Source organism: Chionomys nivalis, chromosome 1, assembly GCF_950005125.1.
Source record: "Chionomys nivalis chromosome 1, mChiNiv1.1, whole genome shotgun sequence".
Classification (NCBI taxonomy): Eukaryota; Metazoa; Chordata; class Mammalia; order Rodentia; family Cricetidae; genus Chionomys; species Chionomys nivalis.
The window spans coordinates 133278462-133350172 of record NC_080086.1 but is presented as its reverse complement, the minus strand read 5'-3'; the positions used below and the strand labels follow the sequence as shown (position 1 = coordinate 133350172).

The following is a 71711-nucleotide window of genomic DNA, read 5'->3' as shown; positions in this document are numbered from 1 at the left end:
AAATAGTACCTTATAAATACAGGCAGCATTTTTTTAGTGCCTCTGTTTTTTTGAGTTGACATTTAAAAGCAAGACAGCATCATGAATTTATATTTGAGTGAATATTCTTATTTAGACTAGGAATACAAGAAAGTTCACCAAACAAAAATATTTTTGCAGCTCCCAAAAATATTTATTTCCAGGCAGCCACGTATTCGTTTTTATGGTGCTGGTTGTCATTTTGAAGGTCAAAAGAGAGTTGATAGTCAAAATAGAGTTTAAAGAGGCAGAGGCAGAGAGAGTTCAGTCAGTGAAGTGCTTGCATCACAAGTGTTAGGGTTTAAGTTCGATCCCCAGCACCCACAGAAGGAATGCCAGGTATGGTGGTTCAGCTGCAATTCCAGGGAAGGCAGAGACAGGCAGATCCCTAATGCTTGCAGATCCGACAGCCTACCCTACAAGGTAAGCTCCAGGCCAGAGATAAACCCTGCCTCAAAACAGAAAGGCCCATTGACAGCTTCCTAAAGAATCACACCTACAGTTGTGCTCTGTCCCCATGTGCGTGTGCACACATGTGCATGTGTACCTGCACACACATGAACATACACAAAATCTAACACTAGAACATCGTTTAGCTCTTGAGGGTGTTATTGGATGTATTTAAGGCAGGCTCTCCCATCCCAGGGACAGCTTGTATGACTCCATGTCTCCACTGCCTTCAACAGAGTTGCCCCCGTCTATACCTATATGACTTATTCCTTGTCCTCCTGGAAGGAACACAGTAAGCACTGAGGACATGTGCCAGTACATTCCAAAGGGGACACTGCTCTGCATTTGCCATGTGACATCGGTAATTCCACCACAGAATTTGTGCTTTGAGAAGGAAGTCTGACAGCACAAGGGAGCCTCATCTGGTTCCTGGTTGTTCTCTTCCACTTGTCCACCCCATGGTGTTCCAGGCCCTGTCTGGCCTTCCCCTCTCCATCTGTGCCAAGCTAGTGTCTGAACAGGGTTTCATTGTTAAGGAGAGACCCACAGGCATGGGAAAGGCCAGCATGGGAGCACGCCCCATGATACCTTGGTACTAGAGAAGCTGGGATAAGTGTCGGCTGGCACAGGTAAGTTGCCTGGGACCTCATGCCCATCCCAGTATAGATACTGAGGATGTCTGGCGTAAAGATTGTCAGCATTTGGGGGTCTCATGGCATCTCTGGGTTGGGATAGTGGCTGGTAGGCCTGAGAAGGGAAACATGACTTCCCTGAGCCTTTGTGCTTGTATTTTACCTGGCTGGGTCTCCCAAATCGTATAACGCGGCCTCCCCCATGGCTTCTCTTCATCTCTTTCAGGGACATCAAGGTCCCGTGCTTTTGTTTCATTCTTGTTGTGCCACCATGAGGGTTCTTCACCCTCCGTTCCTCCTTCGAGTCACCTTCAGAGCCCTCCATAGACCCCCCACTTTAGCCCCACGCCCTTTCCCCCTGATCCTCATCACAATCTCTTCCTTCTCTGTCACTACCTGTGACACCCAATACAGTCTATGTCACAAATTCTGGGATCTTGATCCTGTGTTCTTTGCCCCATTGGGCTTTAGTTAGCTCCTCTGGGACAGGGAAATGTATGGCTGGATTGAGGAGTGCTTCCGGTCCTGTCTTCCCTGGAGTCAACTCAGAAGGGTCTGGAATCAGCCAGGATTTGAGTCTCGGGCCTTGCCTGTAAGGGACTCTCTTGATTAGGTTAGTTGAAGTCGGATGACTCACCCTGAAGTGGCAACATCATTCCCTAGGCTTGGCTTCTAGTCTACATACAAAGAAGAAAGCTAGTTGGGTACCAACACTCATCTTGCTCTACTTCCTGACTGCAGATGCCATGCGACCAAACAGCTTCCTGCTTTTTGCACTACGCACACCTCCCCAGCTGCTATTGTGTTCCCCACTTTGATGGAATGAACCCCCTAGAACAGTAAGTCAAAACAAACCTTTCTCCCTTAAATTGCTTTCTCCTCTTAAATTGTTATTTTTGTCACAGCAACAGGAAAATAACCAAGACACCAGATGTAGACACTGGGTATGGACACCGGGTGTAAACACCAGGTATAGACACCAGGTGTAGACACTGGGTATGGACACTGGGTATAAACACCAGGTATAGACACCAGGTGTAGACACTGGGTATGGACACCGGGTGTAAACACCAGGTATAGACACCAGGTGTAGACACTGGGTATCGACACCAGTGTAAACACCAGGTATAGACACCAGGTGTAGATACGGAGTGTGAGGCCACACAAAGCAACGTGTGCCGAGGAAGAGCTACCCCGAGCATCAGGGTTTAGTTTTTGTTTTGTTTGTTTGTTTTTACAGCAGAGAATGAGCTAGAGAATCTTAAAGATAAACGCCAAAGCCCTACCATGTATCAGAGACAGTTCTGGGAGGATGGCCAGTTCCCATATATGAAGAAATAGATCAAGTCCCAAGAGAACCGTCACTATCCATTACTCAGAAAGTCTCCTTTGTTGCATGCTATGGCCTAGAGGTTTGTGTTCCTCAGAACTCTTGTGTGTTAAACCCTAATCATCGATGTGATGGAGTCAGGAAGTGAAGCTCTGGGGAGGTGGTTAGCTCTCTGCTGTCATGAGGGGGGATCAGTGTCCCCATAAAAGAGATTCCAAAGACTGTGTGGTGATAAAGCCAGATGGTGCCTGTCATGAACCAGGAAGTCGGCCCTTACTAGGCCCTCCGCTCTGATGGTGACTTGATCATAGACTTCCCAGCCTCCAGAAGTCTGAAAAGGATTTGTCTGCTGTTTATTGGTCACTCAGACTGGAACTTCACAATAGCAAACAAAGAGACAAGGACGGCTCATTCCCAGGAATTGTGTCATTTACCTCTGAATTATCTCAAACCATCTCTTTAAAGACAGTTTATTCAAATCAGGGTCTAACAGAATCCAAACACTGCATTCAATTGTTCTGTTTATAATCTAGCAAGGCATCCTTTCTTTTTCCCTTTTCTTTATCTGAAAGAAACTGGGCTGGTTCTCCCACAGAATAGGTGGCTTTGAGGGTCCAAGACTAAGAGAGTTGAGGCTTGGGGCCGTCATGGAAGACAGCTGGGCTTCGCAGAGTATCTTGGAATGAAAACCTATTTTTGGAGGCCCTCTGTCATTGGAACCCTCACTTTGTCCCCCAGAATTTAATTAGAAAATTCCTATGAGTGATACAGACTACAGACGCTTAGAGAAATCAAGTCTCACATCATAGTGAGAGTGATGGAGGAAGGTCATTGGCTAATAAAGAAACTGCTTGGCCCTCATAGGTTAGAACATAGGTGGGTGGAGTAAACAGAACAGAATGCTGGGAGGAAGAGGAAGTGAGCTCAGATGCAGGGCAGCTCCTCTCAGAGCCAGACGTGATGAAGCAAGCCACCAGGTCAGACATACTGAATCTTTCCTGGTAAGCGCACCTAGTGGTGCTACGCAGATTATTAGAAATGGGCTAAATTAATATGTGAGAGTTAGCCTAGAAGAGGCTAGAGCTAATGGGCCAAGCAGTGTTTAAAAGAATACAGTTTGTGTGTTGTTATTTTGGGACATAAGCTAGCCAGGTGGCCGGGAGCTGGGTGACAGGAATGCAGCCCACAGCTCCCCACAACATGAGAGTGTGTTAACCAATCTATATACTGTTGCATTTTCCATACCTGATACATAACTCTTCAGGGCCAGGAGTTGGGAAGGAAAGATGGATGTGAAGTGGACAAGCAACAACAAACCAGACTCTAGGAAGACAGACTGGCATCCCAAAAGACCAATTTGAACTCCTGTTTGTCTCACTGTCCTTTAGCGACCTGCAGGATTAACTGGCACTCAGAGATCCCAATACCACCTGACCCAGGACTAGAAGTCACTAAAAGCTAAGGCTGTGGACATAGGCAACAGAGAACAGCAGCAGCATGCCTGGGTCTAAGGCAACCTTCGGGGCTTAAGCATGGTGGCTGTTTCAAATTCTACAAGTCTCTCTGTGGCCAACCCAAACCTGGGACCATACTGGGGAAAAGACCTTCAAGTTTTTGGCTAAGTGACATTTGCATAGGAAACAGCCACTAAACTTTATACTTCCCCACCCCTGTGGTGCTAGGAACTAAACATGGCCAGGCCAGCTCTATATACTGGATCTCATCCTCAGCCTTAACCTACCATTCTGAGGATGACTTTCATTGGAATGTGGCCAAGCTAATGGCCAGTCACCCCCTCTTATCATAGGGAATATGTTCTAAGATCCCCCCCCAATCTTAGAACACCTAAAACTTCAAATAGTAGCAAACCCTATAGTGTGAGGCCTTTTAGTATTGTTTATTATGCAGTGTGGTCGTGATGCTTGTAGTTTGAGGTGTCATAGCAAAATCATCATGGATTTCTTTTGTCTTCTTTAAATTTCAGTAAGAAGACTCTGTACCACAGACCTCAGCAACTTCATTCCGTGTATTTTTTAAGTCAACCACTTTCCATATTTTGCATAAAGGATTCACTTAATGACTTTTCTTTGGCCTATCTAAACTGCCAGAATCCTTGGGGTCATTGTTTAGAAAATTAAGGATTACTTGAACATTAGCACTGATACGAAGAGGGTTCCAAGTCACTTGTGGGCGGGTGGCATATGAGGCAGATGCATTAGATAAGGAGATTCTGCATACTCGCGGCATGATAGAGCTGGATAGCACAAGATTTCCTCATGCTAGCAGAATAGTATGTAATTCAAAACGTATGAATGCTTTGTTTCTGGAACTTTCCATCGGACATGTGTGAGTCATGACTAACCATAGATAACTGAAGCTACGGAAGGCAAAACTGCAGGTGCCGGAGCAGATCACAGGTGTGCTGTTGTGGTCAGTCCAAGGCCCCTTCCGCTCAAATTCATGCTTCCTTTGCCCTGAGGGCTAGCAATGATGTGGTACAAATGGGTGCTGTCAGGAGCCCCGGGGCTGTCTTAGTGAAGATATAAAGTCACTTTAAGAAGAAGCTCCTCTTCTCAGCAGGAATGTGGCCTGCATCCTGTGACAAGAGAATACAGCCAAGCAAGTATATTGACATTTGAGCCTTCTTCCTACTCGACTGGGAACAAGGCAGTAGAAATATTCCCCTCATTCCACTTCCCCAACATGGTTTGGGATTTCTGCTCACCGTGGAGTATGTGAAAATACCAATAATATGGGGGCTGGAGAGACAGCACTGCAGTTAGGAGCACTTGGTTTTGCAGGAGACCCTGGTTCAATTTCTGGCACCCACAAGGTGGCTTATGATCATGTATGACTCCAGTTCCTGGGGATCGTGTGTCCTCTTCTGACCTCTGTGGGCACCAGGTATGCATGTGGTGCATAGACATACATGCAGGCAAAACACTCATACAAGTAAAATAAATCACTCAAAAAATAACAGTATTGACAGGCATTGTTTTGATTGTGTTTGGTGTGTGCCATGCACTGTTAAGATCTTACCCTTAACTCACATAGCAGGCATGCTAGGGCTAACTTACCAGGCCTGGAAGGATCAAAAAGGGAAAAAAAAGGTTCAATGACAAAAGTTAATATTATTAATATAAATTATCCTTGATAGTTTTCAAGATCCCACAAAATAACATGTTATCGAAAATCCTCAATGTCCACTTTCACAGAAACAGGAGTATCACTAGACAGCAACATTACATAATTCAGGGCTGGGATATCACTCACCAAGTGGGTGAATTCAGGGTTGGGAGATCACTCCTCAAGTGGGGTGAAGGCTGGTGGCCTGAGTTTGGTCCCTTTACACGGTGTAAAGAACAGATCCAGATCCCAAAAGTTGTCCTCTGACTTCTGTGCCGTGGCAGACACACAGGCATGTATATGCACACGCGACTGCACGCGCATGCACAAACACGCACAAACACACACACACAGGTGGGGAGTGAGGAGAGAGAGAGAGAATAAGAAATAAAGACTATTACACACTTCAAAGGCTTTGAGCCTCTCTCATCAAGAAGAATCTAATTCTTACACCGAGAACTGGGTACTAAGTACCTCTGTGACTTGCTTTGAAAAGTGACCACTTGCCAGTGCTGAGCTCAGAACTCAAGAATCTCAGAATCTCTCTTAGAATCTAACCCTGTTGTCATGGTGCAGGAGTAAAGAAGGGAGGTCAGGTGGACAGAGGCCTCAGACGAGAACTGCTGAGGCCCCAGACGTGTGTGGCCAGGAGAGAAGAGCCAAGCACAGGTCAGTCAGATCCACAATTAACTGAACAAACTGTTGTTTTTAGTTATTTGATTTTGGGGAGGTTTGTTATGAAGCAAAAATAGATGCAGAAGGAGAAGGCAAAAACTAGATTTTTCTTTTTTTTCTTTTTTTTTTTTTTTTTTTGAGGCACGGTCCTGCTGTGTAGCTTAGGCTAACCACAAACTAGGAATGCCCCAGTCTTAGTCTAAGTTCTAGGATCACAGGCTTGCACCACCATACCTCACTAAAACTTTGTTTCTATCGTTTGTTGTGTGCGTACGCATGCGCACACACCTACACTGTGCGTGTGAACACCAGAGGTCAATGTTGGCGTGGGTATCAGGTTTCTTTCCATGGTTGCTTTCCACCTGTTTTTGAGACAGGGACTCACACTGAAGCTGCAGCTCATGGATTTGGCTAGGCTGCCTGACCAATGTACTTCAAAGATCTGCATACTCCTCTCCCCCACTGCCCCACCCCAACCTGGACTACAAGCCTGACTTTTTTATGTAGGTGCTGGAGATCCACACTCGGGTCCTCATGCTTACATGACACGTTCGCCTAGACCCCGAAGCTGTATTTTTTTTCCTCCGACCAGTCTTACTATGTAGTTTTGGCTGTCCTAGCACTTACTGTGTAGACCAGGCTGGCCTCCAACTCACAGAGATCCACCTGCCTCTGCCTCCCAAGTGCTGAGATTAAAGGCGTATACCACTACTCTCAGCTTAAAGCTGTATTTTTAAATTTACCTAATGATTTGGCCTCTTATTTTTCCCCCCAGGAACTCCATCTGTCATTAAAAAAAAAAAACTCAGGGCCTTCCACGCGCTAGGCAGACACTCTACTATTGAGTTATAGCCCCAACCCTAAGGCCCTTCTCTGTACACTGATAGTCACCTCTGACTCTTCCTGCTGGACAGGGTTTAACGAGTACCATTTTAGACAAATAGATTTCCTCTTTTAACAAATACATTTTTTATTCTGAGAGAAAATCATGATGTATAAAAAGTTAATATAAATAAATAACACAAGTAATCCATAAGCGGTGTTCACATGTATAGTTTTTCTTTTAGACTATTTTTTACTATGTACTATTAGATATAATATATAAACGTACAGGTATTCCACTTTTTCTCCTCATATGATTCTTGTTTATATATTCTTAGTTATCAAAATTATCAAAAGCATAACTTCTTATTTTGTTTTTTTAAAGCATAACTTCTAAGAGGTATAACCGTCCATCATAAAATCATGTCATTACCAGGCTGCCTTTCACTGGTAAACATTTACACAGTTCTAGTTTTTTGCTTTCACAAATAGCAAAGACTTGAGTACCTAATTATCTTTGCTCGTATCCCTAAGTAGAACACCAGGAAGAGAGACTTTAACTGGGTTAAGCAAAGTGAATATTTAGTTCTTTGTTGCATATAAAAACCATAAATGGGGCTGGAGAGATGGCTCACTGGTTAAGAGCACTGGTTGCTCTTCCAGAGGACCTGAATTCAATTCCCAGCAACCACATGACAGCACACAACCGTCTGTAGTTCCAGTTCCAGGAATCTAACACCCTCACACAGACCTGTAGGCAGGCAAAACACCAACGCATATAAAGTAAAAGTAAATAAATCATTTAAAAAATGTAATCCAACCATCTAGGAAGAATGGCTATACAAAGTATTTATTTATACACTTGACATTGAAGCCAATAAGGACACAGTTTCTGTTCGACTGGGATGGCGTTAGAAGTGAGCAGTTGCTGGGTAGCCTGTGAGACTCGGAAGCCATGAAGGTGTGAGTCTGGGAAACCCGTTCCTTCCAGGGTCTGCAGCTCACAGCTCATGGCTGGATTGCTTTAAAACCCCTCTGAATCTTCAGCTGCGTTATTTAAATGGTAGTGCCAGTGAGCAGACCTCAAGCCTGCTCAAGAGCTCCTTGCTCTCTGCCTGTTTTCCCAGCCCCTTCTCACAGGGGCTCCTTCTCCCTCCAGCAGGGAGACCTGCCAGGCACTGAGGAACCGATGTTCCTAAGGCCAGTACATCTGATTTTTGCTCTTGGCTGGAATTCAGAGCAGGGAAGAGTAAACTCCAACTGGGCCAAGGTGAGTCTGTCTCGAGGCCGCCCTTGGGCTGAGTGGATAAGGTGTGAGAAGCTGAGCCAAGTATGATGGGGAGGGACTTCGTGAACGTGCTGAACAGCAAAACTCGGAGGTGAATGGCAGGCTCAGGAGATCTCAGACCGGGCCTGAGGGAGGCCAGTTTCTTCCAGGGCCAACGAATGGCACAGACCTGAACCTCCCCAGTGTACATTGAGATAAAAGACGAAGTTAGAATCCACTGGGGCCTTTGCTATGCGCCAGGAACCTTTTTCATATTTTCACTTTTCAAAATGAACAAGCCACGGGAAACAAGGCTATTTAATTAAAGTTGGGACTGAAATTGAGCGCTTTTCGGTTTCTGGGAACTGAAACAGATTCATCCGGTAGATCGCCAACCTTGGACTCTCTCCGAGCACTTTGTCTCCTGTGAATTCCTAGAACTTGGGCCTGGTTACTCATCTCTCTGGTTTCAGCTTCTTCTGTGAAGCCAGCCCACGGCCCACCTTGCAGGATCCGGTCAGAGAGCTCATGAAGGGACTAGTGTCCTCCCCGGCCTCCAGAAGGACCTAACCATAGCCAGATGGGACATGCACCAGTTTTGCTTCTGTCACCTCTTCTGAGAGCCCTGAGAAGGAAACTCCTCCAGGCCTCCATCTCGAGGGTGTCTGGAATGAATTCCCTCTCACCCTAACCATGCCCACCATGACTGGTGAGTTCTGCCTTGACACACTGGCTGCCCGATTCCTGCCGCAGAATCACCTCTGGAAGCAACCTGCTGGGAACACTAGCAAGAAAGCTCAATGCTCAAATTTTTTCTGGAACCTTGATAAACCCAGTCCTCAGCTAGAGGAAAGGTGAGGTGATGGTGGCTTAGACCTGGCTCAGGCCTGGCAGAGCAGTAACTATACAATGTGTCCAATATCCGGGTGCCAGCTTACCCTGCCTTACTGGAAAACTCCCAGGGAGCAGCAAGGTCTTTCTTGGCTCACCTTGCTGGCCCTCAGGCCCTTTCAGGCCTACCCCAGGTTCCTCTCAGGGACTGACTGAGCACACCTTCTGGTGCTTCCTTTAAAGGCTGTGGACTGAGCACAGCCACCTCAGATGGGACCATGGAGGACTAGCCAAGCCAACCAGAGCCGCTTCCCAGCCTGCCTGGGAAACATGTCATTTTCTATTTGCAGCATCACGGATGTTGACTTTTGATCTCTTTCTTTCTCCCTCAGGGCCTCAAATCAGTGGTGACGGCAATTTCATTTCTTTTTTACTTTTCCCTATAAAGAGAAAATGTCAGGAGGAAAGAAGGTTTTGAAAACAAAACAAAACAAAACAAAAAAAACCCCCCAAAACCGGGAAGAATTTCAGACCTGAAAGAAGGCAGTCACTGGGCAGTGAGAGCCCGTGGCAATCATGTGGCTAGGTTAGGCGGTTCCTTAGGTAACACTTCTTAACTTTTAGGGTGTTTGTAAATCACCCAGGGCGATCTTTAAAAAAAATTGACCAATTTATTATAAAACACCCACGTACACACATTCATATATATGGACTAATTGTATCTAGAACTTTGTAATATATATATATATATATATATATATATATATATATATATATGAGCTTAAGAAAATCATTATCAAGTCCATTTTATGTTCTGCAGTTTCTTTTGTAAATTATTTTTTATTTAAATTTGACACTCTTGCACATACATGCAATAATTGTGAACATTTCTACCCTCTTGTCCCCTACTCTCCGAGCTCCCTTCCTGATTTGTCTCCTTCTGAATTCCTTGTCTTTGTTCAGGTCTTGTGCAAGTAGCCATAGTGTCTGTGTGTTTGCAATCACATTAGCCATCGTGCCCCGAAGACAGCATGCCATCCAACCTCGCTCCATCTTCCAGTGCTTACAATCGCCCCAACCTGTTTTCTGTCTTCCTGTCACCCAGGGATCTTGTGACCACGAAACTCAGACTCGGTATCTAATGAGTCCCAGCACGAGGGCCACACGGTTCCTCTGGGTCCCACTTGGAGGAGGGGGTGTTCCTTCTCTTGGCCTCACCTGGTCTTAGAGCAGTGGGGTGTCCCTATCCCCATCACACAGCTGGGTATTTACAGGTGAGGCGCTGGCCACAAAATCAACAAACACTGTAATCTCATTAAAGCTCACACTTAGATTTGTATCCCTCCTGATCCATTCAAACAGAGATTTTCTGATACATATGCACTCCAAAAGGGGGCACTGGATAACAGTGCCTTCAAGTGATGAGCTCTTTCTGAACTCATGGATGATTTCTTTCTTTAATTATAATTTTTGAGATCATAATATAGTTATGCCCAGTATATAGAATGTTACTTGTATGTATGTTTTCAAGGCTGACCATTTAGTATTGAATGACCAGTAGGTGTGTTCTTCCCTGGGGAACACTATTTCTCTATTTCTCTAGCCTTCAGCACTCCTAGTTGCCCGTAGATCTTTGTCTGAAGTTGAGGCCTCATGGCCTTTCCTCCTTCCACACTGGCTTATCTGTTAAGTCTGGCTCAACAGTGGGAAATGGAGGCTGGTACTGGATACCTAGCCAGCTACCTGGGGCTAGTGGAGTCATGTTGGAAAAGAACCTACTACCACCATTTACTAAACCAGTGTAATTCCTGACTACACTCTAAATATTTATTCTCACACCCCCAGATAAGTGTAGTTCTCAACCCGCATCAAGGAAACGTCTCTTTGCAACAGACAGAGACCAGTACAGAAAATCCCAGCTCGATATCAAAACAGGGTTGTGCAGCCCAGGCCCAGTCCATACATCTACAAAACATTCCTGTACCTAAGGCTCAGGGAATGTTGTAGAAAAGATTGTACAAGCCAGAGGATCAGGGACTTTGCTGTGAGATTTTATCTCCTAGAAACGTCAGAGAAGCTACACACGGATGAACTCTCCCCCATATGGCTGCTGAAGCGTGCGCGAACAAGGATGACACCAACAGACGTTACCTGGGTAACTTCTAGGAATCACGAGACATGTTAAACCTGCTCTTTCAGAAGTCCCTACATCAAAACCACAGGCTCCAGTGAGTTTCATCTGTCCCTCCCCTATCCCTGCATTTGGAGCTTCCAGCCCCTGGCCAGCGTTCCCAGCACCTTCCTCACCATCTGAAGTCCTAGTCTGTCCAGACTCGCCTGCCCTCAAAGACCTTGCATTTGTTCTGTTTCTTGTTTCTTTGACAAAATGCCAGACAAAAGCATCTTAAGGAAGAGTTTTTTTGGCTCCAACTTGAAGCATAGTGACAGAAGTTTGAGGGAGCTGGTCACATGGTATCCATAGTCGGAAGCAGAAACAAAAGAATGCTGGTGCTTAGCCATCTTTCCCCATTTCATCTCATCAGCCCCATAGAACATTTAGGACTCATCTTCCCACCTCTATTAATTTAACCTCGAATGCCTCTACCACTATCGCCGCACACACAGACACGCCCAGAAGTTTGACTCTTGGGTGGTCTAGATATCAGCAAGTTGACAGTCAAGATTAGCCATCACGGATGTAGGTGTGGTTCTGAGCCTTTTGTGCTCACAAACCCCAAATATCAACAAATGTTACCCAGGCTTCTCCTAGGTCTCTGCTCTGTGATACTCCAAACAGGCAGGTGTCTGTTGGCAGGACTGACACACCCTGTGGGAGTGGCTGAGAGCCGCTGCCAAACACTTGATTGGAAGATGGGAATCTGCTATTCCCAAAGAGACACCAGAGTGGGGGAATTCAGGAAGAAATATGTTTCTTTTTTCATTTTTAAAAGCTTATTGTTTGAGAATGTCACACAGTATATATTTCTAAGATTTGTTTATTTATTATGCAGACAATGTTCTGTCTGCATGTATGCCTGCAGGCCAGAGCTGGGTACCAGCTCTCAATACAGATGGTTGTGAGCCTCCAAGTAGTTGCTGGGAATTGAACTCAGGACCTCTATAGGAGCAGCCAGTGCTCTCAACCTCTGAGCCATCTCTCCAGCCCCACACAATATATTTTAACATATTCCTTCCCATCCTCCAACATCTTCAGAGAAAATATCTCAATAAATGCAAAATCAGGCAGTCCTCGACCTAAATTCACCCACAGAAGAGTGAAGTAAATAGGTTTGGAAAGAAAACAGCGTGTGCTTTGGGTCCCTGGACGTCACATTCGGACCCTGCAGGTGTGGTGTGTCTCACCACAACAGAAAGCCTACCTAGGGATGCAAGGGGAGGTGGGGCCTGAGTATAGGGACAATGAATACCTCTGATCAACCTTAAGGAATCCCCAGTGCCCCTGACTTGCCTTTAATTACCTTCCAATTCTGAGGATGTTTGAAACATTTGGGCAGAATTCAGCCCTCAGGCCAATTAAGTGTGAGCAGCCACAACCTCATAAAACCCTGAATATCAGCCAGTGTTAGTGGGCCTTCTCCTTGGTCTCTGCTCTGTGACGCTCCATATATGCCTCCTCTTCATTCCTCACGTCCACAAAAGGTAAATAGGATTATATCCATTTTACAATTTTGAAAATAGAAGCTGAGAGATTAGTCCAACAGAACACAGAAGACACGGAGTTGGAAATGGGGTCTCCCGACGTTTAGTCTGGAGCTCCTAGCGTGATTTGTATTCTGTTCAGATACAGAGAGCTGGCGCAACGGTGCTCAGATTGCTATTATTCAAGAAGCAAAGTGATCTTCAAAGGGATTTGGGGACTCGAATGCTGTTTGAGCAATGCCCGGGGAATACCAGCAGGGGGCAGGAGCCTACCACTCCAGAGGTTTACATCCTTTAAAGCCCTGGGTTGGAGTAGGGGTGGGGGCGCTGAGACCTTTCTTGCCCCTTAACGTGGAAGAAGTCAAGGTGAGATGCTGGATCCCTTGGCGCGAGGATGTGCCTCCAAGGCGTAGAGGCCACGCAAGGCCCTCGAACACTCCTGGAATTTGAACAGAAACAAGGCAGCCCTCCAGGCCTCCACCTGTCCTTTTCTCACCGGGGACCATTTCCCTCTACACAGGCTTCTGTATCCAGGAAGAGGGCATCACCCCTTCTGCCTGTGGGAGTATGGGAGCACTCAGAGGAAAATCCCTCTGCAGACGTGTGCATGCTGGTCCTTCGAGGTGAGTTCACGGGCATTTAGTAGGCAGCATCTCTCACTAGGGCGCAAGCTGGTTCACACAGGCACGGATGGTATCGAGGCCAGGGGAGTGGGAAAAGAAAGAAGGAAATGTCACTGTTTCTGTTTGGTTGGGTCACCTGGGTGTCAGCCCAGCACCCCAGTGCAGTCTGCTTCAGATGGGTCGCCTGTCCCCTGGGGTCCTATTTGAATCTTGCGGGGAGCAACTGGCGGACCTGGGATTTGGAGACATGTTTAGCTACATTAGCCCTCTGCAGAGTCATCTACAGCCAAAATGGCTTAAGAGCAGCAAGGCCTGCTGTGAGGTTGAGCGTGAGAACCCAGAAACCCCAGAACCCTTAAGCTGTCATTCCCAATCAATACTCATCTCAGAGTCCAGGGGTTTCCAAGTTGGCCGTAGGACACAGCTTACTGTTGTTCCCCAGGCCCATAGGCCTGCGAAGCAGGTAAAGAGAGAGGCACGGCTTGGATTCTGGTCTAATAAGACACCAGATTGGCATGCACTACTCGATGGAGCAAAACTCTGTCTCTGCTCTTAGGGCCCTAAAGCCTCACTGATTTGCCCTGGCATGGGTTTCAACACAGGTCTCTCACCTCTTCTCAATGCACTCTAAAATCTCCATCATCAGTTTCATTGTCATTATCAAGATATTCAAAGGTCTTATTTTGTTTTTTGGTTTTTTATTCCCTCCCTTACCTCCTTTTTAAAAATATAAGCCACACACTGTACCTTAGGCTAACCTTGAACCCATGGCAATCTTTTTCCCCAGCCTTCCAGGCCCTGGGATGACAGGCATGAGCCACCATTGTCTTTGCAGTTGCCCCGTATATTTCAGCCCAGTGGTTCTCAACTTCCCTGAGTCTGTGGCCTTTAATACAGTTCCTCATGTTGTGCTGACACTCAACCATAAGATTATGTTCATTGCTACTTCAGAACTGTAATTTTGCTACTGTTAAGAATCATAATGTAAATACCTGATATGCAGGAAAACTGATATGCTACCCCCTAAGGGGGTCACAGCCCACAGGTTGAGAACCACTGATTTAGCATCACGTCTTTGGGCTCTTCTGTGTTGTATAGAATAGGCTTTTTTCCTAAGCAAGTAATGTTCCGGTGGATGGATACTCTGCAACACATTTTATTTATCTGTTCATTGCTTGGTGGCTACTGAGGTTGTTTACACTTCTTGGTCACAGTGACTAGAGCTGCCATGAACTTTGGTGTGTGACCATCTCCTCAAGATTCTGCTTTCAGTTCTTTTGTCCAAATTCCCAGATGTGGAACTGCTGGCTCAGTGGTAGTTCTATTCCTAATTATTTTGAGAAGCATCCGTACTGTTTTCTATAGCAATCACAGCATTTTGTTATCCCTGTCTTTCAGCATCCTTGCCACCATTGACTATTTCCTGGATACACACACACACACATGAGAGGACATTGTAGTTGTGATCTGCACTTGTCTGAAAATGATTGATGTTGAACATCTTTTCATGTGTGTATTAGTCATGTGTGTGTGCATGCTTGAAAGTTTATGTGGTTCATGTGTGTAGATATGTATTCATGTATGTGTGTGAGTGTGGAGGCCAGAGGTCAACCTTGGATGCCATTGTTCAAGAGCCACACACTTTGTTTTTTGAGATCAGAGCTCTTCATGGGCTTGAGGCTTGCTGGCTCAGCAAAGCTGGCTGGCCAGCGAACTCCAGGAACCCCTGTCTCTATTTCCCCAGCACTGAGGTTACAAACACACTACCATGTCCGGCTGTTTACAAGAGTTCAGAGGATGGAACTCGGGTCTTCATGGTAGCATAGCAAACACTTTATGCTCACATCTCTATGTCATAATTTTATTAGTGTATATTATAGAAAATAATGGGTTTATTATGATGTTTACATATATGTGTGTAGTAATCTTTGATCATATTTACCCCATTACCCGCCCCTGTCCCTCTTTCTCCTCCTGTAGCTCCCTTCCTCTTTCCAAACTTCTTTTACTTACGTGTCTTATTTTCTTTTCTAGACTCATAAACAAGAGATTACACGGTATTTGTCTTTCTGAGTCTGGTTTATTTTGTTTAACATAATCATCTCTAGATCTTCCTATCTTCCTGCAAATTGCATCATTTTATTCTTTTGGTTGAAAAAAACATAACATCTCTCATTTTCAAATTTTCTTATTTTTGTGTCAGGTTATTTAGTCTTTATTGAGTTATAGGAGTTCTTATTCAATGTATGGACTCCACAGATCTAATAGTATAAAATTAATTTGTAGATATCATCTACCATTCCATATTTTCCTTTTATTTTTCAAGTTATATCCTTTTGTAGACAAAAGAATTTTTGGTTGGATGAACTCTCAATTGTAAGGATTTTGCTTCTTTTTGTTTGTTTGTTTTCACCTGTTCTTTTGGTGTCACATCCAACAACTAGCCAAATTCAACAGTAAGTTTTATTTTATTATTATTATTTTGCATGTGGTATAAGGTATTGACTCATCTCCATCAACTGCCCCAACACAGTTTGTTTAAGACTACCCCATTTGCTGGTCTTTATGTCAATGCCACACGTTTTAATTGCTGTAGGTTTGTAGTATGTTTTGAATTTAGGAAGAGTGTTTCCTCTTCTTATCAGATTGTTATTTAAGCCACGTCATATTCCATATTAATTTTGCCTTGAATAGAAAGCTATGTCTAGGAAAAGTACTCTTGGAATTTTGTTAGGGGTTACATTGACTATGTAAATCCCTTTCAGCAGTATGGGTATCTTAACATTTGAACATTCAACATGAACATGTCGTGTCTTATTTGTTTTTAAATTTTTTATTTTAGCAACTTTTTTTTTCAGTTTTTGTGAATGTAACTTATACCATCACAGTTAATTATCTTAGAAATATCTAATTCTTTTTGACAAGGTAGTAAATGGAGTTGATATTTTAATTTCCTTTTGAGATTTCTCATTATTAGTATATAGAAGTACTTCTCTGACCATTGGGTTTTTTCTTATAATGGAATCCCTAATTCATTTTTAAGATTTAATCACATTGATTACTTCCAACCACGTCGTTGTATGTCACTGTGGTCCTTTGTTCATCTTCGTCTTGTTTTAGTGATCTTCTCCCTTAGCGATGAAGGTGTCTTCCAGCAAGGGACATGTACACTTCCCTGAAGAATTTTGTTACGGCCTGGCCTGTACTCAGGGGTAGGGATTCTAGGTGCTGGGGTCTGGAGTAAACACAGCTCCTGATGACAGACTTCCAGGAAGGACTGCAGCACAGCAACATCGACTGTCACTCCCACCAGTGTGACTTTCTAGACTTCCATCTCTCCAGAAAATGGCTAACGTTTCTCCACTTCCCGGGTTTGCTGGCTGAGTGGGTGTTCAAAGGCCACCTATCATTTTTTGATTGCTCATGTCATTGGGCATCTTACACATTTGACAACATTTGAGTCTCCTCCTGTTCATTCAGTGAGTTTACCAAGAGTATCTAACATCTCCTCTCTTTTCTATTAGCAAGAGAAAAAGATACGGCCGAGGTATGCAGCCTCTTCTGGTTGCAGACACATCCGTCCAAACTATCATTCAGCTGTATGTAAATGGCACTGGAATAAGTATGCACTGTTGATATAATCAGCTTCATCAGCTTCTTGCCTTATGACTGTGCTTTCCCACCCCAGAGCCACAAAGACATCCCATGCTTCCATACTGAGCTTACATGTCACGGGGGACTAGGAGGTGCTTCACTTTTCAGCATAAAATGGAACCAGCTCAATCCAGTTACTGATCTTCCGACTCTTTACTGTTTTGGGTACCGCCTCCATCGTCAATGTCACATGTCTCTATGTAACAATGGCTCTGGCCTGAGCATCTTCATTTTGCTCCACACTCGTTGCTCCTTCTTATACTAACATTGAATACCTTACAGTCCCAAGGCTTTTCCATGTACATTATAAAATGTGTTTCTTTAGTTCCTAAAATAATTTGATGGAATTTTAGTTATAAATTAACTTGGAGGAAATTCATATATAAAAAATGTTAAATCACTGGGACTGGAGAGATGGCTAGTGGTTAAGACCCCTTGAAGCTCTTCCAGAGGACCCGGGTTCAGGACACAGCAGCCATATCAAATGACTCACATCTGCCTGGAAGTCCACGTCAAAGTAGCCAACATCTTCTTGTCTCCTCAGGCACCCACACTCATGGCACACACATACATACACACATAAATATAAGTAAAAAATAAGTTGTGAAAATAGCTAAATTATCCCATCAGTGAACACAGTGTCTTATTTCTCTTCTGCCCTTCTTTTGAGACAGTTTAATAATTTTCTCCTTAAAGGGGCAACACTTCTTGTAAGAATGATCCCAAATGCCCCACGGTTTGTTTTGGCTTTGCATTACTATTCTAAAAATATTATATTCTTATATGTTCTGTATTTTAATATATCTTCTACTGCTGGCATTAGGGAGTGACATTCATCTTCATAATATAATTGGTATCCAGAAAACTTCTGAACTTTAATTAGATCTAAAATATGTTGAGTTTTGATTGTGCCTGATCAGCTTTTTCTCCTTCTTCCTTATAGCTCCTGCTTGTTATTGTTGTTACTAGTACTGTTGTTGTTGTTGTTGGTTTGGTTTTATTGCTTTGGTTTGAACCATGGCAATCATAATAGGGACCTTTGATTTCAGGCATAAGCCTGGAATTTCTCCATGTCCTCCACTGGGCATAGACATTCGATCATAACCCCATCCATTCGAGAAAATAGAAATAGAGGTCTGTGATATTTCCTGAAAAATTAAAGTTTCTTAAACTTAGTAAGTTTGAAAAAAACTTTTTTTGAGATAATCATGAACTTTTTGTCCTTCAGTCCATTAATAGTGAAAATCATGTTTCTTTCTCATATTAAACTTCCATTTATTTCTTTATTTATTGGTTTTTCAAGATGAGGTCTCTTTGAGTAGCTCTGGCTATCCTGGAACTCGCTCTGTAGACCAGGCTGGCCTTGAGGTCATGGAGATCCACCTGCCTCTGCCTCTTGAGTACTGAGATTAAAGGCATGTGACACCACTGCCCAGCAAACATTTTTTTAAAGATTATTTTTAAAAATAATCTTTAATTATTTATAGCTTTTAGATGGTTTATTGCTTTTTCTTTTGTGTGTATGAGTGTTTTGCCTGCATTTGTATCAGTGCACATGTGTGTTCAGAGCCCTCAGAGACCAGAGGAGGGCACTGGGTCTCCTGGGACTGGAGTGACTGGAAGTTGTGAGAGGCTGTGAGGGTCCGTGAGGGGCCGTGACGGGCCGTGAGGATGCTGTGAGGGTCAGTGAGGGGCTGTGAGGGGTTGTGAGAGGCTGTGAGGGTCCGTGAGAGGCCGTGACGGGCCGTGAGGGGCTGTGAGGGGCCGTGAGGGGCTGTGAGGGGCCGTGAGAGGGGCTGTGAGGGTCGGTGAGGGTCCGTGAGGGTGCTGTGAGGGTGCTGTGAGGGGCTATGAGGGTGCTGTGAGGGGCCGTGAGGGGCCGTGAGGGGCTGTGAGGGGCCGTGAGGGGCTGTGAGGGTGCTGAGAACCAAATCAGTGTCTGCCGCAAGGGCAGGAAGTGCTCTCAACCTCTGAGCCATCTCTCCAGTCCCAGTTGTAACTATTTTATTTATGTTATTTATTTTTATTTTCTTTCATTTTTATTAGCATTTATTTATGTATATCTGTTGAGACAGGTTTCACCATGTAGCTCTGGCTGGCCAGGAAATCGTTACATAGACCAGGCAGGCCTCTAATTCACAGAGCTCAGCCTGCCTCTGCCTTCTGTGTGCTGGGATAAAGGCTTGTGCCACCAAGCCTGGCATGGTGTATGAGCATTTATTAATTACAAATGACATTTTGGGCATGTATATGATGCATTTGATCATCTTCAGTCACCTAATAGAACATCCTGCTTCCGCCCACTGTTCCTTCCTCTACCTCCCAAGCCCTGATACTTCCACGTATCTTCGCTACTGGACTCTTACATACACTCAACTAGTATTTTATGTAGAAACATGAAGTATTCTGAAAGTTTTCTGTCTCTACTGTCCTTGTCTGGCTTTGTAATAAAGGTTGGTCTTACAGCGGAGAATCTCAGCTCTGTTTTCTGGAACAGCTTGGGTTGTCTAAGGATTATCTCTACCTTCAACAAGAGCAGAACTTATCTGTGCCTGAGTCCAGAGCTTTCCAGGAAGGGGAAGTTCTTTGATCAGTCCCTTATTTTTTTTATTTATTTTTTTATTTTTTTGATTTTCGATACAGGGTTTCTCTGTAGCTTTTGGTTCCTATCCTGGAACTAGCTCTTCTAGACCAGGCTTGGCCTCGAACTCACAGAGATCCGCCTGCCTCTGCCTCCCGAGTGCTGGGATTACAGGCGTGCACCACCACTGCCCGGCGCGTCAGTCCCTTATTGGATGCTTGAAAAATTGTTAAATCTTTTTTTGTTTTGTTTTCACTTTTTTTGTTTCAAGACAGGGTTTTGCTGTGGCTTTGGAGCCTGTCCTGGAAGTAGCTCTTGTAGACCAGGCTAGCCTCGCACTCACAGAGAATCATCTGCCTCTGTTCCCCAAGTGCACCGCGGCCCGGCACTAATCCCTTTAATTCCAATTTTGGAATTTTACAGTTTTCAAAACAAACAAACAAACAAACAAACAAACAATAACAAAAAAACCCCCAAAAAACAGAAAACTGTCTCAACGTTAATAAGCTTTCAAAGTTTAATTTTCATAGTATTATTAGCCTAAAACTTTTGTGATATTTAGTATATGGCTCTAACTTCTCTCTTCAATCCCTCCAGCAATCTTATCAGGCATTTGTGAACATACATATGTATTTTAAAGTTGATTATTAGTATGTGTATGCATGTATGATTATGGTGTGCCGTGGTGTTTGTGTAGAGTCAGAGGGCCTTTAGGAGTTGCTTCTCTCCTTACACTTTATGTGGGTGCTGGGGATCATACCCAGGTCATCAGGCTTGCAAGTGCTTTTGCCAACTGAACCAGCTTGCCAGCCCCGTTGGATTTGTATATTTTGAAAATCCAGCACGTCCAATGTCTTGTTGCTATCCCTGACTTCTCTAAGTGTGTGTGCTTGTTCGTGAATGCGTGCATGTGTGTGTGTGTGTGTGTAAACAAGGTTTCACGGTAACAACTACTAGCCTGTCACTCTGTGTGTGTGTAAACAAGCTTTCATGGTAACAACAACTAGCCTGTCTGTGTGTGTGTATGCGTGTGTGTGTAAACAAGGTTTCACGGTAACAACAACTAGCCTGTCACTCTCTGTGTGTGCGTGTGTGTGTAAATAAGGTTTCACGGTAACAACAACTAGCCTGTCACCTCTAGCTCAGGATGCCTTTGAACTCTTGCTGACCCTCCTGCTTTAGCCTCCCAACCACTTGGATTACAGGTATGAGCTGCGATGCCTAGCTTATACATACATTTCTTTAGACTTATTCTGGTTTTTGTTTGTTTGTTTTGTTATTATTTTTGTTTGTCAGATTATGTTATTGAACATTTAGCTACAGGAATGTTTCCAGAAAAAATTTAAGATAAAGTCATCTAAAATCTTAAATACTTGACACTATTTTTTTTAACCTTTATTTAAGTGTCAGTTTGTCTGGATATAAAATCATAGGCATGAAATCCTCTTCCATGAACAGCTTAAATATTACTTAATTGCTGTATTCAGTTTTATCGTCAAGTTTTGTAGTGTTCCCACTGTTTTTCATCTTAGTTTATCCAGTTTCTATCAATGTTTTGAGAATTCTCTTTGTCATATGTGTTCTTAAACGCCACTACAGAGATCTGGGTTTCTTTTATATCCAAGTTATTTAACACTAGGAATCCATTCAATCTGATATTTCATTCTAAAAAATGCTTAGTCATTATGACTTCAAACATATTTTCATTTGTTATTTGTTTTGTCTTTCTGACTCCAAAGCCTGCGCTCCTAGCGCCTGCACCGTCTGAAAAGAGCAATTCAATCCCTCTTTCCTTTATCTGTGTAGGTTTTGCTGCCCTCCAACACGCTATGAAAGGCAGAAAGAAATAGGTCCTGCTTCGTCTCTGTGCACAGTGCAGCCCTGTCTTCTGTGTGAGTGAATGCGTCAGTGAATGAGCCACGAGACTAGAGGGGTGGAGGGCTAGAGCGAGAGGTGCTGAGAGTATACAGCAGAAGCCGAGTCACGACTGGAGCCCACACCCAGGGCATGACCTCTGTCAAGGCGGCAGTCCCTTCAGCAGGCTCCTCCCTGTGGCAGGGAGTATCCAGGCTAACCAGCTCAGCCCAGCCCAGCCTTGAGATAATGACCTCCACCAGCTCCAGACTTGGCCCTGCATTCCGGCGTTCCATCCTTGACTTCTTGGCTGCTTCTTGGACCCTGTTTTCTTTTCTGTGATTGAAGAGAAAATTTGTACTGCTTTGTGTAGCTTCTGGGGGTAAGAGGAAGCAAACGAGACCTTCCTGTGGTCTGTACACACATATGCACATGCACACACACACACACGCATACACACACAATGCTGCACACAGCCTGGTGCCACTCTCACCAGAGCATGAATTGTCACAGACACACAGCAACCTCTATCCTGGAATCTGAGGGCCCAGGGAAATCTCTACATACTGTGGAGCCCTTGCTTTGATCCTCTTTTACTAGAGGGGACAAGATCTCCCACAGGTCTGCAGCCATTGAGATTGCTGGCAACTTTCTAGGGACTTTCGGAAGGTGGAGAAGTGACTCCACGGCAGTGATCCCATCTACACTTGGCCCTCCCTCCCTGTACTCTTATCCATAATTTCCCAATCAGCTTCTCCTTTACACTCACCACATCGCCACCGGCCATCCCGTGTGTGTATGCCCTGCACCTTGAGTCTTCCCTTCCCCCTTGGCCAGCAGAACTTGGTGGGACAGCAGCATAACCTGGCTCTTTAGGCCTACATAGAGGAATTCAAACTAAAGCTGCCCTTGGTGACGTGGCCTTACTCGTGTGTGTGTGTGTGTGTGTGTGTGCGTGCGCCTGTCTGTCTGTCCGTCTGTTTGGGCATCTAGACATGTGTGTTAAATAGGGACATCCAAAGTCTTAACTAACAGGGCAACAGTTGTGGGAACTGTCAGCTCCCCTGGCTGCCTGGTAGGGCCCACAAGTAGATACTGCAAACTCCTCTGGTAGCCTTCTTAGGAGTAACAAAGGCCCATACTTTGCCCTGATAAGTCTGTTTCTCCAGGACCCCAGTCACCAGCCCCTGAGAAACAAGCCTTCCCACTTCAGCTCCACTGAAGAGTCTTCCCCAGCACCTTCTGAACTCTTGTTGATCCGCGCTACCTCATCTCTTCCATTTGTTTGTTTGTTCGACTAAGCCTGGTGATCTCTCAAGATTCCAACCTTCTTGGTTTTCTTTCAGAAAGACTCTCCTTCCTCAGATATTTATCCTCAGGGCTATCAAGCATGAGGTAGGAAATTGGATTGGTGTATCTTGAGTGGCATTCAACCCTGAGTTCATTGAATCTGAAATTCAAAGCCATGGTCAAAACTAAACCAGCACTGCTGGGGTCAGCAATGATTACATCAACTGTATGGACGGAGGCCTCCTGTCCAATGAGAAGACGTAGTGCCAACACCCTGTACTTGCTGCTAAGATTGTTCAGTTATGACTTTATTTCATTTAAAGATTCAAATTAATCCTATCTGGAGCATGGTTTAGATGCCCTGTCTCAGTAATGACAACGACAGGCAACACATCAATGGCACCTTTACGGTGCCAGTCAACTGTCCCAAGGGCTTGACCCACCTTAAGTCTTATTTCCCACAGTGATGAGGACAAGATAATTAATATTTTCAACATGACATTGCAGAGGGGAAACAGACACAAAGAGGCTCTATATTTTGCCCAAGATCTGATTTGGTAGACAATAGAGCTAGAGTTCAGAACTGCCAGACTACCCCTGACTGTGTGAGATAGGATACATACTGTATTCTAAAGCTTGAAAGCTCGGCTGCACACCCCTTCTGTGTAATTCCGCTTTCACATCGCCTCACTGAAGGCTGCCAGAGTGCTTGTCCTTCCTCCACCCTGTCAGTACCGCGTCATCAAGGAGAGCTGGATGCAGGTGGAAACTCTCGAAAGACAGGGATGGTACCACAAGGAAAGATAACAAAGCAACAAGAAGAAATTGGACATAATGCTTGAGCCAAAGAAGGGTTGAAGAGAGGGGGAAAGAAGGAAGTTAAGAGTCTTACATAAGCTTGGGAAACCATGGTGTGCCACGCCTTATACAAATAATTAAAAAGGAGATTTGAAAATAAAGAAATGTCATTTCTTCCCAAATAAATCTATAGAATGTCGGTTAGTGTTAATAGTTTTTTCTGGGGGGGAAGATTGTTTTGTTTTGTTTGGAACTAGATAATATCATTATGAAATTCCCTTTGAAAAGCAAAGGGCCAAGAATAACCGAGAAACAATTTTGAAAAGACACGAGCTTGAAGAACTGGCCATGCCAGATGTCAACATTTAGTCTCAAAATATTTAGCAAGAAGACAATGTGGTTGGGCACAGGATAGACTAATGGAGGAGGGCAGAAAACCCAGCCATGGCTCATCCATGCTCCGAAACAATCCAGGGCAGAGGTGAAGCTATTATCCCAGGTGGGAAAGGGGTTCCGCTGACCAATGAGTGCTAAAAAGAGCTCCAACCAATGTAGAAAACACCAAAGTGGATTTCTATGTTAGGTCAATTTCAGGAAGATTAAAAAACAGAAGAAGGAGAAGGAGGAGGAGGAGGAGGAGGAGGAGGAGGAGGAGGAGGAAGAGGAGGAGGAGGAAAGAAAAAAGGGAAAACCCACAGACTTTAAAAGACAACATGAAAATTTAAAAAGCCATGATCTTAAGATAAAGAAAAATTTCACTAAATAAGAAATTAGAGGCAAAAAGTTCATAAGTTTAGCTGCAGTGACATCTATCCAGCAAAGTCCATTGTAACACATAGGAAAACAAACCATATTATCTGAGAGAAGAAATTTGTAATTAATATAATATGTAAATAAAATTCACAAATTAATAAGTTGACATATGGAAGAGGCATGGACAAAGAATATAGAAGAACTCCGGAAAGCCAATGACTATAAAAAGAAGCATACTCTCACTATTAGAGAAATACAATTCAAAACAACAGAGTGTTACCATTCCACCCACCAGATTGGCAAAAATGTGCGGCTCATGCCAAGTATTAGGAAAGAGCAGTTAAATCTCCGAGTCTCATGCATGGCTGGTGGTGCTGCCAGCGGATCCAAGTCCTCTGGAGAGCAGTCTGGCAACCAGGCATGAAGATGAAAGTGGTCATGTCTTGAAGTCCCACTAGCGGCAGGCAGTCAGGCAGACATGTATGAAGGTGTTTACTGCCACGGCTGGAAACAACTGACATATCCGTCAACAAGAGAACAGATAAGCAGATTGCATTGTAGTTATACAATGGAAGACAGCGGGATGTGTCATCAGAGATCAAGATCTCACAATTATAATGCCAAGGCAGAAACGCATTGCAGAAGATTCTAATTCTCTCTCTCTATGCTTATGTTCTATGTAATATAAAGGGTTATAATACTTTATTGGTAAAGTTTCAAAACCCCGCCTAAATAAAACTTTACAGTGTTTGTGAATACACACTGGTGCAATAAAAAGTTTTCTTTAAAAAACAAGAGGAGGATGATTAAGATGGAAATCAAAACAAGTTCGGGAAACGAAGGAAGGAACTAGGATAAAGTGTTTGGAGAGGAACTTAATTATGCCTCATATTTACTTCCTTTCTTCTGTGTTTTTTAGAATACATTTATTTATTTATCTATCTCTCTTTTCTTTTGTGTTGTTTAGAATACATTTATTTATTTACTTACTTACTTATCATTTCTTTTGTGTTTTTTTAGAGTACATTTATTTGTCTATTCTTTCTTTTGTGTTTTTTAGACTACATTAATTTATCTATCTATTTATTTTGGAGGTTGTGTCTCACTGTGTATCCTGTGTTGGCCTGGTACTTGCCTTCCTTGCCGTTCAAGCTGGCCTCGAACTTACAGCAAGTAGTCTTTCTGTGTTCCTTTAGTACTAGGATGACAGATGTGCACTACACTGCAAGGCTTCCGCTATTTACTTTCTTTGAAATAAAGAGACGCAAAGTAAAAAGGGTAATGTGTTAATATTTGCTAATGTTCATGTGGCCGTCATAAGTGCTGCCCACTAAGTAATTTTTGGCTGTCTGCTTTCCAGGCAGGTGATTGTATTTCCTATCCACTCTGAAGTTAGAAGTAACCTGGAGACTTCCTCTACCCAATAAAAAAAAGGAGTGTGGCTTACATTTATTACCTCATAAGCCAGTGAGCAAAAAGCTTTGGCCAACATGGCGATCCGAACATAAAGCTTTATCCTCCCTGGCCTCAGAGGAAGCATGACACATTCAGGCCACTGGAGGAGAGCACAAGGAAATGTGAGAAAGGAACCTCTGTGGGCTTGGGCCAGAGTTTGGGGATGGTGGTGTTTCTTGTTACTGCAGCATAGCTGAGCACATTCTGTAGTCACCGCAAGCAGCCTAGTTCAAAATTTTTGCCCTGCTCCAGCCTGTGTAGCTCAGGCTGGCCTCAAGTGTGCAGCAACCAACCTGCTTAGGACTCCTGAGTGCTGGGGTCATGGGTGAGTGTTACCATGTCACAGTTTCTAATAGTTACTTTGAAATAAAAGAACTTGAAACAAGTAGGTTGGTGTGTTAATATCTTCAGCAAGAATTACCTGGCTGCAACTGTGACAGACTCTGTGTGGCTTTTGAAAATGTCTTTCTATCCCCTGTTTTCTGTCCTTTGATGTATCTAACAACTGGCCCTCATCCCCACTGGCTGCCAAAGTATTTTCCCGGTTGCAGTTCACTTCTGAAAGAAATGTCAAGGAAGTGGTCCCTCACCTCCTAGTCTAAGGTTCCTTTTCAAAGTGGCCCTTGAGTCCACCAGAGAATAAAAGCCCCAACTAGGGGTGATGGACAGGCAAAGCGGAGAAGGAAAGGAAACTGGCACCCTTGACTAGTTGTGTTCCATAGGTGCTGTGCAGAGAAACCCAAGCGTTGCCTGGAAGTGGCTGTGACATGTGATGCCTTTGAGAAGTTCTGTGGAAAGAATGACATCATCACCAAGCCCTCTCCCCCACCTTTTTTTCCAGTGGGAGTGAGAAATAAATAGACGGACACATTTTCCAGTCAGGGAGCGATTCCGCGGAGCAAGTTTACCTTGGCAGAGGAGCCCAGGTGGAGTTGTGAGAAACCTTATCTGTGCTTGCCCAGTAAACAGGAGCCGCAGTCTCCCCAGAGCCGTGGCTACGAGCAGGTGATAGGAGAGGCAGGTGAACGGGGCAGGTGAGCAGAGGGCGCCTTGGTCTGGCCAGAACCACTGCAGAACCAGCCTGACCCGGGATCACCTGTGTTAGGTCAATATTGTCTTAATTTGACGGGCAGACTCCTTTGGACTGACTGCTCGTTGCCAAGAGACATGCCATTAAACCCACGAGGTTCAAAGGGGGGGGGGGTTCCTGACCTTTACATTGACAAGTCTCAAATTGTGATGCACGCACATGGCCATGGAATCCCATTAAATCCCATTAAAATGTGGGGTCTGATTCAGCAGGTGAGATGGCCCAACATCGCCAGCAGGGTGAGCTGCAGAAGGAGCTGGCCGTCAGGTCTCCCTGAAATCATGAGTGTTGAGACCTCAGATGACAGTGTGTGTTTGCAGAAACCCGTCCCTACCGAAAGAGAGGAAGGAGCACAGGTGCCGAGCCAGGTGTTTCCTATCTTTCCTTTTCACTCCTCAACCTCGGCAAGGTGGGTGTTCTTATCCCCACCTCCGCTTGGCAAGCCAAAGGACTGAAGCTGAGAAAGGTTAATTCATGTTTTCTACCTGTTATTTCCAAAGGATTTCATTGCTACCTCTGCTCCCTTTGCAGTGATCTGAAATAACCCAGAGACAAAGGGTAATAGACACCCTGTGGCAGACAGGCGTTGTCTGTTTGTGGTGATTGGCCCTCTCAACACCTGGGAATGAGTCATCCCCTTCGATGTAGAATCCCGAGCCAAGCACAGGACCTTAGATCCCGGTATCAGCATTTGGCCTAGGAAGCTCTGGCTTCAAGAGAGGCAGAACGGTGGCCATGTCTGGTTTTCAAATCTCCCCAGTTACTGATGTGTTCAGCCTAAGGACACGGAGTTGGAGAAAAATTCTTAATACTGGGAGGAGTTGCATTGATGTGTCAGCTTGGAAAGAATGCCTCAGGCAGCCCATGGAGGATTGCAGGAGAAAAGCAAGAGCAGAAATGCCCAGCTTGTGAAAACATCAACGGGAAAGCAATGGTGGCCAGTCAGAGCATTCTGGGGAGATATGTGATGTGCTAAGTAGACCCAGCTGTGCCTGGGGAGAAGCTTCATCATGTCTGGACCATAAGGGGTGAGACAGCCAGGCTTCCCGATCCTGCCCCACCTTCGAGATAATTGGGAACTGTGAGACCCTCTCCCAGACTCTTGGAAAACCTGAATTTTGTGGTGTGCTCAACATGTATGGCTGCTCTGAGACTCTATCCGCATTCTCAACCTCACTCACGGTAGCCCCCAAGGACTGCAATGATTTGTACTGTGGGGTGGGAGGCCACACGCGGGGACCCCTAAAAGTCTACTGCACCATTCCTGCAAAGAGGTTCCCCAATAGAAAATGAGAAGACAAATGGAAGGTTTCCCTGAAAGGCATTACTTGATTCTGTTACTTATGTATTACATCATTCTAGAAAGTATCCGTGTTTACAATGGCCACAGAGAGTAGAGTAGAGGCTTTTAGAAAGTGATGAGAGTTTTGGAGAGAGGGAAGAATAGAAGGCAGGAGCAGGTGGAGCCTAGAGTAGTCTTGCTGTGTGCTATGAATTCCCAGGTGCTTACGCTGGGGTGTTTTCAACAGAGATCAGAATTCCTGACTTATATGGCAGTGTATGATCCTCCTAATCTGTGAATCACAAATTCAAAGCAGAGCTGCCTCAGGAAAGCATAATCATTCCCAATGCCCAAGCTCCCTATGGAGCCTCAGAATAAGAACATTGATTCCCAATATCGCAGAGAGGCCTCACCCGCAGCCCTGTAGTAAACCCCAGAGTTTCCTAGGAAGCTTCCCACAGCACCTTCCATGCAGATGTACGGTCAAGCCAATGCTTACTCCTGCAAGAGCAATTATGGAAGGCTCCAGAATAGCTCCTGCTGATCCTGTTTAACTCTGGGGAACCTGTTTGGGGACTCCCTGGAAACTTGGATTCAGTCTTCTGTTGGTCTTGTGCTCACCTCACTTGGGGGTGGAAGCTGCTGGCTCCCTGCAGAGCTGTACACACCGACGATGGGACATAGCATCTGCCATCCACAAACAGGAGCTGCAGTCATTCCTTTGTGACTCTCAGAGTGCCAGACTGTCTCCACCAAGGAGTCGAGAAGAGACTAAGGGGAGGCAGGGTCTCAGGCTAGCAGATCTAGGCTCACAGTGTCCTGTCTGCTGAGCTTTGGAAAGGCAGATTTTTCTGGGCTTTCATTCTGTCCCCTGCAAGGTGGGGATAGGGGTCAGATAAGCAGAAAGAAGTCATGTGTTCCCTAAGGAGCCAATTGGTTACAGTGCTGTGCAGTGCACAGCTAGCTGCAGAGAAGCAATGAAGCAGGGCTGCAAGCCTTGGGGTCTGCAGAAGGCATCAAATGAGCCACCCTGATCTCCTTCTCTGCAAGGGTCTGCTGCCCAGCTGTGAGCATGGGGTCAGCAGACAGCCTCCAGCTGTTAGTATCTTCTAGGTGTGCCTCCCCGATGCTCACACTCCTTCAAGACAGTCCATAGTATAGATTGAGCAAGGCAAGGCCATAAAGGTCCAGGCATTTTGGAATAGGAAGATATATTTGATGGACGATATTAGCTCCACAGTTTCTCACAGAGTTTACCAAGATTTGTCGGACCTTTAGCCAATTCTCCTGCTGTCTTTTATTGGGTATCTCTTCCCTTCTACGGGTATGGGTCCCAAGTCATGTCTCCATCTGTTTCTGCAGAACCCCATTTGTAGAACAGTATAAATACCCATGGCACACACTTACAGGCTCATGATCTTTATGCAGAAGCCATGGTGACACAGACCCATAGCTTGAAAAACAGCATTGATAGTTAGACAATAACGTGGCTGCTACTCCACGAACGGTGGGTGACTGCATTGAAGCTCCATCGATGTGGGATGAACCTCTGTGTTCTGTGAATATATTTTATTACCATCAGTTACTAAGGAAGCTGCTTTGGTTTGTGGCAGGGCAGAATAAAGCCAGACAGGAAATCCGAACAGAGATACAGAGAGAAAGAAAACAGAGTCAGGGAGATGCCATGCAGCTGCTGAAAGAGGACCCTGGAACCTTACTGGTTCCTGATGGTGATACCCAGATTAACAGAAATCGGTTAATTTAAGACGTAAGAGCTAGCTAGGACTACACCTAAGTGATTGGCCAAACGGTGCTGTAATTAATATAGTTTCTGCCTCATTATTTGGGTCTGAGTGGCTGGGAAACAAATGAACAATCTGCATTTACACTCCATTCCGTCTGTTAGAAAGAGACATGACCTTCTCCTCCTTAACCAGCCCCTCTTAGCTTGGTTTCTCCAGCTATGAAGCTCAAAATCTCCAACCCTGTTCCATCTCCTTCCCTCCCAACCCCCCATGCCCACAGAATGGAAGACCTGAACATCTGTCTGGGTGTCAACTTTGGCCATCACCCCCACTTCCCATCCAAGCTCACTCCTTTGCAACCTCTGTAGCGACCCTTGGCCTGCCTTTTCCCTACCAGGCTCTCATTCCTGGTGGTTAGTCCTCTGCTGTGATGCCTCTGTTACCTCCTACATGAATCATTGCCCTCCAGAAAGAAGAGAGAGGCCTGTTGGAACCAAGCCTGCCTCTCACACCTGTTTCCCTGAAGTCATTGGCAGGTGTCCGTTGCTACTTGCAAGAAATGCCCAAACACAAAAAAACAAAAGAAGGTAAAATAATGGGAACTGGACAAGCTTCTGTTTTGACTGGGGTCAGTGTTCTTTCCCCGGCATTGACCCAGAACTCAGAGCACTCATTCAAGTGCTGAGATGCCCTTGGCCTGGGGTGTGAGTGCTTGTGCAGACATGCAGAGGTCCCAAGAACAAAAGAGCTCAGCGCTTGCTGGCACTGGGTACCACGATACTTCTTAATGCTCCTGTCAAACAGACAGCTGTGAGAAGTTGACGGAAATGTCTGCAGCCCTGGGCGTAGCAAGGTGGGTTGTAAAGGTAGAGACTCTTAACCTGCCATGAAGGACTGGTGAACCATCCATATACAGCAACCAGAGGTCTCAGCTCTCGGTCCCGTGGGTGCTTATGGACATGGTCCTGGCAAGTGTGAGACCCTGTATAAATACACCCCAAAAGGTGCTTCAAAGAAGAAGAGATGGGGCAGGGACCACGATTGTTGGCATCCTTCTCTTTTAGCGCAGGCTAAGCTGGGAAGCCCAGAAGAGATTTCACTTGGTGCCTCTACTGTTTTTCTACTAACAAGCAACAGCGGAATTGTTACTAAAGCTTTACTCTCCTTTTTCCTTGCTTCCTTCCTTGTGTCCTCGCTTCCTCCCTTCTTCCTTCCCTCTTTCTCCCCCTCCCTCCCTCCTTCCCTACATTTCCCTCTCTTTTCTTTTCTTACCCCCAGTCCATCTATAAACAGAGACTGATTAAATACTTCACCTTTCTGCTAGGGGAGCTGGGCCCTTGACACCATTGCACCTTTGCTGTGCAGTACATACAGTTGACCATTTTACGGATGAGCAAACTCTCTGATAAGGAAAGAAAATGGATAGTGCTTATCAATGATCAAGACCCATTGAGTAGCCCAATGTTAGTCTTTCCTGAAAAGCATTGTGGCTGAACTCCAAAGTGCTGGGATAGCAGGCAGGCACCACTACACACCGCTGTTTTTTCCTTATGGAACAGCAGTGAGCTGAGATGTCCATCACTGTTTTCCCTGCCTCTTTTTTAAAAGCAGAGGTTCTCAATCTGTTGGTCGTGGCCCCTTTGGGTAGCATATTAAATATCCTGCATATCAGATAATTACATTATGATACATAACAGTAGAAACATTACAGTTATGAAGTATCAATGGAATAATTTTACTTTTGAGGGTCACCGCAACATGAGGAACTATATTAAAGGGTTGCAGCATTGGGAAGGTTAGGGATTGTGGCTCTAAAGCCTCCGGTGTTAGCACTGGGGAAGCTGGTCGTCCCCCAGAGAAGCGGCGGCAGCAGCACTCAGGACAGCTGTGAGTGCAAGGCCAGCTTTCCAAAGCAGCCCTGAGTCAGGAGGGTGAGCAGTATGGGTGGCCAGCTGCCCTGTCACCCTCAGTGGCTGAGGCCAGCACTGTCAGATGAGCCCTGAACACCTGCTGAGGCTCCAGGGCATGGGCCCTCTGGCACTTCCTCGAGCTCTCGAGAAGGCATTTGGCATCTGGCACCACGTGGGCTACTGATGCAGTACTTCCTCACTGTGGCCAGGGACGCCTCTGTTGGTGCACATCTGTGCAGGGTCACCCAGTTCCCTGGGTCCAGCGAGAGGAGTCCGTTTCAGCCCAAGTCTCTGCCTCTTCTTAGACGCAAGAAAACGAGCTGCCTGGACCTTCGAGTCTCCTTCCGTTATCGCGGAAGCCCATCGACTAGAAAGCTGTCGTCGCTTTAGAGTGAGGGTCAAGGACACCAGTCTGCTGTCCTCTAGAAGGTTGTGACAGATGGGAATAGGGACAGCTGTCCCCTATGGGTGTCTGTTGGTGGTATCCACCCCAGACTTCCTGCCAGCTCTCTCCTTCCCATGTCGTCATGGCCCTGTGCTGTCTCCCACACCTACTCACCTGCTTGAAATGCTGCTTTGGTAGAAGCAGCTTTGGCCGGTGCCACATGTCACCCTTGTGTCAGAACTTATGTGTCATATTAAACGCTTGGCCTGGAAGCAGCCTGGGCTTGGAAAGTCACAGCACAGACGATTGAGGGAAAAAAAAGGGGGAGGCTTAAACATTTGAAAAGCAGTCAGGAGGTGCTGGGTTCTGAGGGCCGGGGGGCTGCAGAGAGGTGTAAAACCAGAGGGGACAGAAGGGGAAGTGTTCAAAGACCTATGTCACATAAACTAAATGTGACTCACTTATGTTTCTGCAGAGGTGCCTCCCTGCTGGTCACTAGCCCAGGAAACACAGGCTGGAGAATTGGTTTGGCTAACAGAAGAGAGACAATTTTTTTTCTCCAAGAAATTTCACACAATCCTTCAGCAGCATACCCTTTCTAGCCATAGGCACTCATTCTCTTTGCCACGCCAGGGCTGGTATCATACAAAGCTTCAGCATCTCTTCCCAGGGTCTGTCAGGAATGCCCATTCCACACCTGTGGGCTGCATGCAGCGGAAGCTAGCCATAAATATATTCCAAAATAAAATAGTAAACTCACCTAAAACATTGAGATTTTCTTTATTTGTAATTCGATTATGTGGTTTTGTTGGGTTTTGTTGTCGTTGAGCTTCATAGATGACAAGTCATTTCTAGTTCCCAGCATTCTCTTGGCATTTTCCTCCCCCGAGCCTTGGTAGCAATTGTCCTGCCTTTCTCTGGCTTCTCTTCATCCTTTGAGATCAACTATATTAACATGAGCCTCATTTCCCAGCTACTGTTCATCCAACAAGTATTTAGAGAGCACCTACTGGGTGCCAAATGTCAAAAGGACATTGGCACCTAGCTAGGCACAATCCTCATTCTGGTAGTGCTTAGGTTCTGCATCCCTCTAAGAGGCCTGCAGCTCATGACAGAACCTAGCATACCCCCATTATGGTCATGTATCCCTGCTATGGCACTTATCACATAGTGTTAGTGGGAGCTGGCATCTCAGTCCTGCCTCCCCAGTGCCTGGCATGCTGCCCAGCATTAGAGACAGCACCCCATTTCTTTGTAACGGGACCTCGAAGAGCAAGGGTCTCAAGAAGCCATGGGTCTCGGCACACTCCACACTTACGCATGTGCCATTTCTCTAGAGCTCTGATGATGGTTAGGGAATTCTAGTTATAGTCACCTGCTGGGCACAACGGTTCTGTACATGAGGACGCTCATGGGGAATGGCTTTGTCTGTGTGAGGGGGAGGACAAAGACAGGAGAGACCCAAAGTTCTCCTAGCGTGGCTCCTTGCAAACACAGGTAACCCTCCTGGTGCAGAGGATGTGCTAATGCCTGCTGGAACTGTTGAAAGGGCAGAAAAGGGTGTAAGATGGACCCAGCTATCTGATTCCAAGGCGTGTCTTGTGGGTGTGAAGTACACCAGGGACTCCAGCAGGCTGGAGCTGGCTCAGGTTACTGCTCAGAGGCAGTGAAGTGCTCCGAAGCCATTCTCTGGGGGATGTCATAGGCTGCTTGCTCCTCCAAGGAGAAGCAGTGGGTGTGAAATCTGCGGGGATCAGTTGCTCCTGGAGGAAGCATAGCAGAAGTGTATTTCTACTCAGGGAAGTGACTGAAGTGTGTTCTTTTTTCATAACGCCACAGGTATGGTGGAGTTTCTCCCTGGTCTCCGGGCCGGGTAGGAGCAGGCTGGATTGGTATGAAGGAGTATGCCTTGTTCTGTAGTTCCTGCTCTTTGTCTAAAGCCTTGACAGGCACAGCCCACCGGAGGAGCCCTCACTATGCCAGCAGTGTCCCTGTGATAGTGGCCTCTCCTTCTGGCTGCGGAAGTGCATTCCTGCGTGGCTATGGAGGGAGAGAAAGAAAGATAGACTAGAGCTAGCGCAGGAATGCGAGCGTTTCCTTAATTGGACACGAGGGCCTTGAACCAGTTCCAATCGGAGTGTTTTCTTTTTAGGGCCTGGTCCCTCAAGAGTCTGTAGTGTTTTCATTCTCAGAAAAAAAAAATCCCTTTGATTCAAAGGCCCCTTGATGGAAATAAAGAAACAGCCAGGTTCGACTCCCTTTGATATTTAGGAAGGCAAGAGTTTATGGGCAGTCAGCTCCCAGGCCTCTTTTAGAGTGAGGGGGATGCTGGCTGGAAGGGAGGAGACATTTTCTGAGATAGTGCAGGCCAGGAGGACCATGGGCTTTCTGTGGGGCTGCAGAGTCGCAGTGCAACTGGGCTTTGCTCCAATAACTTCTAGACCCAGTTTCTCTACCTCATTTCTCTGATGCTTGCAAAGGCAATGTCCAGTGACCGCTTTGATTGCTTTAGGTGCCTGAAGCAGAGGGGTGTGTATGTGTGTGTGTTGTGTTTGTATATGTGGTGTATGTGTGTGATGTGATATGTGGTATGTGTGAGTGTGGGTGTTTGTATGTGTGGTGTATGTGTATTGTGTGATGTGATATGTGGTATGTATGTGTGTGTGTGTGTATGTACAATGTCTCACTATGTAGCTCTGGCTAACCTAAAACTAAACTCACTATGTAGACAAGGCTGTCTGCACCATGCAGAGATCTATCTACCTGCCTCTTCCTACTGAAAGCTGGGATTGGCATTTTGCGTGAGGATGCACAGCAAAGCAAATCAAAGGCTGAAAGATTTTTTGTCTTTTGGGTTTGGGGCTGTTGTACTCATTTTCCCCCCTCATTCCAGAATGACCAAGGTAAGAAGGCAGAATGACATCCTCAGGCCTCTGTATTCACCATGCACCAAGCTGGGCATGTCTTAGGAGACGCTGGTGCTGGTCTGAAGGGAGATATGGGCCACTAAGCATAGCATCACTACCAATGTCTATCCCCTAACAGTTGAGAACATCAATCGAGTGACTTTACAGGAAAAGCAAAAGATCTGTCTAAAACATAAGTCTCTGTAGCAGACGCAGTGGACTCTGCTAAACTTGTCTTCTTCCCCAAACACCTTAAAAGCAAGCCCTGCATGGGCTCAGTGCTTTCCAATGTGCGGAGTGTTCTCACGACACCCTCTCACTCATCCTCACACAGGCCCACACACATTCTTGCCACTTAGATTTCTTATGTACCCAAATGAGTTTCACTGAAAAATTGGCCCCAAATTCCCCTTCTACTCATATTTTAAAAAACAAAAAACCCTCAAGCCTTTGACTAATATCTTTAAGAAGAAGCTCCCAGGTTACCAGGGTGGGTAACATGTTTATTCTGCCTGCCCTGCCCTACTGGATAGCTACCAAGAGTCCTGTCTTTGCTATTGGAACCAACACGTCTGTATTCAGCTCATAGTTCAGCTGTTAAAACAAACAAAGGTATAGAGGCCATGGTGAGTGTGATATTGTAGGGGACACAGACTTTGGAACAAGTAAGCCCCAGAGTTAAATTTTGGCTTGGCCACTAGAAGGCCTTGTGGCTGTGGCCAGGGTACTTAATCCCTGGAAACTGGGTGTCTTCGTTCATCTGTCAAGTGTAGTTACAGAACCTGTGACTAAGGTGTTTTGAGGCATAAACATGAGAACACCTCCACAAATGTTGCTCCTTGCCTTCCCCAGCTTTTCTTTTCTTTTTTTTTTTAAATATTTATTTATCTATTATGGATACAATATTCTGCCTGTCTGTATGCCTGAAGGCCAGAAGAGGGCGCCAGACCTCTTTACAGATGGTTGTGAGCCACCATGTGGTTGCTGGGAATTGAACTCAGGACCTATGGAAGAGCAGGCAATGCTCTTAACCACTGAGCCATCTCTCCAGCCCCCCCCCCCCCAGCTTTTCTTGAACAGGTCAAGCATGCTTGGTGACGTCCCATTTATATAACTAAGCAAAGTATTGTTAACCTAAGCACCAACTTCACTGTCACTAGGCAACTTAAGTGTCAGACTGTCCTTGGCAAAACACAAGGAGACCTAATGTGGGATCCATTGCTGGGCGAATTTAGATGAAGACTTCTTAATTAGATGAATAGTTAGCTATCTGCCTCATATATACACAGTCAAAACTGAGAGAGTTAACTCTAATAAGACCGTAAGTCTGGCTGGGTGTGGTCACTCACACCTGCAATTCCCAGAACTTGGGAGGCTGAAGTAGGAAGATTGCTGCAAATTCAAGGCCAGTATGGGCTATAGACATTCTCAAAAAATACAGCTTCCACTCTATATGCATGTATATATATATATATATATATATATATGTATTATATGACTATATATGCACATCTTAAGTTCATTACCCTTATTACCAAAAAGTGACTTTTGGCAAAGGAGAAAAGGAACTAAGAAACTGAATTTATGTGAGATTGGAAAGCAAAACTAATTCTACATAGGCTTTTTTATTCAAGCTGAATTGAAGTTCAACCCTTTGATCCCTCAGGACAAAGGGGGATGCTGGAGACAGCGCAGAGAACTCAGGCTGGTGCACACGTAATAGATGCTTGGTGAATGTTGCTTGATGGCCTGAGGAGGCCTAGCAAGCCCAGGTCTCTCATTTTATCTCTGCTGTGCGCTTCTTGGCAAACATGGAGCACACTGAGGTGTGATCACGGAAAGAACATTTGACCAATGGTCCACAAGTGCGGTTTCCATCTACATCACTTAACAGCCTGGCGACCTCGGACATGCCATTTAATCTGTTAGGCATCGTCTCGCCTGTAAAACGAGGAGCCTGGACTCGGTAGCTCGGAAGGTCTCTTTCAGCACTTGAAGTCATTTCATTTGCTAGTGTTTCTGCGTCTTCATTTATTCAAAGGAAAGTGAGGGTAGAAACCTATCTCCCAGGAACCAGGAAATGTAGAGATAGGGACCAATGTAACAGAAACAATGTAACAGAAACAAAGTAACAGAAACAAAGTAACAGAAACAATGTAACAGAAACAATGTAACAGGAACAAAGTAACAGAAACAATGTAACAGAAACAAAGTAACAGAAGGGGAAGCTGAGTGAGCCTACACCCTTGACTCCACTTCCAACTCAACCTGTCTAGCTGTGACAAGTTTCCTAATTTCAGCCATGGTTTATACATCCATAAACGTAAACCCGGGGCCTGTAAGCAGTTAAGCTGAGCCATTTCAACCACATCACATTCTGTTGAAAGCCAACATGGTGACCGTGTTTGGAAAAAAACTGTAGTAGCATTGAGAACTGACATAGATTTGGGAGTCACAACCCAAAGCTGATTTTCTACTCTAATTTAGTGATGGGTGAAATTGAGCTAAAATGTTCATTCTTACAGTTTCCCAAAGAATAGGCATCTAGCATTCCCTCAATGTCTTCCAACATAGGGCATTTTTCACGAGGCCAAGTGAAGAAGAGACCTTATTTCACATCCTTGTCCTCCAAAGCGCTAATTGATTTCCTCTGTTGTGGTTGGAGGTGCTGAGAGGGTTAAGACAGCTTTCTAAGTTTTGATGGCTTCACTAGGTAGTAATCACAATATGTAAGATGTATCTGTGATACAGTGGTACTATGATAACCTTTCATCCCAAGCCTTAGGAGGGATTGCTATGGGGAGATATGGGAGGAGCTTTCCTTCTGCTAATCTCAGGGCCTGGTTTAGGGACCACCTGCATAAGATTGCCAAAAGTCTCAGCCTAGAACCTAGTTCTCCAGACATTGGCTCCCCAGGTGACAACATGCCACCTGACAGCCAATGGCACTGAGATGCTCCCCCACCCTATTAAAAAGACACAAGCAACCCCTCTGTTAACACAAACACACCCTAGAGCATCTTCCCTCAGTACCTGTTTATTTTTTTATTTTTATTTTATTTTTATTTTTTATTTTTTTTGGTTTTTCGAAACAGGGTTTCTCTGTGGTTTTGGAGCCTTCAGTACCTGTTTATTAAGAGCTGTTTTTCCACCAGACCCCATCCCCAGCCCACCCCCAGCACGGGGCCAGAAGCAGAATGGAGTAGTCCTGAATGGCATGGAACAGCTCTTGATTTATCTCGAGGAGCAGGGACAGCCTCCTGCATTTTTCTGTTTCCAGGGTTTATGTTTTACTCTTTTAGGAAGTTCAGTTTTTACTCAGGTTAACTATGTGATTGGGGGGAAAAGCAGTTAGTTATTCCAAAATTACTCTTACAGATTTATTTTATGTTTGGATTAATTCGAGGGGGAAGAGTAAAAAATTAATTTTAAATTGATTAAAATGAAAATGCTGACAATTATTAGGTCTCCTTTCCCAACATCCTCATGGCCCTGCCACTGATAACACCTCTCTTGAACCTAGCAGTCTTTTACAGGAGAGAACCGATGTGGTTCCACTTTTCTTTCACGGCTCAGACTTATTTCAAGTCGCATTTAATTGTGCTTAGTTTTTTACCACAGCTCTCCCTGTCTCCAGCCCCTTTATGCACATAGATCAAGGTTATGAAGCTGTTTTATAGGAGTAATTGAAAGAGAGGCCACAGAGGGGCAGCGCTGCATACCAAGTTCTGTCTTCCAGGCTCTGGGGGCTGCGCAGCAGTTTAATCTCTAGGACAGACACTGGGTCTGCGATTCCTGGGCAGTGTGGGAGTCAGTCTCCCGGAGCTCTTTGTGTTTGCCCTCAGAACTGCTCCGGGAGCTAAGGCTAGCGGGCTGTACTTGCACGCTGCCCACTCTCACGCCCTTCTCCCAACCCAAGAGGTGTGCGATTGTGTGAGTGTGAGTGTGTGTGTGAGTGTGAGTGTGTGTGAGTGTGAGTGTGTGTGTACACGCAAGCGCTCCCGCGCAGTAGGAAAACCCATGTAAGACACTACATCCTTTCTCCCCACAAACAGAACCCTCCACGGACCCCAGACTGCAGGTTTTTCGAAGGCCAACAAGCCTCAACTCTGCAACCTTCTTTCCCATCGTTTTCTTTGTCCTGACCTCGCACCGAGTGCCAATCCCCATGAAAGGCCTACTCTGCATGGATGACCAGTGAAGAGGGTCCTGATATGTGGGAGTCACTGAGAAACGCCGCGCCAGGCGCTCGAGTGGAGGAATGGCGCCCTCCCACGGCGAGCTAACACATCCCGAGTGGGCACCAACGCTCACCCATCCCCATAACCTTTAGTGTCCCGGGGTGTGCGCGGGGAGGGGGCTGCGGACGCTGCGGATTTGTGGACAGGAAGCCGCGTTGACATTGAAGTCCAGCTCGTGAACGCGCGCGTGCTAGCAGTGGGAGGGGGCCAGGCTCGTAGCTGCGGAGAGCCAGCTCAGGCGGGGTACAGTGCCCGGCTGGTCCCCGCCGCCACCCGCGGGAGCTGCGAGCGCTGAAGCCATTCATGATTTTGGTGACGTTATTCTAAGAGTGGGCGAGGGGAGGCGGAGCCGCTCTCGGACAAGCCCCGCCCCGCTCCTATAAATGCGGGTTCCCGGGCTCTTTGTGGGACCCGGAGCTCGTTGGAGAGCGGGAGCTTGGTCTGCACTGCCTACGCCGCTGGCAGCGGGGGAAGGCGGACCGGCGATTGCCCAGTACCTGCTCTCGGCTGCCCGCTGCTCTGCTCTGCGCCCCTGTCATCCTCATTCGGGACGCAGTGACCATTTTTTTTTTTTTTAAATCACAAGGGTGTGGGTCAGCCTCCCCTAGGACTTCATGTCTGTATATTTCCCCATTCACTGGTGAGTATCCTGCGCCTGTGGCGGACACCGGTTTAACCCGGGTGCCTGCGGGGCCCGGCAGCCGCCTACTGCCGGCTCGGGGTGCGAGGCCAGAGAGTGGCACGGACACCCAGTGCTCGCTAACCCGCCGCCTCAGCCCCTGCAGGAGTCGACGTCAAGGTTGCAAAGCTGGGGGTTGGGGGAGGCCGTACTGAGAGCATCCAGACAAAGGAAGTGAACTCGGAACCTTCACTTAAGTGGCGGCCAGAGGGTGTGGATATGGTGGCGATGGGTGGGAGAGAACCTGGGGTCCCGCCTGAAGCCCCTAAGGGCACCCTTAGAGGGTCCGTAGAGGGAGGCAGGAGATGAAGTCCTCCTGGTGCAGGGGGCTCCGGCTCACCGGGCCCCTCCCCTTTTCCTTTTTGTTTGCACGCAAGTCTCGGCGTCGAGGAAGGCTGCAGCTGGGCTGAGCTGGTGCAGCCGCCCGGGTTGCAGAGCTCGGGTGGGGGGAGGCGCTCTCCGCACCCACAAGCCACAAGCAGCAGGGTGCACTCTGCACCTTCTCAACCCCTGCTCTCTGGCCCCTAAAATCCAACGCTCTTTTGTGAAAGACTGTGGGGTTGGGGAGGAGGGGGCTCTTCCAGGGCCAGATTGAAGAAGCCGGTCACAACTGGGTAGGGGCTGCAGAGGTTTGCCTCCAGCCTGGGAGGATCGGGTTGTGGGGATCAGAGCCCGGGAGGATACGGGGAGAGGGCCCTAGCTGCTGGGACGTGCGCGCCAGCTGCTTCTTCCTTCCTGCTGTGGGGTATAGAGGAGGGGCCCTACCGGGCGATGAGCGCCCCTGGTCCTGGAGCGCGCTTGCAGGTGTTGGCTTTGGAGAGCTGGTTTCAGGTCCAAGGCAAGTTCGGAGCTCAGAGAAGGTGGGCCCTAGTCACAGCGCTGTTCTGCTTAGCCCAGGAACTCTGAAAGTTCAGGTTTCTCGTTTTAACTTTTTGGGCCGGCGCCACAGTTCCAAGAAAGAACAGAAAGCCGCTAGGAGCCTGGTCACAGCTCTGTGGATGCTCTCCTGATTCCCTTCTTTGGGGTTTGGAGGCAGTTTTTCCAGACCCGGGAGGAGAAAGTCTAGCTTCTAAACTTAAACTGGCCCCCAAGCCAGTCATTCTTAGTGTCTCCGCTCCCTCACAGTTTGGCTTTGAGTAGAGGGCCCACTGAGTTTCAAAAGAGTAAAATTCTCCTACCCTTGGAGCCTGAGCAGACAAGTCAGGTATCTTAAGGGTGAGACTTGGAAGGGTGGTGGAGGCTTTGTGCCCCTCCTCCCCATTGCTCAAAATTAAGTATGGTAGATGCTAGGGGTCCTCAGGATATTAACCCCCCCCACTCACCCATTAAGGTTTATGATTATTTTGGTCATTAGCACTTTTTAAGATAGCTGCAACATTTTTCCCCTCCAGACATAGCTATGGGCTATGCATTGTTAGCATCTTGGTAATAAACAGGGCTCCTGCAGAGAGAGGGTCCATGACCTGTTAAAGCTCACACAGCTCTTAAGTGGTGAGGACTCTCAGGAAGTAATCGCTTCTGTTGCCAGGGCCAAATGCCATTTCTACCCTATCAGATATATTTAAAAAAAAAAAACCCAACAAGATTCTTGTCTTCCTGTTTTCATAGATGTAGTCTCTTTAAAGCCTGCCCCTGCCTTGCCTTTTTCCTTTCGCAAACCACGTGCACAGACATGATAGTGAAAATGCTGGCTGTTGTGTTCTGGGTACCTGGATTTGGCACTATGCGTACTGAACTCTGTGTGTGCCCATGCCCTGAGCAAGGATAATGGGTTGTTTGTGCCCTGCTTAGAGAGTACAAAGTACTTTCACATGTCAACCACTGGTGGGCCAACTTGGACCCTCTGGAAATTTCCTTGCAATCAGAATCTGTGTATCCTTAAGACTTTTAATCTGGGGGATGTTTTTCATGCTGGGACCTAGCAGCAGCTGCTTCTGGGGATACAGAATGGCACATGGGAAGCTGGAGAAAAAGCTGACCCCGTGGGGTGGGACATTTTGCCTAAGGAGCAACAGACAAACAGAGACAGCAAGAAGGCTTCATGATTAGACTTTGTCTCCCCAAGGCTGGCCTGTTATTGTTATTATGTAATTCTACTATGCAGTTCCGATTGGAAATTCCTGGGCAAGATTACTCTTATTCTTAGTGGGAGAATGAGGGGAGAAGACCTAGCTACATTAGTTTCCTATAGACTCACAGACTCAGCTACATATTCTGTGTTTGAGTGTGTGTGAGAGTGTGTGTGTATGTGTATTGTTACTAGTACATTTAATAGAAAATCCAGGATTTCTTTGTGTGGGGTTTGGAGGTGGGGGAAGGAGAAGTTGCAGAGAGTGGGGGCTTTGTCTGTCTCTGCGGATGAGCAAGCCACAGTGCTGTGGGTTTGAAGACTGCTTCCTTGGGTGAGCTTGTTTTGCTGTGAGCCGTTTGAGCACCTCTCATCCTGCCAATCCCCCGATCTCAGGGCCACAAAGTCGTGAAGAGGAGGGATGTGCCTGTGTGTAGATGTGTTGAATTTCTGGTCTGAATTTCTTGGCAGCCCTGACTATCTGAGATCGGCTGAGATGACTGAGGTGATGATGAACACCCCATCCATGGAAGAGATTGGCCTCAGCCCCCGGAAGGATGGACTCTCCTATCAGGTGCGTTCAAGCTTGGGACCTTGTGCTTTTCTCTGGTACCGCACGTAGGCATGGTTTGGGGATCCCAGTATCACCTGTGAGAGCCATGTCACCTTAAGAAAGTCCTAGACTGCCAGTAAGCCTCAGTTTCTTCACTCGTAGAATGGGGGCAGCAATGGTGTGAATCCTGTAGGACTATGATGAAGAGTCAGCTTGATGAGAGGGTGGGTTTAAGGCATTTGTAGTGCCTGGGACACCTAGGGGGTTCAGTAAGCACTGACTGACGTCACTAACTAGCCATCCTGATTCTCCCAGTAACAGCAGACCACTCTTTCCAGCCAGGCTTATGCCGTAAAAATGCAGCTGAGAAGCAGCTGATGGGGATGGGTGGTCTGATAGGGGAGCAGCTACCCATCTTCTCAGAGTGACAGCTGACTGATCCAAAGTTCATGGTTAAACTACACAGAGCCCAAAAGGATGTCCTCTTAGCGGTGTTGATACTAGAATACAGATAGGGATCATCTGGTCTAGTGGAGATAAATGCATAGGACAGCAGAAAGTAGAGTTGGGGGGGGACTCCTTTCTCACACTTGGACAGTGCTCTTTAAGTGTGGGAAAACCTCAGCATCACGGGAAAACGGGGGCTATCACCCCAGACAGCACCAGAGCATTTTGGTTACCTCCGGGATGGGCAACTGGTTTTGGATCATCAGACAGTCCCCAGATTGCCAGTTTTGGAGGAAAGAAGTATCTGTAAGGGGACGTTTTGAGACTTGAGACTAAGGTATTGTGTACAGTGGACAGCCAAAGCAAGATGAATGGGGCATGAAGTGCAAAGCACTTGGTACACATTTCTTTGCTCATTCTGGCAGTAGCTCGCACTGAGACCCTAGCCCAGCCCTATCTGGGGCCTTGGATCTCTACTCCTGATGGCTTGAATCTCCTGACACATCCCGTGTCTTCACGCTGGGCTTGTTCTGCTGGAGTCTAGACTTACTCCAGCTGCTTCTTCCTCAGAGCTGTTTCAGGGACACTTCTTTTGTAAAAAGCGAGGCAAATAGAAAACATGGGATGGGTGCCATGTGATGGGAGGAGAGTAATCAAAGAGAAGCCAAGAGGAAAACTAAGGTTGGGAACATGGCTTCAAATACCAGACATGCTTGGGAGGTTCAGGAGTCCCTTTGTTTTATGTCAACACACCAGGCCTCCCTTGTTGGCTGCAAATAAGGATCCCAGGGGGTGAGGAACCCAAGGGAAAAATGGTTGGTTGTTCAAGGCTGCTCTCACCTTCTTTTCTGGGAGAAGGACTAAGGAAGGCAGTTGAAGAAGACCAGGTGGGAAGTACAGAAGTTCCCCGTCCCACCTGCTAGGGTAGTTTTGGATTCCAGTTTCCAAGCCTCTGAGTCAGACTAAATGTCTTGGTTACAGGTGAGGGCATATTTCAGTTCCGGGTTGTAGATTTCCACCACAGAAACTTTTCCAGCCACAGTTGTCAGGGTGTGTGTGTGTGTGTGTGTGTGTGTGAGAGAGAGAGAGAGAGAGAGAGAGAGAGAGAGAGAGAGAGAGAGAGAGAGAGAGAGAGAGAGAGAGATTCTCCTTTAAACACATCCTAGGTAGGAGTCCGGCATTTTCTTAACCCTACACATCCCTGAGTGTAGCCTTACCACAGATGACATGGAGGAGGGGACTGCCATACTGGGGAAAGAGGACTGAGTTGGGGCTGCAGTGGCTGGAGAAAAACAAAAGAGTCTCTGGGTTCTTGTAGTATCTGTATGTCTCCTGAGAAGAAGACCCTCAAAGACCTTCCTTATGCCTCTGTATTGAGGGCTCAGTTTTCATAGCTCCCAGAAAATCGACCTCTGTCTCCTGGGTGGGGACTACTGTTTAGTGTCCAAGTATCTTACCTGGAACTCTTAAGCACCCTTGTCAAAGATGATTTCAGAAAAGGCTCTTGGTTGTCTGGTGAAGAAAAAAGGAGAAAGTTACAGTGTTTGGGTAAGCAGCATTTACGAGGCATTTTCTACTTTAACCTGATGTACTTACTGGATGCAACATCCAGGGCTTGGGGCTTATGAGAACCAGCATGTCCTTGTATTTCTGGAACACATGCAGCCTGGCCAGTCTATGTGTGGGCACTGGTGAAGTGATCCTACAGATTCTGAGAGGTCGTGAAACAGGGAATCAACAAAGGCTGGACTTTGAAAGAAAATGAAAGCCTTGAGGGGCAACCCCATCTCGCACATGTAATTTTACGAAGCTTCAGATACCCCTTGGCAGCCTGTCTATGCTGTGTGGGGCTCCACCATCAACTGGTCTGGCAACTGTCAAGTGATGGGTACTCTCTGGGCCCCCCCAAAACTGGTGCCATCAGATTAAAAGCTTTCCCACCAACGCCCTGGGAATTGGCTGGGCCCGGCTCTTGGCTGAAGCCTGCTGCCCTGTATACTTGGGCTCTGCTTGGAGCTGAGGGTGGGAACTCAGTGCTCTGTTCTTGGCTTCCCTCCTGAGGATAATAATAGTATGTGGCTTTTACTGAGACCTGCTTTTCCAAGGAACTGAGTAAGGGCTGAAGACATCAATCCCGTCTTGGCAGATGAAACAGAATCTCAGGCTTGTAATTTGACCTTGAAACAAGGTCATCACATAAGTGACCCACTGGGCTTTCAAGTCCTTCCCCTACCTTCCAGACCCACCCTGAATTAAGCTTTCCCGAGTTCTCTGTATTGCATATGGCCATTCTTTTCAGTGTCTGTGCTTGGGGTTGAATTTTAAACTTTCATTTGATGCTGTGCTGGGTTTTCGAGATACGGGCCCCTCATTACCTTCCCGTTACCAGGTCTGTAGTGGCAGGGGTGCCTCGCTGTCAGCTTTGTATCCTGTAGCCATTGTCCTTTCCCCACTCAGGTACCTATACTCTTACAGAGCAGGGGTTAACGGGAAGGGTCTCCTGATTTGGGAAGTAGCCACTTAATACCTCTATGGTGTTCTCCAAAGGTCCTGCTGAAGGTGTAGGTTCAGTCTATACCCATCTAGGCTCTGAATGCATATTGTTTTTTTATCCTCTGAAGGACAGGTTAGCCCTTCTATTGTTTAGAAATTCATACCAGTAATATTTTATCTTATATTTTGAGACAGGGCCTCATGTGTCCCCAGACTAGCCAAAGGTGACTTTAAACCCCTAATCCTCTTGCTTTCGACTCTCAGTGCTGGCATTAGAGGCACAGTTATGCAGTGCTGGCGATCAAACCCAGGGCTTCATACATGTCAGGCAAGCACTGTACCGTCTGAACAATATCATCAGACCCGAGTTCATGCCATTTTGTGAGCATGCATAGAAATCTGGAGCCCGTGTCTTGTTTGTCTTCACATCCATCGGGAGAGTCATTCAAATAAGTGAAACCCACGTGGCACATTTATTTGGCAGGAATTATCACACCCCATGGTGTGGGTGAGTAAACGGTTACTAGAAAGCCTAGTACATTTAGCTCAGGCCGTGGGCGGCTGCAGGCTTTCAGAGCCATGTGGGAGGGTCTCCGTAAGGATATTTATGTCCTGAAGGGGTGAAACTCCATCCCCATGCAGCATCTGTGGGTTTCCTAGTCAGTCACCAATCACTACTATACAAATGTGATGTATAAGGGTAGGTCTTTCTTTGAGGGTCTCCTCTCAAACAGACCAGGGCTGTCTATTGGGGAAGGATTCTAATGATTTCTCTATGAGTTCTTAAATGGAACCCCCTTGGGGTTCATTTTAGCCTTGCCCCTAACTTCTCCTGGCACAGTGTACACAAACCATCTTTTTTTTTTTTTTTCAACATGCTTAAGTCTATACATAGCTTTGGGTACCTTCAGATTTAAACCTGTCCCTTCCTCAGCTTCTGGTCCAAGGTTTGATACCTTTATCTTTCCCTAGACGCCTTTCATTTTTATATTTTTATATTATTTATTTGTAGACAAGGTCTCTAGCTCAGGTTGGCCTAGAACTTTCTGTGGAGCTGAGGGTGACCTTGAGCTTCAGCTCCTCTTACAAGCTGTGTGACCACGTCTGCTTCTGAGTCTTATACATTCTAGCCGAGCCCCTGGCCTGCCTGAGCTACAGCCACAGCGCCTCCCGAAGCTGTTCTTTGGTTACCATCGGTGCAGTGTTCCACCTGCTCTGACTTTTGGCCATGCATGCCTGCCTTCGACATCATCTTTCAGGCAAGCACTTTGGCTTTCCCTCCCAGAAGGCCATTCTGGAAATCAGAAGGAGCAGTTTCTTCACACACCCTGCTGTTCCCGTGTCCCTCCCCCTCCCCTGTGCCTTCCTTTTGATCCAGAGAGCTAGGAGCTTCCTGCATCTCCTATGGTCAAGAGAAGAACAGTGGAGGGTTGACCTTTCTTGTCACCCCTTAGTGTTTACTTCTTGCAGGCCCAGAGCCTTAGTTGTAGCTCTGTCCTGGAGCGAGGACTGAAGGACTCAAAAAGTAGATGCAAGATAGAATCCTTCAGGTCCTGCAGTCACCATCAGACTTTAAAAAGCGTCAGCTGTCTCCAAAGAGACATAAAGCTAAAATCCCAAAAGCCTGTAGCAGGAGATGGTCAGCCATAGACACGACATATGCTGGGACTGGGGCACATTCTTTTTCTCCTCCCGCTTCCCTCACAGCGATGAGACACACAGGAGTCCGTCCATCGGACTTGGGGGCGTGAGTTGTCTCCTCTGAGTGACACTGGCTCTCGCTAAGCCGACACACATCTTTGCATTGCAAGCCTTGTCTGCAGAAGAGTCCAGCACCGTCCTTTTCATGTTGGAAGCCTAGCCGAAAAGGTCATGTTCACTGTTGTGGAAAGTCCCTGGATTAGGGCCTGCAGATGGCTGGAACTGTTCCCATGGGAGCCTTCTTCTTCCCTACCCCCATGGGCACAACAGTGTATTTGTGCCCGGCTGTAGAGAGAGCCGTCTTTTTCCAGTCAGCCAGCCGGCTACACTCTGGATTCACAGAGCTTCTCTCCAAAGGCCTGTGTTGGGCCCGCCCCTCCCTCTTGCACTGGCCATGTGTTCATCATGCAGCAGGGCCAGGGCCTGTGTCTTAGAGTGCTCTTTGTTCCCAGTGTCCTACAAATAGAGGCTTAATGAGTGCTGAATGATGGATGGGGCCCTTCCTCTTTCCCTTTCCTGGGCCGAGGCTATCTCTGTACCTTGGCAATCCTTGGTGAAATGTTTTAACAAGATCAGCATTTTCTCCCAGTCAGTCCAGTCTCTTACGTTGGAAAGAAAGGAGGATTGTACTGTACCGTGAAGAAAAGGGATGCATTTGGGTGGTGAATCTTGTGACTGAAGCCAAGAGCTATTCCTGGGTGTCTGGCGAACGTCCTGAGATGACCTTTCAGGCCTGAGTCTGAAATAATCCTTAGAGGATATGAAGACAGGATTTCATTCACACGGGGCTGCAGCTCGCTGGGGCTTCCTTCCTTTCCAGCCTGCTTAGGCGCAGGGCTGCCTCTGCCTGACTCTCCCCTGGCCACTTCCCGCCCGGCAAGGATCTGTGTCAACCAGTCAAATCCTGCTTCCCATGGTTTATCCTTGGCTTGCTGCTGGCCTATCAGCCTCACAAACCTATCCCAGAAACAATGTCCGTCTCTGCCCAGAGTTTCTCCCAAGCAGTGAACCCTGGGAGACTGGTGCGAGTTGCTTCCACCTCCTCCCATTTGTCTTCATTTTTTAACTTGCACTGGGGCAATGTTTTTTTGTTGTTTTGGTTCGGTTTGTGGGGTTTTGTTTTGTTTTAGGTTAGGCCTTATAGTAGAAGCCTCCAACCATTCAGCTAAAACTGTGTTGGCTGTTAGCTTCTTAGCCAGGGATTTTATGGGAGCCCAAGGGAAAAAATGGCTCTAGATCTTTTATGTGGAGGAGTACGGGCCAAGCCAGGAGAGCACACAAACTTTGTTGCTGAGGTGTTCGGCTCCCCAGGACTTGCATTCATCTTCTGCTTTTGCTTTGGAGACCATAAAATACTTGCCCGTGACCATCCCTGTAGACAGAGCAGGTATAAGCGCTTCCAGTCCCCCTGCTCCCACTCCCTCTACCGTACAGCTGAGAGAGCGGAGTGGTAGTGCTGGCGGGCTTTCTTTTTCCAGTTAGAGTGCTGTCATTATAGGAAAGTTCTTCCTTCCCTCTTTGTCAGTCATTTCCTGTTTTTACTGATCAAGTATGCATTTTGGTATTTTTATGCTTTTCAAAATTGGGTGACTGCTAGGAAACATTCATTTTCTTTTTTTTTCTGATTTTCACATTTACCTGGCATAACTCATAAGTTTTTAACACTCCTGCACCTTCCTCCCTCTTTTCCAGTGCTCTTCATGCACCCCAAAATTTACACTTCATTATGGTCTGAGGTTTTAAATAGCATTGGTCACCAGCATCATGGTGCCACTACAATCTATATCCAGAATAATCTAGCTCTCTTTCTTTGTTTTATGGTCCTGGGGACCGAGGCGAAGGCTTTGTTCATGCTGAACAATAGCTTTCTCGTTAAACTACATCCCAACACTCTTTCTTTAAGATTGGTTCTTGCTAAGTTGCCTAGGTTGGCCTTGTACTCATTATGTAGCCCAGGCTAGCCTTGAACTCTCAACGGTCCTCCTGCCTCAGCCTCTCTAGTAGGCATCCACCACTATACCCTGGAAAAGCTGTTATATCATGAGATTGGATGATAATTTGTTTCACTGTTGTCTTACTGTTGAAATTTTTAGGTCATATTTTTTCTTTTGTATTGTGATAGTTTACATTAATTTTTTAATATAAACCTTAGTGAATAATTTATATCACTTCTTTAGTATAGTTTTACGCATAGGATTTCTGAGTCAAAGAGCAAAATTGTGGATGGATGTATATGTGTTATCATTCTAAAGATAATATTTATTCTTCATAGACTGTAGCAAAGTAGACTTAGACCAAAGAGGCAAGACCTAGTCACATTCCTATCATTGAAATATTTTGGTGTGTTTACTTTCAACAGTTTTCTGTGCACATTTTTCAATGCGTGGCAAATCCTTTTTCATTTAATCTAATGCTGTGGCTGTCTTCGTTCTTGTCACGTGACTTTCTTTGTAAAACAGTATTTCACTCTGTATGTACCACTTCTTACTGGATGTCTAGGCTGTGGCATCTTCTGTTCTTAGGATGAATCCTGCTCTGGACATCATTTGATGTAAATCTCTGTACAACCCGAAATTGTTTCTTTGGAATAAGTTCCTAGAAAAAGAACTACCAATCCAAAGAGAGCCAACAACATTAAGCCTCTTGATTATATTGTACCTTAAAAACAGAATGTATAAATGAGTTTATCAAAATGTAGTCTCTCAGCACTGATAGTTCAAACAAATGGCAGGATCTCTGCTCTGTAGCATCTACAGAGATGGGATAATGGTGGAGCCTGGAGAAGGCAAAAGACATATTATTATTTTGATATATTCTGATGTTGTAAATCTTCCTGTAGTTTAATTATTTATCACATATATTATAATTAATGATTCTTAGCTAACATTTAGCCAGCACTGGAAAAATAGCTAGTAATCATATTCTTGACCTAACACAAGAGATACTTTCTAGATTATACAGGCTAGTCATTGTTCTATGTCTTAGGGTTTCTATGGCTGTGAAGAGACCCATGACCATGGCAGCTCCTATAAAGGAGAATGTTTAACTGAGGTGGCATCGTACAGTTTAGAGGCTCAGTCGATTATCATCATAGCAGGGAACATAGCAGCATATAGACAGACAAGCGGCTGGCTACATCTTGATTAGAAGACAACAGGAAGTGGATGTCTCACTGGGCATGACTTGAGCATATATGAGACCCACCCCCACAGTGACACGTCCTCCAACAAAGCCATCCTTTCTAACAGTGCCACTCTCTATGAGCTCATGGGGACCCATTATGTTCAAACTACCAGATTCCCTTAGTAACAACGAAGCACCACGTAACCTTGAAAAGACCAGTGCCATCGGACAGACCCATGAAGTCTGGCCAAAGGCATCCTTAGTGTTAGAAACCATTTGGGGGTCTCTGGGTTTGTCTTATGGCAAGTTCCTGGTTAAGAAACGTTGCTTCTCTGGATGTTAGAATAGACAATGCTTCGAAGTAGATCTAAATGTAATGGGCGCTTTCCATCTACCCAGCAAGTTTGCAAGGCTTCTCATGCATATAAGCAATGTAGGCCAGTGTTCAAGTAGGATCCAGTGCTCCTGTTGGTTTATGAAAACGTCAGTGCTTTCCATGGCGCTGCCTACGGCACACACTAGTTCTCTATTTCTGTGGTGATAGCGTTTGGTTCTTAAGCAAGTATATTTTAAACAAGCGAGTAAAACAGGAGCATGACACCTACACGGATATAACAGAAAAACGGGGTGTTGATGTGAGGCTGGCAGACACTTGCTCCCCTGAGTGGGAAATTCTGCAGCATGGCTCTTTAGGGGGTCATTGTTGGGGAATATTATTCTAAGGTGTGTTACTTTTGTTTATGTTGCGTTTGTTTAATTCTGTGAAGCTTTGTTACCGTGTGTCCTAAACACCTGATGGACTAATAAAGAGTTGAACGGCCAGTGGCGAGGCAGGAGAGAGGAAGAGGCAAGGCTGGTGGGCAGAGAGGATAAATATGAGGAGAAAGCTGGGAGAGAGGGGATAGGAGAATGAGAGAGGAAGGAGGAGGACCATCCAGCTATGCAGCTGCACAGCCAGACACGGAGTAAGAAGGGAAGCAAAGGTACGCAGGAGTAGAGAAAGACAAAGGCCCAAGGCCAAAGATAGATGGGATAATTTAAGTTAAGAAAAGCTGGCAAGAAACAAGCCCAGCTAAAGCCAGGCATTCATGACTAAGAATAAGCCTCCTTGTGTGATTTATTTGGGAGCTGGGTGGCAGGTCCCCCCAAAGTCTAAAGAGTAAAACAGCCGGCTACAGGCCCTCACTGGAACCAGCCGTGAAGGAATTTGTTTCCTTCAGAAGTAGAGCATCCTCTTTGGCAGAAGCACTATGACACTGTCTGCTCAGTTATGGTTTCTGTGTTCCTTTGTTAGTTAACCCCTGAAATATGATTCACTGCCTCCAGGTGCTTCCTGGCTGTTTCCCCCCGCACTTTAGTGTTAGAGGGGTTCACGCCAAACCACTTCTCAATGATGCCCTGTATCATTGTATCTTTGTATCTTATAAAGTATTAAGACAAAAAGGCAGCTGCCCCAAACGGTCGCAGAAACTCTCCAGGGAACATGAAAAACGGGGAGGGGTCTAAGGAAATCTATGCCCTCACCTTTAGCTTCCTTCCGTGGCTTTGTACACATTACCGTTCTGAGGGAATGTTTACTGGCTCCCTTTCCCCACCTTTCTGTCCAGATTGTCTGTCTGTCTCTTTACAAGGGAGATCTGCAAGCCATGGGCTAGAAATTTTCGGGGCATCAGAGAAATGGACCATTCAAATCAATGTGTCAAGGTAGTCCCCTCACTTCACAGTGAGAAACTTATCCAATAAAAATTAACCTCTGTATTTAATAATTACTTGTGATACATTTATTGAGTGGTTGGAGACTAATAGTCACATCAAACCAATGCAGAAAACTTGAATCTGTAAAACCTTAAGGTCACCGAACTTTTTAAAATGTCAACTTATATGCATAATAGATCTTTTGTTGAAGGAAAGTATGCAAAAGCCAATGGCTAAAGCCTTGAAAACATCAAAAGATATTAAGAAAATATCCAGTCGGGTGTGGTGGTGCGTGACTGTAATCTTAGCTTGCACAAGAATGTGGCAGAAAGGTCATGAGTTGGAGGCAAACCTAGGGTACTCTGTGAGTCCAGGCTAGCCTGGGCTACACACATGAAACACTGTATAATTTAAAAAGTAAAACAAAACAAGAGTAAATCCCAATTAGAAACTGAATAGAAATCCAGTCTCAAATAGAAAAAGGGTTATTGTAAGGTTGACTCTGGAGCTTACTTATAAGTGTTTTAGTAGAAAATGGTTGATATCAGATTGCTATAGTTCTCATAATACACTTGAGTATAGTTTTGTTTTCTGATTGTTTTTGCTAGTCTATTTTGCTTTGTTTGATGGCAAGGTCTCATCTCACTATGCAGCCCAGACAGGCCGGTGACTCGGTACATAGCTCAGGTTGGCTTTGAACTCTTGATAATCCCCCTTGCCTCAGCTTTCTGAGTGCTGCATGTATAAGCCTGCACTGCTGTGCTGAGCCTAACACTGCGACGAGTTAAAAGAGTGGTACATACATCCTGGTTTAATGTGTTAGCATTTATGATCCAGTGGGAGTGTTTGGGCGTGGAAGCGGACGTGCAGTTGTTTAAAATTCTTCCAGTGATTATGTCAACAAAAAGGTGTACACATACCCACACACCCTCTTACCCCTCCCTCCCAGGATAAGAACTGTGGTTCTGCAGCATCTGAACAAGGGGTAAATTAGAGATTGGACTAGTCATCTTGACATGAATCCTCCTTTAAAGTCACATGGCATTGGGATACCTAAGGGGTCCTTTGGGCACCACTAGGAACACAGAGCTCAGACCCCCTCAACTCAGAGGAGTTAAGGACATCTGGACAACTGTCTTCTATTTTCAGTTTTGTGTTGTCTGTGCTATCTTAGGAAGCTCATGCCACTGCTGTCGGCCTCAGTTGCCTCATCCATAGCAAGAATTAATCTCGTTTAATTTTGTTGGGCAGATAAATACTGACATGAAAGCCTCCTGCTAGTAGATCTCCACATAGGATTGAAAAGCTTTGCTCTCTGGCCCCCATATTTGAAAGCACCCTTGACACATTTGAAAGCACTTTTGATTTTCTACTCAACTCTTTCCCATTGTTAAAGTATATATTGTCTTCATCCTTGATTTCCCTGGCCATCTTTCTGGGATTCTTTTTTTTCTCTGTAGGCCAATGGTTCTTGGTTTCAGTTTATACTTTTTTGAAAAAACAATTTGTGAACTTTTGTTTATGTGTGTTATGTCTTTATTGTTTCAGTAATTAAAGCAAACTTTTTTCAATTTTTACTCATTAATTTATTTAGAATAACAATGAAGCAATTATATGTTGATATAAATAGTTTTTTTATAATACAACTATATTTTCTAAAATAGAAAAATCTTAGAAGAAAAGCATTGTTTTTACATTTTTAAATCTCTCATGTCTGGTCAGAGGAAAGATGGTGAGATTCTCATGTGTGCTTCCCATGAGTATACATTTGTTGCAATATATATTGGTTGAAGAAAATGAATAAAATCTGGCTTATACAAATTATGCAGTTAGGAATAGGAGAAATCTTTTCACATCTTTTCCAAGTTGTTTTTGGCACACTTTTTCCCTTTCCATTTCTATCCCTCCCCTTTCATTTTCTTCTCCCCTTTCCCCTTCTCTCTCCATCTCCTCCTCTCCTCCCCACTCCCCTTCACCCCTGACATTGTTTTAAGACAAGACCTCATGTGACCTAGGCTGGCCTCCAACTTGTTCAGTAGCAGAAGATGACCTTGAATTTCAAATCTTCCTTGCCACCAACTCCCAAGGGCTAGGATTACATGTGGCAACAAGTCATAATTTCTTTTTCTTAATTACTTATTCTTATTTTATGTGCATTGGTGTTTTGCTATGGGTGTTGGGGCCCCTGGAACTGGAGTTACAGAGAGTTGTGAGCTGCCATGTGGGTGCTGGGAATTGAATCCAGGTCCTCCGGAAGAGCAACCAGTGCTCTTAACCACCAAGCTCTCTCTCTAGCCCCTAAGCGGTAGTTTCTTAGATGTGATGTGCTTAGTGATGAAACCTTATGACTGGACTTTTTGTACTTTTACATTAAATTTTATTAGTCTGGCTTGTACCTTGCTCGATTCTTTTCCCCAGGTTCAGTTTTGTAGTGTACTACACTGATCATTTGGACATAAATTATTCAGATCTTCCAAATGGTGACACAGTTCATTGTGCCATATCAAATTCATTGCAGTGTCACATTGTGCAATGTCAAAAAAATAACGTATTTGTTAATATCATTGCTGGCCTTATCAGGAAGGTAGCAAGTATTAGGAGTTATCAAGTTCATGGCAGCTGATAGAAATTTCTCAAAATTCTAATTTGCACTTGAGAGTTCTATATTTTATCATTGGTGATAGATACTATCAGTCATTTCCTTGGAAATTACAGATCACTTTTCATTATTGAGAAATTGTCCATGTTGGAATAACCATAGTTTGGTTTTTTTGGTCGTTTTTCAAGTACGATGGTGGGCCATTGAAAAAGTGGCTAGTTTAGCTGGCAATTCAACCACGTGAGAGCTTTTATTAGGGGTAACCCGGTACTGTGGTAAGGGGCAGAAATGCTATCCTTGGCGTTTCACCGTCCTAAATATGGAAACATGATTGAGAGTCAGTGTCTGGTGAGTATGAAGAACACGAAGGGTTGTTATTTTGTTGTTGTTTGTCTTTGTTCTAAACATGTGAGGTGAGAGCGGATAAGTGATGGCAAGTACAAATTTCTGGCTGTACTTGTGAAGGTGCCAGCAGTTTCAGGAACTGTGGCTTTTTATATCATTAGTGTAAGTGTCAACATGGGCTAAAAAGCAAATGGAATCTGCACAGTATTGAAAATATTTTCTCCCCATCTGTGCTCCTTCCCTGAAAGGATCTTGGAAGTGGCTTCTCTGGACAGAATAGAGTGTGGCTGAGCTCTCAGCTAGTTCCTGTTGGGGGGATACCCTTTTGATGGTACCCTTAAAGGTGGGCCATTAGCAGATGGCTTGTTTTTGGAGGAGAGCAAGTGGACATGGTACTGTGTGACACAAGTGGTACCGAGTAAAACCAGCAAAGGTCTCGAGGCAGGATAGCAGAGTTGTCGCGGGAGATCTGAAAGAGTGTTTCCACAGCATTTCAAAGCTGTAAGGTTTAAGAAGCATAGTCCAGACCAGGATGCCAGGGCTAAAGACACAAGACTTTTGTCTCTAACATGGAAAAGGAAGGGATGGTTGAGATGGCAGCTGGGCTAGTCTGGACTTTCTGAGAGAAAAGACGTAGTCATGGGACATATGTGTTGTGCTGATGGAGGAGGTGGGGGATAGGAACTGGGAAGACTGGGCAGGAGGTCATCTTCTTTCAAGGGGTAATGATGACACACACATTTGATAAGATATAAATATTTGAAGTCATCTATGCCACAGAGAACTTTGTGGAAATTTTCTAATCTGTTTCTGGGTCCAGCATTATCAGGAGCTATTAGTACTAATTAATTGGAATTTGGAACCCCCGACTTGGAAGATGGGTGTGTGTTTGAGAGATGTTTATGAAAGATGGTGACTATCCCAAGGATTTCCTTTTCCTTCCAGTTTCAAGGCTTAGGCACTTAAGCATCTTTGATCCAAAGGAAGGAGGTTCAGGGTTGTTCTAAAGACCAAGTGTCTGCTCAAGTACCCTGAAGGGTTAGGAGCACCAGGAAAGGACAGAGAGGGGTAAGGTAAATGTCCTGTAGCCTTGTTTTCAGAGAAAAGTTGAGATGTGAGGTGGGAATTACAAAACTGGATAACAGTTAGTTTCCCAGAACCCCCTCTGTAACCCTCTGACCCTGAAAATCCCTGTGTTTTCTCCGGTCACTTGCTACATTCAAAAGCCAATAAGGTGATACTAGTGCTAACAACATGATAAGATAGCCGGAGGTCAGATTTCAAAGACTATAGTTCTTGCCATGATATATAGCTTAAGGACCAAAGAGCAGGGTATGTTGTTCATCTGAATTAGCTGCAGCTCATTTATTCCAGCAAGATGCTGGGCAAGACCAGTTCCTCCTAAGAAGGAATAAACACACGAGGCAAATCCATGGTTGTTTGCTAAGAAAACTAAGAATTCCAGGCTTTGGGAATCTAGGGTTCAGGAGGTATCTGACTTTTATGGGTGAAGACCCCTGGAGTAGACCCAGGGAGGAGGGCCGGGGGCTTTCCAGGGCTTCCATGAAGAGAGAAGGGTTTGGTTAAGAGAGTGGTTTCCATTCCAGCTGTCCCTAATCCATGTCATGGGGGAGCCAGAGGCTCTGGGAGAGAGGCAGTGACATCACAGGTCTTTCTCAAAAGAGACTGGCCTGGGATTTTTGAGTACAAACTTAGAGTGTAGTACATTTGCTCCTGTCCCAAGCTCCAGGCCCTTGCTTGAAATGCTCCTGGGGGACCCTTGCTCTACTTACTAAGGGCAAGCATTAGCAATGCTGGAGTTGAAAGTTTCCCCAGCGTGTTCACACATACCTGGGTTTGACGCTCTCTCAAGCCCCGTAGGTTCAGCATTAGTAGAGAGAGAGGAGCAAGCTGGCTGTGTAACAGGACCCTGCACCAACCCTAGTAATCCTGAGGAGTGCAAACCACTTCCTCTCTTTATTCAAGGGACTCAGAGGAACTAGAGCGACCCAATCAAATTCACAGAGATATTAAGAGTTAGGGGCCAGGTAAAAGCCAAACTTTTCAAACCCCTGGTCCACCTGCAAGAACAGTGATTCTTTTCCATAGTTGGCTTGGGATTGGTTCTTTGTTGCTCTCTGCAAATGGAGAGGGTGAAGGGTTACTGTGTGGTTTTGTGCACAGTGCCTTGGGGAATTAGCCTGACTATTTCTCCCAGGCCTTCTGCCTTCCTCCCCACCCCAGCTTCTTCTGCCCTCTGCTCCTCCCCAGCAAAGAGGAGCAGGGTATCCGGGGCTGCCCATGTCTCAGCTTGCATAGCTGGTAATTAGTCCTTTGTGTCCAGCTAGGCACCTTTCATCCACCCCACCTGCTGGTGTCTGCTTTCCCCATTAGCATCTCCCAGCTCCTTGCTGAGCCCTCCACCCTCTCTGTGGCCAGATCATCTTGTTTGTCAAGATGATGGTCATGCAGTGTACTGACAGGGAAGGGCCACAAAGGCGAGACTTGCTCACATTTTCCATAGTAGGTGCCAGGTGACTCTTTCTTATCCCCACCCCAGAGGCAGCTAGGTTTAGGTCACCTGGCTTAAAGGCAGACAGCTGATAGCTAGGCCTCCAAATTTGCGGCCTTTGGAGGCCTAGTTTTGTCTTTCAGTTCCTCTCTGTTCGTGAAATGGGAGCTGGCTCACCAGCAACTCTCTCGCCCCAGCAAAAGGCTCCTGATGAGTTCATGGTCTCTAGAAACCTGGCCACAGCCCCAAAGTTCTCAGCTCCGAGGCCACTAGTATTGGTCAGTCAATCCAGCAGCCCCAGCCTTCCTTAAAACCCTGTTTTCATTGTCCTCATAGTTAGGTAGCTTGAGCAAGTCGCTGTTTGAATTTTTATTAAATTTGTGTTTATGTGAGTCACATGTAAAATCTGGCTACCTTTCAGGGCTCAGTTAGCCGCCCATGACTAGTGAACACTGGACCGAGCAGCATGGAAAGCATTTTCACTACAGAAGAGCATCCTTTTGGACTCCACAGCCTTCACAGCCAGACACGCCAGTCTGATGGCGTCTACATTACCAAGACTGCGTCCTGGGTCATCCTAGAGCTTCCTTTGCTTTTCAGTGCGGTGGAACCTTCTCACGTTCTCAAAGTGCAGGGACCCATTGTGATGAGGGGGCACCTGGCAAGGGGCACCTCTGAGGAGGTGTCCTCCGTGAAATTCACACGCATATGGGACTCAAGATGTTCTTGATGTATAGATGACTGACAAGATTCCATTCCGTCTGTGGAGGTGGCAAGTTGGTTCTCACCAGTTCTGTCCCTGTCATTCTCCTGGGCATCTCCATGTGACAGCTGGTTGTGGAGGGCAGTGATGGCAGAAACAGAAAGGGATAGAGCTGAAGAAAGGGCAGTTGGCATCTGGATGCCTCTAGATTAGCCCTGTTGTGGGTGAGGGTAGGTGCCTCCCATATCTCTTTCTGAAGAGCCTTTACTGTAGGGGGATTTTCCGGTTGGTTGTTTGTTTTCCGCCCAGAGAGAAGACAGGGCACTTTGGACTTGTTTCTGGAACAGGGGCATTTCTTTGTTCTCTGCCAGGTTCTGCGGGGCAGCCCAGCGTGCAGCTCGCTGTTCGTCTGCTGCCCCAGCCGTACCTGTCATGTGCTTGGCAAATCGAACGAGAGTTCTTTCTTTTTCTTCTTTTTTTTCCATTGCCTTCCCCACCCCATCAAATTGTAGGTGCGACCTCTCATTTTTCTGCCGCTTAGATGATTAAAAACCATGACTTAGTGGAAAAATGCTGACCCCCTCAGGGTCAGCCTCTTAAGCAGCTGTCGGAGATAAGATTGTGCTGGCAAAAGGCTCAGAAACACTCTGCAAGGCTTTCTGTCTTTTCCCGAAGCTGTTGTGGTGCAGGATATGTTTTTCATGGTTGCTTAGGATTGGAGAGAGATATAGTTTTTAGAGGCACAAATTTGTGTGATCTGATAATAAAACAAAATCTCTGATGGCAGGGTTAGAGTAATTATGATAGTGATTTTTACAAATACAAGCTTTGTGAAAATATTTTTTTTCCTGAGCCTGGCCAGTGGTGGTACACATAGGCAGAAGCAGGCAGGTCTCTGGGAGTTCGAGGCCAGGCTGGTCTACAGACAGGACAGACTCCAAAACTACACAGAGACACACTCTCTCAAAAAACCAAAATCAAACCAACACACACACACACACACACACACACACACACACACACACACCCCTTTTAATGTTTCCTGCTTTGAGGAGCTCACAGTGCAGAAGCCTTTAGCAACTACTGTAATGTTGGCTGTGGGATTCTCGGATTACCCCACAAGGACTTATAGACCTGACTGTGGAGCCCTTGGTATGAAAAGCATTGATTGTTATCATTTTCACAACTGTGTTGCTTCACGCTCGGGAGTAGATACCAACTTTAGACCTGTGGAAATCGTTGCAAAGAAGGCATTAGGATTTGAGCTTTGCTTCGGTCTTCCAAGAATTGTATCACTTCTGTATTTAATTAAATTACCCACCAAGTGTGATGAGAAGGCCACTTCATTTTTCTGGAGGAGAAACTGAGGTGGGAGCTTGAGAAGACCTGACAGGGGTCATGCAGCTGATGACAAGGGTCTATAGTAAGGATCCAGATCCCGTGGCTCAACCCAGTATCCTCAAAGGGATACTTCACTCAAGTCCTGTAGCTATCTGATTTCTAGGAATGTGGCCTGCACTTCTAGCTCTAGCAGTCTATCACTACCTACTTCATACCGTCCTTATGAAGATGGAGGTCCTGCTCAGCAATGGCCTCCTCCATTATCAACATCACCCTTCTAGCTTGTAGTAGGATCCGCTGTTCTGCTGCTGCCTGGGCTGCCTCTAGTCCTTTCTGTTATTCCATGAATTGAGTGATCGTCTCCCAGCCATGCCACAAGCTGTCCTGTAGAAGGTAGGAGGTTGGTCCAGAGGCTTCTTTTTAACTCCCACAGCTACATCTCAGGTCCAGAAGGATGAGAGTCTAGACTGCGAAAACTTGGGGCTTCTGTTTATTGGACAGTCATTCCTGTCCATGAACTGGAGCCTGCCTCAGCCAATGGGACAGTAGGAATCTGGGTCTTGCTCACCTTTTCCTCTGGAAAACTGAAGTGATAAGATGGACCCAGGTGTATCCTACTTAAGGATGAACTTTGAATCCTGGTTTGGCCTTGTGTCCTTCAGAGTCCCAGGCTCTTGCCTAAAGCTGGCAGTGATGTCTCCGTGAAGGGACAGATATCCCGTAGAGCTTTGCAAACCGAAGCCTGCTTTTCGCTCACTGGAGAGTGCCTACATCCCCCCCCCCACCCTGCCCCGCCCCGCCACAGAGCTCAGGCTTGGAAGGGTCCTCATGGCCTCACCCCCCAGGAAGGGCTCAGCTCCATAGAAGTGAGTAACACCTCCCCACCCTCCCATCCCCCTCCTCCGCCAAAGCCTAGCTGACCTGCTCTCCACCCACACTTGTCGTGAATGCTCCGCAAAGTCCAAGGGCAAACATCCGAGTGGGTGGCTTAACAGGAGTCGGTGGTCAGCTTTCCTACCTGACCTGCGTGGGTCCAGCTCCTCCCTGGTTTGTTTTCCTTCTGGCTGCTATTAGGATACTTTTTACGAGCCCTTTTAAGTATTTAATGATGCGTGTTCCAGCCGCTGGCTTAAGGTTTAATCCCAAGCAATAGGCCTTTATTGGATAAATGGTTAATAATCACTGGTCTGCGGGGATTGAGACGCTTTGTGAGGCCCGTGATTCTCAGAAGCCCCACGTGGCCTGTGACGGGGTCTTAGAGTGTGTGTAGGGAGATCAGACACTCCAGGAGTTTCGCAGAACTGGGGAGGCGGCCTAAGTATCTCTTCATACAGCAAAAGCCAGCAGCTTCCCTGCATTTCTCCAAACTCCAAATATCTCTTTCCATCCACTTGAGTTCAATGCAAACAGACTGTGTGACCTTCAGTGAAGATGCCTTTTCCCCTAGGGGCCTGGGTTTCCTGTCTGTCAGACAGAGGTGGGAGGAGATGGCCTTGAAGGTGCCAAGTATCAGCGATCTGGTGAGCCCCAGATTTCCCAGGCCAAAGCTCCTCTCTCCTTGGGTGTGTCACTGAGGGTTATGAATGGCAAGCGACCAGCAGTCCAGAGGATTAAGTGCTTAGCTACTGGGCAGAGAATTGGGTCAGCTGGAGTCACAGGGCAGTATTGCAAAGGGGAGCCAAGCTTGGCTCTTAGTTTTATAGCCTGGCTCAGTGTTTCGGTCGGCACTGGACAGAACCCACAGTGGGCATTAATAAACGGTGCCTCTTTCACGGGACTCTGGAAGGAGAGTTGAATCCTCCAGGTGTACAACTGGCAAGAAGCCAGGGTTGCTCACAGGTGAAAAAAAGGGAAGGCTCCAAGCATTCTGTTCCCAGCTAGCTTGTGACCAGAGGCCTTGCCTTGATCTGAGTTTGGCTTGGACGTGACAGTTTCAATAAGATCCAAAGGGGCCAGTGATGCCGGAGTGTGGGAGCAAGCACACCTGAGCTTGCGTCTTCGTTAATGTCAGACTGGAACATGAGGAGCACTTGGTTTTGACTGTGTCAGTTTGAAATGATGAAGAGCCCAGTTGTTTGTTTCTTCTAGGCACCGGTAATTACTCTGGCAGGAGCGTGATGTTTTCACATCTGTTGTATGATGTGGACTGCAGGCATAAAGTGCTTGTTCCGAAGCGAGGCCTGGCATACCGAGAAGACATGATTTTCTGTTCTTTTATCTAGCAGGAAAGCACTACAAGCAGAGTTACACCCACCCTTTTGTTCAGTTGTACGGGCCACAAATTTTTAGCTTCAGGATTAGAAGAAACGTCTGGCTTTGGAATAGTTTTCCCTAGAACGTACTCCCCTAGTTCCTTTCTTACACCCACAGTGTCTAGAAGGCAGAACATAATCCTTGGAAGACGGCCAGTGCGCTCTCTCTCTCTCTCTCTCTCTCTCTCTCTCTCTCTCTCTCTCTCTGTGTGTGTGTGTGTGTGTGTAAGGAAAGAGCCAAGCTTCTCTTTTCAGATATATATAATGTGACCAGATGTCTGTTTTGCTCTTTAAAATTTCAGATCTTTCCCGACCCATCGGACTTTGACCGATGCTGCAAACTGAAGGACCGTCTGCCCTCCATCGTGGTGGAACCCACAGAGGGGGAGGTGGAGAGCGGGGAGCTCCGGTGGCCCCCTGAGGAATTTCTGGTACAGGAGGATGAGCAAGACAACTGCGAAGAGACAGGGAAAGAGAAGAAAGAACAGTAGAGTCCCGAGGGCTCACCTGGGTCGTGCGAGCCAGTGTACCTGAACTGTTTTTCCCATCGCGATGGAAGAAGAGAGTGAGCCACAATCATTCTGAAAAATGTCAAACGAGGCTTCCGTTTTGCACCTGAAAATCTCCGAGTCGGTTTTCTTTTGTCTTTTTTTTTTTTTTTTTTTTAATTCGTTGAGCAATGGAGCCCTCTGACAACTTGCAAGGCTGAGAAAGGAAGCTGCTGAAAACAGGGGTGTGGGTGGGGGTGTGGGAAAGGGGTGCTGCTTCTGAGATCCCTATCTGAACTCTAGTGCCAGAGGCAGTGTGTGTGTGGTGGTGGGGGTTCTGGCTGAGGGAGAGAGATGAGCACATGAGCAAGAAACATTTTGGGTTAAAAAAAAAAGAAAACAAAACAAAACAAATCCCACATTTTAAAAGAGAACTACAGCCTGTAAGTGCTTAGCAGCATTTGCTCTGGCTACCGGGGCATCTGACAACCAAGTTTTCATCTCCAGGCTTGCTCCTCACCTCCACTAACCTTTGCTTTCATTTCAAGCCTGTTGGCGACCCACAGAGAAACAGGGCCAGGACAAATAGCCTATGAAGTCAGCTGGGGGGCTCCACAGGAAAGGAAGTGTCCCCCTGTCCTTCCCGAGACTCTGCCCCAGCTGCTTCAGATTCTCAACCCCCAGGGACCTGGAGACTTGTAAGGGATAGTACTTTTGAGTTTTTCTCCCTATTTACTTTTTTTTTTTTTGCCTCCGAATACATTGGGGGAATAGTCAGAGCACTTCCAGCCCTTATGGGACATCCCAAGGCTGCAGCCTGAACACGGAGGGGCTCCCCCACTGTGGGTCTCCTAAGAACTCTTACCAAGTCCGCATGGAGCAGAATGGTAGAAGACTTAGCTCCCCCAGGCCTGCTTTTCTGTCTCCTTTGGTCACAGCAGTCAGGGAGATGGTCCCTAGCTCTGCTATGAACTATTACCCATCTGACCTGCAGCACCACTCCAAAGGGGTTTCCAGCCTGATTTCCGTGGGAGGTAAAAGCAGAGTGTGCTTTCCTGGTTGGATGGTTGGCTAGTGGGGCCTTTCATGATGCTGATAGATTAGCTGATACTCCCATGTGGTACCAGATTTCCCGTGGAGTGGTTTTTACCCTGGGGTCACTGCTGCTCCCCGTGTTGCTCATGAACACAGGTTGGGGGAAGGTATGGGGTGACCTGGGATATCCTTGTGTAATAGCAGCCTTTATCCCTTTCCCACCTCACCTGTTTCTGGCAAGGGTAGCAGTTGCATGGGGGAAATTAACATCTGGACTCAGCCTCTGATCATAGCTCAGAACCTTCTGGAATAGCAGGTTAGAAGGCAGAGTTCTCAGAGAGGGACTGTTTGGTCAAGAGGTGGACTTAAAGCCTTCCTTGGGCTTCCCTCAACCAACCGAGGCACTCCGGATGTCCCCTCATATCTCTGTCAGTCCAGCTTGACCCCCATCTTTGGACTAGTGTGTCTAGCTGTATTTAATACCTCAAAGTCAGTGTGGCTCTGGGCCACGTTGGGGCAAGAGTGTGGGGGTGTGCTGTTGACGCGGCATTCAGCGAAGTTCGGATTGGGGATGCCGATGGTCAGTCCCCCGCCCCCTGCCTCTTCCCTCTGTCGTCTGCCTGTGATACACACCGATGGCAATAACTTTTTCCGGCTCCTCGCAGAAGTGGGAGAGAGCTGCAGCCAAGCCCGTGACGGGGGAAGCTCCTCTCTCTTCCTCTCGCTCTGCTCTGTTTTGGCTACAGAGATCTGTTCATCCCACGTTTCCCCTCCTGCAGCATTTCTTGTCCCTCGCCTCCCTTTATGGACAGCTGTCTGGCCTTTTAAATTCCTGTGTTTTGGTGTCTTCTCAGCCCTACCCCAGTTATCTGTCTTGGTCTTGCTGTGTGATGGAGACGTGCTTGTAAATCCAGTATCAAATCAGCTTTGTGTATATGTGTGTTTATGGGGTGGTTTCTTCCTTTCGCCAGTCACTAGGCCGTGTTGTACAACTGTGTGCAGTCTGAGCAGGCCAGGGCCTGAAAGTTAATGGCAGGCCCCTCAGTCGTTGAGCCTGCTGGGGAGACCCAGCTGCTCTTGGGCAAGTGGCTGAGCTCCTGTCTGGCCTCCTCCCCCTCCTTCTCCTCCTCTTCTTGTAATTTGTGTGTATTTCTAACTGATTGTATTGAAAAAAAAATCCTAGTATTTCAGTGACATTGCGTGTTGTGAGATGAACCTCCTGTGACTTCTGTCTGTTCTGTTTTGAGGCTCAGGGAGAAACTAGCATTTTTTTTTCCAAACTACTTTTTGTCACTGTGACAGTTGTAAATAAAGTTTGAAAATGCTTTCCATTCTGGCCTGGGTTTCTTCTCCCCCGCCATGCATGGGAATGGAGTTGGCTCAGGAGTCAGGGGACTTGCCCAGGAGAGGGCTCACAAGTGTGTCTCCTGCCGGCGCATTACACTAAGGCTTCATGGGAGGCATGACTAAAAGTCTGTTCACCCGCGTCCAGTGTGGTGAACGGATGAGTTTTGTTTTTAAATAGGAACATGACCCTGAAGTCGCCAATGACAGACACATCTCACTGCAGCACGAATGACGACTGTGGAAAGTAGACTCAGTCCCCTCTCCGTGTAGCTCCCCACCCTCTGCATACTCTACCTCTTCTGGAGACCACTGCAACGGGGGTAGAATTCCAGAAAACCGGGAAGTATGCACGGGAGGGAGAGAGCGGCTGGGCTCTCAGGGAAGGGTGTAAGGATCCTCCTCGGTCCCTTCTTCTGACCTTGAGGATCTTTGTGTGGCCCCAGCTCTCCTGGTGAAAGTTGTGGTGATCGTCAACATCAGAGGACAGTGTTCTACAACTTGGCCTTTCCGTGTGAGTCCACCTAACACCTGGTGGACGGAAACAACCTTTCTTCTGTTAGCAGTTCTCAGTCCCTGAGACACATCGGAATTCTCTGGAGAACCCCATAGGCAAATGCTGGGCCCTTACCCCCAGAAACTTGGATTTCGAGTGTTTGTAGTGGACTGGACATCTGTATTGTCTAGAATCTCTTGGGAAGATTTTTTAGCACGAAGCCAAAGGTCTGAACTAACTTTTTAAAGGAAGAGAAACTCAAGATGTGTCATAAGAGTGTTCATAAAGGCTGGGGCTGGGGAGTGGCCATACCTAAGTATGAACACAGAAATGAAACACGGTCCCAGCCGTTCACCCAGTGCCCACTACTTGTCCCACAAAACGGGAAGTAAACAAGCTAGCAATGCCCCAGGCTCTTGTGGTGTGTCATCTTGTAAGTGTCAAATGGCAAACTGAGTTCAAGGTCAGGAAGAGGCTAGGCGCTCTGAGAATGGAGGTTAGGTCAGTGGGAACGTTCAGAAGGCCTCAAGGAGACCTGACGAGAATTGACCGGGTAATGAAGAGCTGAGAGAGGAGAGGCTCACTGTGGGTGGGAGGAAGCTGGCCAGAGGAAAGCCTTGGCATGGACTTGACCAGCACGGGGGGCGGGGGGGGGGCGAACGGGACAGACCAGGTGAGGAGGACTGCTCTGCCATGGGGACCTTCAGACTTCGCTCTGTTCCCAGGGGAGAACCTCGCCTGGTGTCATCTACGTTTTGACGTATACCGACTCAGTGGTGCAGGGAGAAGGAGGCAAGGTGAGACTCTGGAAGACCAGGGCAGACTTGGCGGGTGTCAGAGGGAGAGAAGGATGCACATAGATGAATTTTTGAACATTTTCTACCCCGAGGCTGCATATTTTTGCCTTCAATAAGCCCTCATTTAGGCTCCTAACATTGGTGAATAGACATAATCATGTGATCTGTGCTCAACTCTCAGCCAGTACTAATGGAATATCAATCCATGCGGATGTTAGCCTTATGAAGCTCCCAGATGGTTGAATCTGCTACCCAGAGGGGAACTTGAAAAATTCATCCATTTCCATATTAGACTGTCCCTCTATCTTACTCCAATATTCTGAAGTTTATCTAATGTGGACTTCTTGAACACACTGTCTCAAAAATCTGTCTCTACTTGCATAGATATCACTTATGTGGGAAATGCTACGAAGCGACAAAAAAGGAGAATCCAGATGTGGTTTATGTGGTTGTAGCACCTGAACTCAAAATATAGACATTTACTGGATTTCCATATAGTAATAAACAACTGGAAATTGGAATTGAAGTAATATAACATTTACAGCAGCCATCTAAAAACTATTACATAGGGAAAAATGCTCGGCATATTAAAAACCTAGCAACAAGTTCACAAAACTGAAATTAAAGAAGACATACATAACTGAGAAATATACCATGTTCATGGACTTGGGGACTTGATGTAATTAAGGCAGTACTTTCAAATTCAAGACAATCAAAATCACTGCATGAAACTTGTTTTCTTAAAAGCTGATGATCTGATGCCAACATGTCTATAAAAATTCAAAAGACCCGGAAGGGCCAAAGCAATGATGGAAGAGAAAATAGAGCCCCATAGTCTTGCAATTCTTGATTTCAAAACTTATCACAAAGCAACAGCCATCAGGACAGCACGGTATTTGCATCAACATAAACCAATAGATTTATAAGACAGACTGCAGTCCAGAAATTACTTGACATAGGCCAGTTGATTTTTTTTTTTTTGACAAAAGTTCTAAGTCAGTCCAGTGGAGAAAAAGAGTTCTCTCAACAATTGTGAAAGTAGAAGCTTCTGGTCACAGAACCCCAATTCTTCGTTTCTGTCTCATGTGCTCTTCTAGATAGAATGATTCTGTTTGAAAATAGCTCCCTCACTTCTCGTGGTTGGCCAATCTCTTCAACATTGTCCTACTTTTCAAATCTCCCGATAGAGGTACAGCAAGGAGTGACTGATGAACTGTGTTACGCGGGCTGATAGAATTTGGCTCTTTCGTTTGGACTTCGGGCCAGTTTCGTCCTGTCTAGACTCCTCTGCGTTCTTGCCTGGGGACTGAAGATAAGACAAACAGCTCTGCAATAGGATTGTGAATACTCAAACGCTTAGCCAGCCCCCACAGTCAGGAGTTTCTTTACCCTCTTTTTGAAGATCGTATGGCTAACGAATGGCTCCTGTCTTCTGGGCCCTGATTATTTCCTCTGGCTCCTTTGTGCACACAGTATAAAAGTAGCCTCACGGTAAAATGTTCCTCTCCCCTCAAGTGCAATTCCCCTTCTGACACCTTTTGTTCATCATTCTGAGATTTGAAAAGCAAAGAGAAGTAGGAAAATTTCAGGCCTGACTGTCCACCAAGATATTAAACAAAACAATCAGGTTTGATCCCCAGCTTTGCAGATACAACTCGAGGTGGTGCAGGGCTGTAATTATAGAACTCAGGAGAGAGAAACAGGAGGAGCAGACATGAAAGGTCATCCTTAGGTTATGTAACAAGTGATGGTTGAAGTTGGCGTGAACAGAGGAGAAAATCCAGGGGAGGGATATAGCAAATAGAAAGGCCCTGCAGGAGAATTTGGCTTGACCTTTCTGAGACATGTCTGTAAGACAGTAGCTACAGCAGAAGGAGAAAGGTGGCTCAGACCAGAGACCACATTTGTGGGTCCTAATGGCTATAAATCTGTGAATTTAAGGGTATATGACCCTCTGTGAGCAATGCTCAAGGAAGTGAGCTTCTGCATCAGGCAACCGTGAACATTTTTTGGTCTGCGCATCCGAAACTGGTAGACCCGAAAAACTGCCCCATCCTAACAGGGATTCTAGATCTTCAAAGAATGAAATCAAATAGAATTCAGTCATTCATCCATCCCTAAATAACTCTGATTATGATAAGAATATGAGTTCTGGGAGATGAATGCTTGACCTTTAGCCTAGCCCTTCCTCTTATCTCGTCTTCTCTTTGCCTCACTTTCCTCATTTATAAACCATTATGGATTATGGCTACGATGAGCTTAAATGCATTTCTAAAAGTAGCCTGCTTATTACTGTATCGGGCCCTTAAAAAATGCTCAAGAGAGCTGGGAGATGATGGCGCATGCCTGCAGAGGCAGATAGATCTCTGTGAGTTTGAGGCCAGCCTGGTCTACAAGAGCTAGTTCTGGAACAGTTAGGGCTGTGACACAGAGAAATCCCGTCTCAAAAAACTAAAACCAAAACCAAAAACCAAAAACAAAACAAAACAAAAAAAGAAAAAAAAAAAGGAAAAAGAAAACTGCCCAAGAAATGTTAGCCATCGAGGCACACAGAATAATATTTCAACCCCAAAGATGTCCATGTCCGGATCTCAGGAACTTGTGACTATGTTATGTTAAATGACAAGAGGTGGGGTCATGATTGCAGATGGAACCGTAGGGTTGTTACTTTATCAGTTGACCTACGCCTGAGGATCGTGGGTTATCTAAGTGAGTCCAATCTAAGTACAAGGGTCATTGCATTAAAAGAAGGGAGGAAAGGCTGAGTAGATGGCTCAGTAAGTGAAGTGCTTGCTTTGCATGTACAAGGATCTAACTTTGATCTCCAGGACTCATTAAAAAAAAGTTGGGTATAAAAATGAGTCAAGTATATCATAGCCCTCCCCTGAGGCTCAGGGACCATTTAGTAGAGGAACAGAAAGACTGAGGTGGAGATAGGGGAGGATCCAAGCCAAACACTGTCTTCTGGACCTGACTTCTGTGCTCCACAAACTCACAGTAGCTGCAGCTGTGTGCATGAGCTCAAACCAGTCAACATTCTAGCATTGGTCAGGGAGTAGGCCATGAACCTCCACCTCTAGCTAAAGAGCTATTGACAGTTGATGGTTTCTGGAGCGGGGGAAAAAGAAACCATAAAGTTGGGAGGTGGTGGGAGAAATGAGTAGGTCTGGAGGAGTTAGGGGAGTATTGGAAGTGAATATGATCCAAATGCTTTATATGCATTATGAAGTTCCCAAAAGAATGTCTATCTATATCTATATAGAGATATAGCTATAGATCTATAGGCATATAAGTAGATCTAAAAATATCTATAAAAACAAGTGCATCATTATACTATCTATCTATCTACTTATAGATCTATAAATAGATAGATCTATAGATATCTATAGATAGGTAGGTAGAGAAATAGATCTATAGACATCTATAGGTAGATAGATAGATAGATAGATAGATAGATAGATAGATAGATCTATAGATCTCTAGGACCCATTTTTATTTTTTAATTTTTTAATTTTTTTTGGATTTTTCAAGACAGGACTTCTCCGTAGCTTTTGGTTCCTGTCCTGGAACTAGCTCTTGTAGACCAGGCTGGCCTCGAACTCACAGAGATCCACCTGCCTCTGCCTCCCGCGTGCTGGGATTAAAGGTGTGCACCACCACCGCCCGGCTAGGACCCATTTTTTAAAAAGCTGAGTGTACAAATAGGTCAACAGTATCATACCCATTCTCTGAAGGGTAAACATCTATAGATCCATTTATACACCCATAGAACTATAGATATATCTTTAGATAGATAGATAGATAGATAGATAGATAGATAGATAGATAGATAATGGTACACTTGTTTTTCCAATGAAGCAGTTGCAGGCAGATCCTCTGACCTCTACAACTGTAAGATAAGAGTAAATTACTTAAGTTACTGATGTTTTAATACTGTTACATACACAACCAGAAACTAAAACACATCCCTGTGTATGGGCTTTGTCTATGTGGCGTCCAAGAGCAACGACTGCACAGGGTCCCAGACTTCCTCAGTCTCAGTGTCCTATATAGGCACCAGGAAGAGACATCTGTCATGTGGAGGGGCCATCAGGACTGGGGACTGGATTGCTTTGGAGACTATAAAGCCTTTGCACTAGACGCTTGAGAGTTAGTGACTCACAATTCTCATTTAGTAGAATTCTCCCCTCTCTCTCTCTCTCTCTCTCTCTCTCTCTCTCTCTCTCTCTCTCTCTCGTTACCTGGATGGAAAGCTTACACTGGCAGGCCATTGATTTGCAATACTTCCTTGCCATTTTTTGCCAGAGAGAAACCAACTAAATGAGCAAAACAAATTTACTCTTCTCTGTGTCTGGCTCCAATTTACAGCACTCTGGCCTTTCTCCATTTCTTCTGTTTCTCACCACCCTTCTGCAAATCGTGTCTTTTCATATAGGAGATGATTCTGTTTTCACACAACCAGCAATGGTGGGGATGACAAAAGGTGGTGGAGTCTGGGGACTTCATCTGTCAAATCCTATTGGGCAGAAAACAGGTTATTTGTATTTTGGTTTCCTTCTGGTAGCTGCTGTCCTTCCTGCTCACCAAAGAGGACTCCATGAATACATATTTTCCCCTCCCTCAGTGAAGTAGGCGTTTTCAGGGTATTTCATCAATGAGGAGGCTGATGCCAGAGCTTCACAATACAGTTTGTGACCAGAAGGAGCAGTATTAGAATCAATTCTGTACTAGTAAATATGTTAACTAACTGGCTAAGAGAAAAACCAAATGAGAAAAGCAATGACGCTAATATTTTCCCATCACCATGGTATCAATGCTTTCTCTGTGGTCAATGTCATAGAACTGACATGGGTCCAAATTTGGTTCTGCTGAGCACAGCTCTGGAATCCTCCATATTGACCCCTTCTCAGTCATGAGAACATAGAATTGGCTTCCTTCTCTAAGGAATGACTACCTCAAAAGCCAGAGCAATCCCTAGCTCAGGAAAGAAAACCTACTGAAAAAAGTGTCTGGTACAGTGTTGGAGTAGGGAGTGCTACTTGTTCCCCCGCTATCCAGAGCTGAAATAATCACACAGAAACTATTCATTAGATCACTGCTTGGCCCATTAGCTCTAGCTTCTTAGTGGCTAACTCTTACATCTCAGTTTAACCCATCTCCATTAATCTGTGTATCTCTACATGGCTGTGGCTCACAGGCTAGAGTTCCAGCATGTCTGACTCTGGCTGTGGCTCCATGGTGGCTCTCTGTCTCTGCCTTTCTTTCTCCCAGCATTCAGTCCAGCTTTCCCTGCCTATCCAAGTTCTGCCTTGCTATAGGTCCAAAGCAGTTTCTTTATTCATTAGTGGTAATCACAGCATACAGAGGGGACTCCCACATCAGTACTGTATTTTTCAAACTAAATTATGACCCACAATGATGGTGAAATCAACTTATTTGTTTGTGGGTTACAACCAAAAATTTTTCAAAAAAGAAAAGAAGTCTAGAATAGAAGAAAAGGCATCAGGGGGTAGTAGAAGGAACAGCAACTATATAGACATATCTGTGATGGGTCATGGACAACATTATTTTTTCTTGCTGTGGCTCATAGTCAAACATTTGAGAGCCAACTTGGTGAATCTGGCTTTCTAGAAAGCTGCCCTTTTTATGTAACAGAGTCATG

The 71711-nt window shown here is 45.9% G+C and overlaps 1 protein-coding gene across 1 annotated transcript; it reads left to right on the top strand.

Annotated features, from left to right (window-relative positions):
* The first annotated feature begins 39796 nt into the window (after positions 1-39796).
* On the top strand, positions 39797-64727 carry Lbh (LBH regulator of WNT signaling pathway). The gene is made up of 3 exons (XM_057787287.1): positions 39797-40018; positions 42597-42699; positions 62192-64727. The coding sequence occupies exons 1-3, from the start codon at positions 39993-39995 to the stop codon at positions 62378-62380; spliced, it is 318 nt and encodes a 105-aa protein (XP_057643270.1). The 5' UTR covers positions 39797-39992; the 3' UTR covers positions 62381-64727.
* The last annotated feature ends 6984 nt before the right edge of the window (positions 64728-71711 follow it).

Bases quoted from the DNA above. Each gene is read 5' to 3' on its own strand.
- Lbh (XM_057787287.1), top strand. From the start codon at position 39,993: ATGTCTGTATATTTCCCCATTCACTG. The intron at 40,019-42,596 runs GTGAGTATCCTG...ATTTCTTGGCAG, and splicing joins GTATATTTCCCCATTCACTG to CCCTGACTATCTGAGATCGG. The intron at 42,700-62,191 runs GTGCGTTCAAGC...TTAAAATTTCAG, and splicing joins AGGATGGACTCTCCTATCAG to ATCTTTCCCGACCCATCGGA.